Here is a 57,089-nt window from a genome sequence, read left to right as displayed (position 1 = left end):
AACACGAACAGAGAATCAGCGGGAGCAGTTGTCGTGCCTTGTCTTATATTTGTTATGCCTTAATTTGTCGTACATGATAAGTAAAACCCGAGAAATTAACATTCCAAAACACGTTTTCGCAATTCTGAGATCAAATATATTATGAACTCTACGGTTAATTTTGTCAAATTTTCTTTTTTCAAGGAGGGGGGTCATTGTTAATTTTATTGTTTTTGTTTTTTGTTTTCGGACTATTGTCCATCATTTATATTTCTATCACGTTTCGGTCTATGTGACCTCCGGCCTTATTCAGACATACTGTTCACTTTATTTACGGTGATATTCCCCCCCCCAAAAAAAAAACGATCACAAGATGAATCCTTTATAATAAGTATTACATGGCAGCATTTAATCATACAAAAAGGTTGATACGCCGGATGACAAGAACAGGATCACAAGAGCAGTCGTGAGTATTATACGCAAAAAAAAAAAGAAGAAAACTAAATTAATTTTTTGCATTGCATCTTGTGTAATCGATCTATCTAAAAAAAAAAAAAAAAGAGGGAATTGGTGCTAATGCACATACGAACATGAACTGCCTTAGTGTATTATTTAAATATGATCGGTATGATTACTTGTGTACGTCGACTTTTCGTACTTACTTAAATCCGATGGAGTTTAATTAATTTAAAAATAAATGTCAAAATCGTGTTTGTCGGATTAAAATACGCAAGAAAAATCAGCGTAAAAAAATAATCAACAGCAATCAATGCTAAAAAAAAATGCATTGTCTGTTATTGGATAAAACGGGGGATACATCGGTCAAAACGTAGTAAAAATCTAAATATCAGATATTGATGTTGAACAATATGTATCATTCTGATTATTCGAACTACTTTTCTCATATTGGATGTTTTTCTCACAACGTTTCAGTCCATGTAAACTCCGATCTACTTCGAGTTTATCTCGTTGAACTCGACAACCTGTATATTGAATTTGAGAATCTGCACGAAATTTCTAACTGAACACCTTTATTTAATTCACATGGTAGATTGTTGTCATTCTGTCAGCCATGGCTCTGGGTAGATGTCTTAAGTAATTCGCAATTGTATTCTAAGTTTTGGCCGCGCTGAGGATTGAACCTTCAATCTACAAAACTAAGAACAGTACTTAGCACTTTATCCGTTGCGTCGTGGTTAATGTGAACAAGATCGGAGGTTACATCGACCGAAATGCTTGTGAGAATAGTCCGAATAAACGCAATTATCAATCTTCATCTAAAAAAATCACTTAAGAATATTTTGTATCTGCTGCTTCTTTTTTTTTTATCTTAAATACTTCTGTACTCAGTGACAACGTTATTTTAGATGCTGTAACGTTGTAACAACAATAAATACAATACTACACAGCATATTCTAAAGCCGGAAGTAAGCACGCATCACTAAGCAAGCGTGTTCGCTTGCACGCACGTTCGATATTGCGTACATGCTCACAGCAAAATATTTTGTTTACTCTTTCTGTTTTGTGTAATTATCTGGGCGGAAGATAGCTTCTTTGTCAATTTAAACTGGTAAGTTAATGTTAATCGTTTCTTATTTTAGTCACATTTTCTGTAAAAAAATAATATTAGTTTTAATATGCGGCGACTTATTGTGTTTTCGTTTTTTTTTGTTTTTTTTTTTTTAATGTTACCTCAGACATAATAAACATTTGATTGTGAAAGTGAAAGGTGAAAAGTATTTTCAGTTTCAGTTTCATTTATCGTATCAATTTCTCTTTTCTTTCTTTCTCCCCTTTCTCTCTTTCTTCTTCTTCTTCTTCTTCTTCTTCTTCTTCTTATTATTATTATTATTATTATTATTATTATTATTATTATTATTATTATTATTCTTCTGCATATTATTGATGTACTTGAAACCAGCAAGGCTCCCCGGCGTTACCCGAGGTCCTGGATGAAAAAATAGAAGAGTTAGCGTTCTTTTCAACCATTTATCAATAATAATAAAATTATTTTTATGACCCTCCCCCCTCTCTTAGGTACCATGTACTAATTTTATCCCTGGTGACCAGAAGCGAATAGATATTAGTTAATTTTTTTTTTTTTTTTTTTTTGCCATAATCAGCTTGAGGTCACACTGACTCTAATAATGTAAGGTATTTTTAGGTGTATATTGTGTAGTTTCTGACTTTTAGTCGGACTCACATGCACTAAGACAAAATACCGGGTTTACTTTATATGACAGAGGAGTGCTTTTTAAGGGTTTTATATTTTACAAGTGATATAGGAATTTTTTTCGTTTTTGTATTTTGGCATATGAATAGGGTGGAAGTCCATACAAAAGAAAGGCTCAACTTCGACCCCCACCCCACTCACTCTTCCTTCTCCTCGCTATCTCCTCCTTCTTTCCTTTTGCATTACAGACGCAAAAATATCTTTCTTTCAAGATGTTGGCATGAAGACCAGGTCTAGGTCAAGAAGTACTCGTACACAGGAAAAACTGCCCGTGCTACTATAACGCATTCTTGTCTGACGGAAGACAGGTAAGTACAAAATAAGTCGAAAAAATAGCAATAAATAAACCAACGAAAATTTTGCCCGCATATTTTTTTTATTGTTTTTATTTTGTTATTTTAAAATACATAAATAAAATGAATCGGTCAAGATCTGAATAAAGAGAAATCGGCTCAATTGTAGCATAGTGACTATTGAAATTTCTCATCTATTTCACTGTGTTCGCTCAAATCTTGGACAAAATTGATCGTTGGTGTTAGATTTGTATTTCTTGTCTTAAAATAAAATTGTAATTTACTTTTTAAAAGTCTTGAAAATGTTATTTTAATTCAATATTTTAATAGTTGGCGATCATTGGTTTTATTATGTTTTTAACAAAAAAATTTTAATTAAAAAAAAAATGTTATTATACAAGCAAACAAATAATCACTCTTTTTGCACACACACACACACACACACACACACACACACACAAATAAGCAGGTTCTGGCGGAATTTTGTGAATTTAAAAGCAACCATGACGAGGTAAAATTTACTAGTCGATAATTTAATGCTAAAAGTATTCGAGAAAAAAAAATGGAAAACGTTCAAATTTAAATACGTTAAAAAAGTACAATTTCATATTGAGATATGAAATATGATTTATGACCAACAATTAATTTTATCCAAAATTTGTGTGAAAACAAACTAAAATAGTGGAGATATCCTAACAACGACCATACGCCGTGATTGACAAAAAAAAAAAAAAAAAAAAAAAAAAAAAAAAAAAAAAAACAGAGTAAGTATAAATATATCAATATTGTTTTGGGGTGACTTTTTTTGACAGCTGTAAAAAAAAAAAAAAACTTTGGATGCGGCGTGCATTAATAATACTATTATTTCAGAAGACTGTGTTTATTTCGTTTTACATACGCTATTATTATTACTGGATTTTCTCTCGTGATCCTTTATTTCTGTTTCAAGTTTTAGTTGGATCACGAAAGACCAGCAGATCGTCAGCGAAAATTATTATTGCTACATAAAGGAATTTCAGAACGAAATCATAATTTTTTGTTTGTGTGCGTGCGGACGTTTTTTAGGGGGTGTGGCGCATTGCATCATTAAAATTCATACCAGATATTTTTTTTTATTAAGACAAATGATGTATGCACTAATCCTTAAAGATTATCGTTTTATTTTCAGTTTTTATTTAAAAATCATTTTAATGAATACAACGATAATCTCTGCTAATACTAATAGATTCTTTAATAATAATAATAATAATAATAATAATAATAATAATAATAATAATAATAATAATAATAATAATAATAATAATAATAATTGTAGCAGTAATCTCTATTAATAAAACAATCAAACAATATCTCGTGTCTCATTGTGTGCGTGTGTATATTTATGTGTTTTTGTGTGTATGTGTGTCTATGTGTGTTTCTCTCGCCTATGCATAACTTGTGATATATACACATTGAACTATTGTTTCAATTTATTATTGGTCGAATATTTATTAACATCAAGAATATAATTCAGAGCAAACTGAAAGATAAGCAAATCTTATTGAAAAATAAATATATAAACATAACTATATTTTGAATTTGTTTTCTCTAAACCCCCACCCCTGCCCTACCCGCCAATATATATCTCCCGGGCAATGCCGCGATTGCCGCGTATATAGAACTAGTTATAAATAAATAAATAAACAAACAGATGGTGGTGGTGGTGGTGGTGGTGGTGGAAGAAGAACTTCTAACTGTAACAATATTGATGAGCATGATATAAACCTCTTGTGAAATGTTTATGATTGTTGTGTCTTTACATATTTTTGTTTACTGTCTCTGGTAAATTTAATATTTTTTTACCTTTAACGATATAAACATACATATTGTTTTGTCCTGATAATAAATCGCTATCGTTGTTGTTGTTGTTGTTGTTATAACTCTTCGACTTAAAATCAATAATGTCATCATCAATTTATCGTCGCTATTGTCCGATCGCCGTAAACACTCGACTAATAGTAACAGCCTGACTGCATTTGCTATAGTACGTGCTTATTTTTATCAGGTGTGTTGTGACATTGTTGTGTACGACCAGAAATACATTTAACAAGATCATATTTTGGGTATTGAGTGTGCTGTGTTACATTTAACTACACGATGTTACAGCTGTTCTATCCTCGCTCAGAGAAGGATAAATTGGTGCTGGTGTAGCTGTTGTGCGTTGTATTCTACTTTCGCTTTTTCTTACGAAATTCTTAACAGAGGGCCGACATCAGTGGGATTTTTTTTTTTTTTTTTTTTTTTTTTACCAAAACGGTCATTAACGATGCTTTTTTTTTTTTTAGTTTAACCTATTTCAAACTGATAAAAATAATCAAATTAAAAAAATTAATCATTTTTACTTGATTAGTAAATTTAAAACGTTATTCTAGCAAATTACCTAACAATTTAATAAACAAAAATATCGTAAAAAGTGAATTTAACTTGAAGATATTATGCAAAAAAAAATAGCTTTTTTAAATAATCAACTGATATAAATTATTGCACAGTAAAAATAATTAAATCAAAATAAAAACTGCTTATTCTTATTTTGAATTATTCAATCAAGTGAAAATGCCATTTTTACTTGATTAAATAATTTAAAAAGCTAATTTTTTCATAGCCTTTTCAAGTTAAATTCAGTTTTTACGATATCTTTTATTTATTAAATTGGTAAATGCTAAAATAACGGTATTATTATACAAACACCGTGACAGCGTTAGGGTTAGGGTTAGGATTAGGGTTAGGGTTAGGGTTAGGGTTAGGGTTTAGGGTTAGGTTTAGGGTTAGGGTTAGGGTTAGGTTTAGGGTTAGGGTTAGGGTTTAGGGTTAGGGTTAGGGGTAGGGTTAATTCGCTGTCACGGTGTTTGTATAGTTTTACCAAAATAACTTTTTAAATTTAGAAATCAAGTAAAAAAAATGGAATTTTCACTTGATTAAATAATTCGAAATAAGAAAAATGATTTTTGTTTTAATTCAATTATTTTTACTGTGCAATAATTTATATTAGTTTGAAATAGATTAAACGTAAAAATAAACATTGTTAATGACCGTTTTGGTATTAAAAAAAAGTCCACTGATGTCGGCCCACAAATTCGGAATAGAGACATGTGAGAGAAAAAAAGCGGCAGAAAGACAGACAGACAGACAGACAGACAGAGGATGGGGTTTACTTTTATATATATATATATATATATATATATATATATATATATATATATATATATATATATTGTGTACAGAAAGTTGTTAGTTGAGACAGGTCATTGGTACCGTCGGTTTCAAGCCCGATAATAAGGCCCGTTTAAGGTATCCTTTGGCTGAAGAGAGCTTGATAAGGATACCTTAAACGGGCCTTATTATCGGGCTTGAAACCGACGGTACCAATGACCTGTCTCAACTAACAACTTTCTGTACACAAAATATAAGTACGCTCTTAAAATTTGGATTTTCCTTTTAATTGAGCACTCTGCTGGAATTCTTTTTCCAAAAAAAACTAATCATATATATATATATATATATATATATATATATATATATATATATATATATATATATATATATAACATAATTCCCCGTTTCTTTGTTCTTAGTTGAGATCCTAAATTTTTTAGTTATTTGCTCAAGAAGCCGTCCTCCCAGGCTTTGCCTCCCCATTTTGAGGAGGAATGATATATTGATTGTCCCTTGGGGCGGTTTCACCGAGGAAGCGGTTCACCTGAATACCCATCAATTCGTGATGTTGCACAAGGTTTGGACTTAATGTGGAAGTTCAACTCTTTCCAAAAGTGGACACCACTGGATAGGATCAAAAATAGTCTTAATCGGACTCGTCGGCATTCCTCGGTAGGAGCATCTCAGGCGATCAATAATACCTACCCCCTCATAAGGAGAGGATAATGCTTGAAAGGATGACCTCCTGAGACCGAGAAGACAATCACCTAGTTCAGTCACACCGAGATACCCATCTTGGAAGGCAGTGAATGCACTGAATGACACCTGCGAACATGGAATGACCCTACTAAGGATTGCACGACAATATTTCTCCAATCCATGCAGAAATTTAAATGCTTGCTAACCAACTCCCCACCCAGATTGCCTCCTTATACATCTACCCCACATCCTTTAGCACAGTTGCACCTTACGCTTGTCTGGATTGAATAATAATAAATAAAAAAATAGTGCATGTCCAATGCGTTTTCTTTTTTGGGCGGGAGAGAGGGGGGGCACACACTTTAAACTCGACTTTGTTTCTACACCACGCATCAGTGGGGATGCAAGTAAAAGTAAACCCAAGCAATCAGTTGACATTTTTTTGTTTGTTTGTTTTACGCCCTCTTTCTTTATTATAACTTCATGAGTAATTTCCTTTGAATTCCTGGGATTCCTGTCTTTATTGTTATGCTAATGGTTCGAAATGGCTACGTTGCCATCTACTAGACAAACTTGCTTTTATGCACGGCACGCGAGTGGAGCAAATGTGGAAAGGATACTAACTTGTATAAGCTACTCTCTCTCTCTCTCTCTCTCTCTCTCTCTCTCTCTCTCTCTCTCTCTCTCTATCTATCTATCTATCTCTCTCTCTGTCTTCAGACTTAGTTTTAGTGTTAAGTTGGGGGGGGGGGCTTTTCGGGAAGGTTCCATTCGGACTCAGTGTTAGTGTTAGGATTAAGAGAGGATTTTTTTCTGGGTGAAGTGCCACCTGAACATAGGATTTATAGTAGGGTTAAAGATGCTTCTTTTTTTTTTCTTTTTTTTTAAGTTGCTGAAAAACACTAATCTTTAATCATAATTCGGGATATTTGCAAAATAAAAATCTAAAAAAGAAATCCGCAAAAAAAAAAAAGGAGAAAAAAAACAAATAAAAAAATTCGTTTTGAATACTCAATAAACCAGAAAATTAAGCATTTAAGTTCAAAAGTGGAAAGGAGAGAAGAGAAGGAAGTAAGCAGAACGGAAAATGGGAAAAGAGAGTGTCTTATACAAGTTAATATCGTTTACACGTTTACTCGTTTCATGTGTCATGCTTGGAACGGCAACATAAGCTTAAAAGCAGGTTTGTATAGTTATTGCTCAAAAAGTTTTTTAACTCGTCTAGCTATAACAACGGTCATTGCGGTTGGTCTCAGATATAATAACATTTGATTGTGAAAGTGAAAGTAAGATGACATGTATTTTCAGTTTCAGTTTTATTTATTCATTTCAGTTTTTGTTCTCATTCTCTCTCTCTCTCTCTCTCTCTCTCTCTCTCTCTCTCTCTCTCTCTCTTTCTCTCTCTCTTTCTCTCTGTCTATCTGTCTGTCTGTCTCTCTCTCTCTCACTCTCTCTTTCTCTCTGTCTCTCTGTCTCTCTCTCTCTCTCTCTTGTTCATTCGCTCTACCTAAAACTAAACGAAATTCCATGAGCTAAATTCATCACCTAGAACTGTTCGTATGTGGAATAGAGTACCACGGGGCTGCTTCCCACCTAACTACAACGTGGTTGTTTTCAAGTGTAATGTAAACAAATTATTTTTGAATTGTCCTCTTAAATAATCAAATTCTGCCCAATCGCCATCATCATTACTAATCATCATGGTGTTGTCTCACCATCCACCTGACACTCGTTTACTTCCTATCCTTGAGTAGCCTCTGGCCTTTGATAACTGGTGACATCTTATTAAAAAGAAAAATTCTACACTTGGAATTATTGTGACTTCATAGTGAAACAAATTAATCATTTTGTATATAAATTGCAATCTTGATTTTAAAATGAAGGAAGCAAAACAAAGTTTGTCAGTCAATTAACTAAAACATAATTAAGTTTACCCGATGTTATCCGGGAGTTTTTTTTATTTTCATTTTCGTTTCGCTCATTACACCACTCTGCTGGTCCACAAAATATGTACATCTTCTGAAAGATAATTCAATGAAGGAATATGTTAATCTTTTTTTTTAATAAAATCGATCGGATGTCATATTAACCGTTAAAATTTAATTACATAAATACTTTCGATTTTTTAAACCCTTTGATGTATGTTCATGTGTGTGCATGTGCGTGCGTGCGCGCGCGTTAGTGTGTGTGTGTGTAGAACGATCTCTACCAAACTAGTCTATTAATTTTTAGTCTGCAGACTTGAAACTTGGTATATATGGGGTTCGGACCTGTGGAACAAATTCAATTTGATTCCTAACCAGGAAAAATAGTTGCTAAGGTGTAAAAATGTAAAAATTGGATATTGGCAGGTGTAAGTCGACTTAAAGTGCTCCTTCACGCATGCACAAATATACATTTATACATTAAATTAAGTTAATTCTTAAAGTTTTGATATCTATCTGTCCTTAGGTCATATAGTAGTAAATACTGCTGGAGAGATAAATCTTTTGGTTTTGATTCTAGCTAATGGCACCCAAGGCATTTTTTGTTGTTGTTTTAACTTTTGTAAATTATTAATATATATTGGATACAATATAATAATCAATAGAGTTTTGGCTCTATAATATCTAATAAATACAAAATCTGCATGAATTAAAATATAATATTTAAGCATATTTTATGACTGGGCAACGCCGGGAGACATGCTAGTCATAAACTATAAGCCAAAGTTGTATGTCATTTTTCTTTTATCAAATTATTATTTTTTGAATTAAGATGTTAAATTTATTAATTAAACTTTTTTAATTAACTATTTTAAATACATTATTAATTAATGAATAGGTTTGAATTTCTTTTAGTTTGAATTACTTACTAGACAAAATCCTTGAGTTATCTTCAGTTTTTCCGTACACTGTTCAAGGATTTGTCAGGATAACATGACATGAAAATACTTTATTCTACAAGAAAACTCTGACCAGATATTCAAAATAAAATAGTATTCGAAGTCCAAATAAGATTTCCTTGACATGGCTCAAGAATGGTGCACCTTTTTCAAGTGATGTCGTCTCAAGTAACAGCATTTAGCTGTACACTCGACCAGACTAGATTAATTCTTCTCGAGGCGCTGGTAAGATCAAGAGACCACAGGACACATATCTCTTCTCTAATCTCTAATCTATATATCTATAAAAGTGAGAATGTGTGTGAGGACACTTCTCAACCTATGTACTTAACGAATTTTTGATCTACAGACAAAATTGTGTATATAGCATATTCAGACATCTAGAAAACTTTTTAATTGGTTTTCATTCGGGGAAAAAACGGCTGATAAGGAGTCAAAATTGAAAAATTGGTACCCATCTCCCCCTCCACCAAAAATGAATGAAAAAATACTTTAAAAAATACTTCTAGTTTGCACCACCGGAGTACTTTTCTACGACCACTCTGACAACTCTGTACATTGTTGAATTAAATGTTGATAAAATTCCTTTCCTTGACGTCCTTATTTACACTTCCAATAACACTTTTAGCACCTCCAATTACAAAAAACCTACCTGCTATAATTCTTGCCTTCTAAACTTCAAGAGTGAATGTCCCCACCGATACAAAATAACCATCAAAAACCTCTTCAACCGAGCAAAATTTATCTCTTCCAACAAAAAAAATACGACTCAACGAATTAAAGAAAAATTCTAGCAAACAAGACCAAAATACTACACCACAAAACGAATGTAAAAAAAACTTAAAATCTTAGCGGCTATATATATCAAAACGCAAAAACCTACCTTAAATCAGGCCACATTTCAAAATAGTATCAATATACTCGAATGCTTTGCATAACTCATTCTCCTCCCTCTACCCACCTGTACTTGCCACTTACCCTAGAACGGTAGGCTCTCCTCACTTCCCCCTACCATTAAACCCCTCTACCGGAGTCAACAGTCCAACGACCCTCACTCACACCCCATTTATTACTATTTAAGTAAATCTCTTATAATCCCCAATCCCTTACCGAGACTAACACACTTTCCTGAGGATGTGAAGACGATTTCATGAAAAGTTAAAACTGTGGACACTTTGAGAAGAAAGAATGCTTGGACCTTACATCCATACGCTCGATGTATATAGAAAAAGATAATACGAAAAATTGAAAAAATAAAAACAGGTATTACTAAACAGAAGCTTTCTGTTATTTTTAACAATGTCTGCATGAATGAAAAACTGCTGCCTAAATACACGAAGTATATATATATATATATATATATATATATATATATATATATATATATATATATATATATATATATACTTCGTGTATTTAGGCAGCAGTATATATATGTATATATTACTGGTCAGTTGGGGAGAGAAAAATTAATTAATTACTTTACTACTTCGACGTTTGAATAGTAAAAGAGAACTTCAGTTGTACACTCGGATATCTATGCATTTCATATAGAGATCAAGTGTTAATTCAGAAAGAGCATGTTTATAATATTTTTATTTATACAAACATTATTGATTACATATTACATGTTTCTACAATGTCTCTTTCTAGAGAGACTTCATCATTTGACCTGATAATGTAGTCTCTCTGAAAGGGACATATAAACAAACATACTGCACACACACACACACACACACACACACACGCATATATATATATATATATATATATATATATATATATATATATATATATATATATATCCCACAAGCCACAATTATTTTTTTTAATGATGATTCAAAGTTGACAGGTGTCTGTTGTTTGTTGGATAAAGGAATTTGAAGATCGTGCACACGCACAAATTTCAGGTTAGCAGAGAACAAAGAAAAACCAGGAACAAAGAGATTCAAGGTTGGCCTTTGTATACACATATTGACCTCTGATGGAACAAAGAAAGAAATTGTCACTAAAAACAGGAGGTCTGACGAACACAAATAACAGAAAGAGAGAGAGGGGGCGGAGAGAGGCGTGCGATTGTCACGTCGTTAGCTCGCGACTTCCAATCTCCATCTTACACCACTCTTTCTCGGCACATCCTACTACCATTGACAGGCAAAATAATAAATTAATATTTGTTTATGAAATCGTCTACGTGTTTGATTGTTAAACCCGCTGGAACAAGCAGAGTGTATACATCTTTGCATCTCTGCATGCATCTTTGTAGAAGTGCAACATAACATGATTATATATATGTGACTGCGATAACCAGAGGTCGTTATAGAGAAGACCGACTATACAATAGTTTGGAGATATAAGTTGTCCTTTTTTAATAAATTCTATCGTGAAAGAGTGCACCAATCGACTTCCAATGTCAAGGTTAAAGACAAAATAAGGGCATAAAACACAATGCTATACTTCTTTCTTATTTGGACATAGTCCAAAAGTGACTTCACAACATAGTAGGAGATGATTTCTTCCTTTTTCTACAGTCCCTTTCTCACAGAAGAGACATTGTTAATCTTTTCTACTCCTGTATAATCCTCACATTATGTACTCATTTGGCTACCGCCACTGCAAAAAAATATTCAATTGTCCCTTTCTATACCTAAAACCAAACAGAACTACCACAAGCAGAGATTATTTGTGGAGTACAATATCATGGAACTGCTTCCCTGCCGACTACAACATAGTCACCTTAAACTCCAATGTAAACAAATACTTGTCAAGCCGTTTTTTTTTTCAAGTAATCAAATCTTGTCCTTTTCATCCATCATGTCCAATCCTCTTATATTGTAGTTCACCATCTAATTCGCAATCTCATTAACTCTTACCCTCGAGTGGCATTTGGGCCTTGATAAGTGGCGACTTATGAGCATACAAAGTTTAAAATAGCATTATCAGCATTAAACGCATAGATTGAATAGATGAATCTTAATAGATTTGTTTTGTTTCTTTTCAATTTTTTATTTTTTATTTTTTGTTTATTTTTTTTTTATTTGTATTTTTTAGTGAATATATGGCCTTCAAACCCCAGTCAAAATGGCAACCGAAAGTGAAGATAGTTCCCAGCTGTCCGGACGTAATTTGATCATCGACGAAGGCAGTTTTGAAGAGAGTTTCTTGCGCTGCATGGTGTGTAGAGAGAAGTTTACCAAACAGGATCGGATACCGAAATTTCTTCAATGTAATCACACCTTTTGCCTGCCTTGCTTGCGAAACGTCTACATTCATGCTGATGATGGAGGCCTTCAAACACAAGAAAAGAACTTCCTCAGGTAAGGATCATAAACATTCTAAGATATGTTTACCTTTCTTTGCCATATGGATCAGTCAAAATTCAAGTTATTGTTAATGTTAAAACATGTTTGATGTTTCCTAATTATCTCAATAGATGAATCGATTTCAAAGCAGGACAAAATCTGATCAGAAAATAATAAGACAGTCGAAGAATTAGAATATTTGATATCGTATTTCTACATTTTTAGTTTATGATCACGCGTTCAGCCTCCCTTTTTGTGCATATATACTAGTGATGAGACGATTTTAATATTTTCCCGATTCCAATACAATTACAGATTCAATTCTAAACTCCTGATTCCGATACAAATATTAATTCCGATTTCAATTCTTTTAAAACCTCTAAATATTTAATTATAGAGTTGTTGATTTTATTTTTTATTTTCGGATTATTGTAAAAAAAAAAAACAATGTTATTTATGTGTATAAAGATAAAAATATACGTAGAGGGGGGTATGCTTTATGGGAAAATAAATTGAAAACAAAAACAAACAAAAATTAAAAGAATCATTTCTGGCATTGGAAAATAGGCACAAATTTTTCTGATTCAGGTACCGATTCTGTACCTTAAAATTTTTCCAGTTTTCCGATTTTGATTAATCGTTCGGACACTAATATATACATATTATGCTCACAGAGACAGTTTATCAAAGGTAGACGAAAATAGGATTACTAGACATGATACATCAAGTTACCAAACGAAAGGCTACAAAAAAAGCATCTGATACTGTGGCCATGACTTCCTTGTCATCACAGGAGGATGTTACACAAGGCCAGAAGGTGAGGAGAATCAAACCAGCACCAATTAAGAAGGGATATGCTGCCTCCCCTAAAGACAGCAATAAACAAAACTCCACCTCAAAGAGCCCAGAGACCTTGGAAGGTGTATCTCCTAGGACTATCTAGGGCAATACCTCAGCCAGACAGATAAAAAGGTAATGAAATGGCCTAGTTTCTGCTAAACAGATTGTGGAGATCAAATCCTCAACTAGTTTGTATACTAACGGTAAATGACTAATGTCACAACACTTCTTTGTAATTCTATATATAGTATGTGGAAGAGTTCATTTATTCTTGAATTAGAATAGACCAACATTACATCCTAATATTTACATCAACCAAATACTTCTTTACACCTGGAGGTAGGACTAATCGGTTTTCAATTGATATAGGCGTCTTGCAGGGATATCCTCTTGCTCCCTTCTCGTTCATCATCTGTTTAAACCAGGCTCTCTGCTCTGCTATCAGTGTTAGGGACGGTTTCGTATGGAAATGTCGCTGCAGTCATCATCATCCAGGTGAAGCCATTTACAATTGATTTCTCATTGATAACAGTAACTGGCTTTCTCATCTTCCTAGAGCCTTCACAAGTATTTTGTGTAGTATCAGTCATATTTTATTTGGATGGGATGGGGAGTAGGTTTTGGGATATTTCTTACATATCTAATGTGCCAGTTTCAGTTCCCTTAGTTTCGTATAGAGTTTTCTCCCTATTTTGTTGCGTTTATGCAGTATTATACTGTTTCAACCTACCTGGTTTATTGGTGTCATCTGGTTATGTGAGTTGGCTTTTACATTTGCGGATTTTTAAAAAAAATATTCAACTGTTTTCGTCAGAGTCCAATTTTGTACAGCAACGATCTTTCCTTTGATTCCAGTTTTTGCTAGTGTTTTTTACGTTTTTTTTTTTCAGAACTGTTCCTAGTACTTTTAAAATTAATGGTGCTACTGTAGTTTTCCCCCCACTCACTAGCAAGTTCCAATTTCAATAACAAAATAGAAGTTTTTATATATATGTAAGGGAGGGTGTTTATACATGAGTCTTTTATTGCCTTGTCTGACACTACTGTTTCTTTTGCAATTTATGAGTGGTCGCTGATCATCTCATCTATTTATTTAAGACAAAAAAAAAGTCTTTTCATGACGAAAAACATACAAGGAGACGTTCGCTGAGAGTTTTCAGATATGGTTTTATTTGGATAGAATTTACTCAGAATTTACTAATGTTATTTTAGCTAGTTATTACTTCTTAAACTTAACCTTATAAATTAACAAAAATGAGTGACGCACACAGTCAGACATTGAAGTAACATTCAACTTAGATTACAGGTTTCCTAGATTGTTAGCAATGTTACGTTTGCACAGCTCCCCAAAGAGTGATTTGAAAGGTTTAGTTTTCTCTTCACTCAAAAATGTGACTGTTATGTAGCCAGTGGGTATATATATATATATATATATATATATATATATATATATATATATATATATATATATATATATATATATATGTGTGTGTGTGTGTGTGTGTGTGTGTGTGTGTGTGTGTGCGTGTGTATGTGTGTGTGTGTGTTTATTGTCTGAATACAGTGTGTCGTCTACTGGTTAAAATGTTCTCTTGTATGCATGTAAAATGTTCATTGCGTGTGTAGCCGATTTTCACAAAATACTCATAGTTAACAAACGCGACACATAAATTTTTACAGACAGTTTTTCTTACAATCAAACTATAACAATATGTCTGCTTGTCTCAAACAAAAAGAACGACCTACCTTCTTATTTGACCAAGCCATAATAATGAGTTATGTTTTATACGGCTTTTATTCGTCATGGGTTCTTTGTCAGAGTTTGGTATGCTGAGTCTCTTTCTATATTTCCACTGGTTCCCCTTTCTGCTTCCAACAGAGCCGTCCACACGTCTGTTTGTTAACACATTTCTTGCTAACTCATTAGTTTGATCTCTGTTAACTATTACATCAGCAAAGCAGACCAAATCACGTGACGTTCACGTCAGCTAAAACCTCGTTTACTTAACTTAATCAAATTCCAATCTACTTTAAAATTCCTAAATCGACTTTGTTTATTTTATTTCTGAGTTAAATTCCTGACTAAGCATTCCAAGCTGTAACTGCACATTTTCCAAAATTTAATTGTTTTATTTTTCTAATAATAACAAATTAGGGTGGATTATTGTCACTCAAATTTCAATGAAGACCGATGGTCTTCACTGAAATTTGAGTGACAATAATCTACCCTAAGGTCCTAGTACTCCTTGCACTTACCTTGTGAAGGTTTGGTTAGTGCTGATACCCTCTTTTTTTTGTTATTTAATTTTCTTTAAATTTATTATTGTTGGCTCACAAGGAGCTTTCATACAGGTGATCAAAGATATCTCCTTGAGAACAGCCTGTGGTGTTCCCTGGAAGCTGAGTGACTGCAAGCCTCCCCTGGTTTCCAGTACTCTCCATCTCTTTCGATAACATTTGCAAATAAATTTGCATTATCACAACGGCTGCTTGCCATTGATTTCTCGTTGGCAGCGGTTATTGGTCTTCACTGGAATTTGAGTGGCAATAAGCCTTCCCAAGGTTCCAGTTCTCTTATCCGGCAGAGGCCTGGTCAGTTCTTCAGTCTTTCCTTCCTCCTTGACTCTACTTGGTTATTTGGTCGTCTCACTCTTTTATTTGGGGGGGGGGAAGCAGTGATGTGGCAATGGGAGTATGGGGGTGGGGGTGGGTTAGAGAACTTATAGATATGCGGTTTCAGTGTTTGCGGTTTCCATGTAGTGTTTCATGTTTTGCCTTTGCAGCATTTTGTCTAGCCCACGCTTGTTGCTCATGTGTGTTAGTTTGTACGAGCCTTTTTCAAGCCTCACACAAAGACACACATTCACATTTCAAACTATGTCATATACATACGCGCACACAAACATACGCGCTCACGTCACACATATTCACGTTCGCGTACATACACTCACATTCACGTGTATAGACACACACGCTAACGCACACATATGTATTCACACACGTGCACACGAATGCACACATGAACGACGTCACTTCCGCTTTCTAAGGAATTATACACATGTGCAAATGACCACCGGAAACGAGTATAAAACAAAGAGACAAACTGTTTCTACCCTTTTTAACACCAACTCTCGACCAGAGAGGTTGAGTTAACCAGCCGCCTCCCTTTCGGGAGGTGCACGCTCGCGCGCGTCATGCCCACTTACTACTATGTATGGGGAACGATCTAACAGACCATATGTACACATTCACACTCTTTCTCTCTCTATCTACTACTGGTCCCTGAGAACACCTTCGCGTAGCTGACTACTAACTGATGTCACCTCTCATATCCTCTTCTTTGTCTACACGCTGGGCTATCATTCCCATTTTTCACTACAACACTTATTTCTCTTCCCACGCGCGAACAAACAATAGTGACCTGAACTTGAGATGAACAGACATTTCCTTTTCTTGCTACAACACCAGTCGTGCAATGAACATTGGTTACATACGCGCGGACATGAACACATGTTATAACTAAAACGTTCATTCTTTCAACAGTAAATAAACGACACGTTTATCTTATCCATCAATTGAGTCTTTGTTTCCTTCAATTCCATTCGTTTCATTATTTTCTTGTGGCGAGCTAGGGTATTATATACAGGTCCGCTACAGTTTCCACATTCAAGGGTTTTTCTTAATATTTCAGCTGTTTTCATTATTGTTGTTCGTTATTATTATTATTATTATTATTATTATTATTATTATTATTATTATTTACTCACTAGGAGTTCTCAAATGAGTTAGTACAAGTGATCGCTTACTACCAACCACAAGTGAAAAGTGGAGAATTTGTTGTCACCCAGTGACAACAAATTCCTCCAGATTTCTAGTACTCTCCACTTTTTTTTAATAATGAGTTTATTTCTTACAACACTTGTTTTCCACGGATTTCTTGTTGATTCCAGGATCAGTACATTTTCTATGTACTTCCAGGTACTTGTACAGTTTACAGACCGTGCTATTTTTTAAATAGGATTTTCAAGTTAAATCCAGCTTTTACGGTATCTTGTTTATTAAATTGTTAGGTGAAAGTACAGAATAGTTAACAAACCCACCTCTCTCCATGATAAGAATGGGTTTCTAAATGATATCGTTATTATTCCATCATTGACTCTAAACTGCACAAGTAGCAATAGTGGCCTGAATGATGTTCTCCCTCTTTGATCATTCTCTTCTCCTAAACCGTTCACAAACATTTTGTGTGTTGTCAATTGATATTGGTACATGTCATGTCAATCATATCGACCCACTCACCAACATGAGTATGTAGAGTATATTTAAATTTACATTTATATAAAAGAAATGCATTCTCTAAAAAAAAAAAAAGTATTATTGCTTTATTTAAAAATAAAATTAAGCATTCTTATTTTAAAAGATTTCCAAAAATGATCATTTCTACTCCATTATTTATATATTCCGTTTTTAACAAAGCTCAGCATTCCTATCCCATCATGGTTTACCATCTGAAGAAGGTCAGAGGATGAGTTAGCTGAAGGGTGATGAAACAGCAACAACTATGAAGATGAGTAAAAAATGACTACACAAATTACGAAGCCTTATCTCAAAGGATTTCACAAAAATAATATACAATTAAGCACTCTTGTTTATATAAAATTTCCAAAAATAATCACTCCTACTCCATCTATTATATAACTCTCACTTGTCTAAATGTATGTATGTATGTATGTATGTATGTTTGCCTAATACTTTCGACAGAGGCGACGTATTTTCACAAGATCCATATCATTTTGAAGCTCGACTCCTCAGACGATAAATATCGAAAAATTGGCTAAAAAGATTAATTCTTCACCCTCAACTTGCCACTTTTCTACTGGAAGGGTTGCTTTTTTGCCGATATTTTCAAAAGACATCCCCTCTTTTCGATTGACTAGGCTTACTTTAAACCTTCACCACTTCCGGTTTAGTGATGAACCCAACGGCAAAGACGTCACGTTTTTTTTTTTTTTTTTTTTTTTTACGTTCTTTGCCTCCTTCGCGGTATGGGTTCGAGCCTGCCTGCCTACTACCAGTTATTTTTTAAAAAATGTTTGCTCAATGACACCTCCAAACACCCGGGCAACGTCTGGCACCTAGGCTAGTCTATTGTATAAATCTCACCTGTCTGTTTAAATGTATGTATGCATGTTTGTATGTCTGCCTAAAACTTTCGACAAAGGCGACGGATTTTCACAAGATCGATATCGTTTTGAAGCTCGACCCTTCAGACGACAAATATCGAAAAATTGGCAGAAAACTTTAATTCCTTCACCCTCAACTTGGCACTTTTCTACAGGGAGGGGTCGCTTTTTTCGCCGATGTCTGCCGCCTATTACCACTTTTTTTTTTTTTTTTTTGCTCAACACACACCCGAAACACCCGGGAAACGCCGGGCACCCAGGCGAGTTATTTATATATTCCACTTTTAAATCTTCCTCCTCCTCTTTTTCAGGTGTCCAACTTGCCGCAAAGAGACCCATCTGCCACAAACCACCGTAGAATCACTACCCACAGATCACCGTGTAATTCAAATGATGGACTTTGTGTCTGCCCAGCAGACTGACGTACAATTTAAAAGCCAATGTCACAAGCATGATAACCAACCTGTCAGCTTCTACTGCAAGAAATGTATGCTGCCAATTTGCCATGACTGTACCCTGCTGGACCACAGGGAACGCGATGGCCATACGGTCACTGATTTGAAAACTGAATTAGAGGATAGTGCCGAAAGGTTTACAGACATTGGAAAAAGGTACGAAGCAAAGTTTGTTTCTAGAAATTGTTTGATAAAAAAAAAAATTTATGTTTTTTCCACTTAATGAAAACCATGACTTTTGATTGTATATGAGTACGTTTTAATGTTTTTAAGCATTCTCTTTTCCTCTACAAATTTTGGTTCATAAATATCTACAGCTTTTATTGGTGTTTATATAGTATCGGACGCAAGTGAAAATCGCATTCACAGTAAAACCTCTTCAATATAATTACGTATCATGCTAAAATAAGTATCATCACTAAAAATTAGAATTTTAATTAAAAATAAAAATCAGTTTTGTATTTTGTCAATCCACCATTCATTATTATTTGGCTAAATATCAAACTGACTTATCTCCCCCTGTTTTACAGAATTTCCGTTCTTATTGATGGAAGAGTGGCAAAATACAAAAAACTGGATTTTAGTATAGATATCTATTTTTGCCTGATATGTAAGTATATCAAAGAGTTTTCTGGTAATTTATGTAGAATTGCAATTTTCACTCGGGTAACAGCAATTTTCACTTGTACCAAAAACTATATTAGCACCTTTTTATAATTTAATTCATTTGAAAAAAATAAAAATAAGAAAAGCAAACAGGTTTCGTTTACAAAGAATACTATTTTAGAGGTTTAGCTGTTCCTGTTTTTTTGTGTTTTGAGTTTATTTAAAGGCTAATTAACACTTTTTGTCTTCTATCTAGGTGTCAGGAGTGCATTAAAGTAGTAAAAGAACTCCTTACTGGTCATGAAAATGCATCAAAGCGTCTAGATGTAATTGAGAAGCAAATAAAATGTCTTATCAAGGAAACCTTCATCGAATACAGGCTTCTCCTTGAGAAGCGAGAAAAGGCCCTAGCTGAGAAGGCGACAGAGTTGATTAAAGAACAAAAGTCTAAAATCGATTCTCGGTCCTTGGAACTTATACAGCAGGAAGATTCCCTGGAAAGACATGCCCGGGCATTTAGCCGGGCAAAAGAATCCAAAGATCTTTACCGACTCTTCAGCATTGAGAAAGAGATCAACGAAATCATCAAGAAAGATGCACCAAATTCGGAGACGAAGGAAAATGATGATGACCAATTCAAGTCATTTACTTTTGAAAAGCTCAACGATATCAACTTTGCTGCACATGTTGGCAGTTTGGGCGAAGTGGTACCTGTAGTAGACCCTAGCCTTAGGATGCCATACCGAGTAAACATTGAGTCAGCCCTGAGAAGCCTGTCTCGTCGTAGCTCTTATGACCAAGCTACGGCAACAGATGAGAGAGATGGGCGCACTCTTGAAGAGTGGCATGCAACTAATCTTCCTGAAAGAGATGACGAGGTTTACCGCAGACAATTAGAGGAAGAGACCAGGCATTATGAAATGTGGATGGATCAAGGAGCTACACTTGGTAAGTTTTGTTAGTTTCTCTTTTTTTATTATTCTCTCATCAGGACAATATAGGGAGATGTGTGCAGAACAGGTGACTTTGAAGGTATGGTCACATTGAAAGAATGAACGAGAGTTTTTGTGTTAGTAGATATAGAACAGTTGAGGTAGCAGGGTTCGTTGGCAGAAGAAGGCCAAGAAAAACATGGGAAGAAACGATAAGGATAGACTTGAAAGAAAGAGAGATGAATAAAGACTTGGTCAGAGATAGATTGCGTTGGAAGTCAACTTCTAAAAGCTATCCAACTCATCCCAGCATCTAAAATGAACATTAAATTGATGATGATGATAATGATGACGACGACGACGACGACGACGATGATGATGATGATGATGATGATGATGATGATGATGATGTAGCTTGACCTGAGTTCAGCCTCGCCTTTCTCCTTGCTTTACATTTCTGAAAATGTGTTGTTGTTGTTGTTGTTGTTGTTGTTGTTGTTGTTGTTGATGATGATGATGATGATGATGATGATGATGATGATGATGATGATGATGATGATGATGGGGGGGGGTAGTCGTCGTCATTGTCGTGGTCATGGTGGTTGTCGAGGTCGTCGTGAATTTTAATGATATGGGAGCTTCAGTTGATTTGGGTCTTACTTGCCCAATGGTAAGTGAAGCCGCTATATCATATTAAAATTCAATAAACATAAATAGACAACTATTTTAGTAATAATGAAATAAAAAAGGGAAAAGGACACTAATAAGCAATACATGTAAAGGAAACGACCTGGGAAATCGTTTATAAAATTCATATTCTTTTTGCAATCCCACCGAATCTGGTAAAAATAAACTTCAGTCTATGCTATGTATTTTCTGCAGTTTCACTTTATTGCCATGCAATTATTTGCAGGGACACTTTGTCTAATCAGTAGGAAGTGTAATACTGAATAGGCTTCACACTTACCAGAGCTTACCCTCCTCCCCAGATTTTTATCTCTGCTGTTATTTCAAAGATAATATTTATCAAGAATCCTCGGATTATTCGAGTTGAAGAGGGCCATCACAGTCCAAACCAAGGCAGTGCCAAGAGAGAGATGCATTAGAAATAATTGTGCATATTGTATGCAGGTATAATTGTCATTGAACGAGCAAGACATTTTGGAAGATGGATGGATTCAAAAAGATTTGTTTTAGTCTCTATTTTTTAAATATTATTTGACTTTGAACTTTCCCCATGTTTTATTGTTTTCTTCTTCCTCAGTAAACCTTATCATTTAAATTTAAACGTCTACTCCTCCATTGTGCTACATGTGGCTGTTTTTTGAAATTATGTTTTTCGGACGATTTTACTCGTCGCACTCTGAAAAAGATTAATTTGGTGAAGACAAGTGAACTCATTTATGTGGTTGCTTAGATGATTGGTTAGAAATAAAGAACATAAATTGCTCAAGTTAACTGTGTCTGGCTGCATTTGACTGAAATAGAATATTGAACAAGAACATGGTCCCCATCTATTATATAAAAGGCAAAATGGGCGCACGCGTTTTTGTATGTCCAAGAAAGGCTTTTTTCATGGGGGATTCTCGAGAGGGTTACTATTTTTTCGAACTTTTTATATACTCGCTAGATCATAATATCTATGATTTGCAAACGGACGTCGTGTCTACATTTATTTTGATCGACTTTTATAAAATTACCTCTATTCCGTCCTTTAGCATATTTGTTGGTCTTTTTCGTATAAATAAAGCGAAGCTAATCAAAGTGAAGTAGGCCACCTGGCTTTCCTGACAGGAATGTCTTGAAAGCAATTAGCTTTAATCAATGTTGGGAAAACCTTTCATATCAGACAATTGTTATTCATTTGAGAGTTCCTCCTTTTGGGAGAGCTGGTTTTCCCAAACATGGTGGGAATACAAATACGGCGAGAAGCTTAACTTGCTTCAAGCCAGACGTTCATTTCTGCACCTGCGTGAACTCATTTCTGCAAGTCAACTTTTTAATCATTAATTTTCAACGCTTTTCACTTCCACTCGCCTCATAGTGTAGCGGTAAGATCTCAGCTTCTTTTTTTTCACTTTCTTTTCCGCCTTCACATCACGGGTTAGAGCTTGCCTGCCTACTAACACTTTTTTTTTCTAAACATCCAGGCAACGCCGGACACCTCCACTAGTTTTTCATAAATAAGACCAACATCTTTACAACTAAACAGGTATCAACTTTTATTCAAGGAAACACTGGAACATAACGAGAATTGTTTGGTAGCTTGGCTTTTGTTGATAAACAAATGCTGTATTCTGGAGTTTCAATCTAGCAGGCTGTTTGTGAAAAAATGACGAGAATAAGATAACACATCCAATAAAAAGGTGATCAAAACTGGAACTGATTTAAATCGTATTTTTGACACCAAGCTTCATTGATGCATATTGATTCTGCACTGTTATGTCCTAACTCCCACACAGTCATAAGTCTAGGCATGAGTGTACGAAATCAAACCACAATTCGATTTAATGCGTAATATTCCACATATATTTAAACAAAATAAATCCCTCATGAAACTGCTACATCGTCTCTGCTGAGTAAGAAGTAAAAGTAAAAATAATTTCCCAGTTGAGTTGACATGCAGAAGAGAAAAATTAAAGAAATCTGGCTTGGATATGCAGTTCAACTAGTAAAAAGAAAATATTCTAAAAAAATCAAAAGAATGTTGACAAAAATGATGCATTTCGGTTGTCTGATTTATAACACATTTATCTGTGCATGAGTTATTGAATAGTAAGAGTTTTGTAGCGTGGATTTTGGCTTGGATAACACACATAGACGATGCTTGCGTCTTTGGAAATGTAGTAAGATATACATTGAATAGTAAATGAAAAAAAATAGACAAAAATACACGCTATGAATAATTGAAAATGAACCACCATTTAGCAAGTGTTAAATTTAACTAAAGGATTTTGTGAATAAAAGAAAGAAAGATATAATTAACACTCTGATTTTTATGCTTATTTTTAAAATGACTTTGAAAACTTAACTTTTCATTGTATTCCCAATTACGACTCTATCTTTGCTCTATCGTTATTTTCATGGCTGGTACTCGACTGAGTTTCAGTCTATGACCCCCCCCTCCTACAAAATATTTGTAACAAATACTTGTCTAGCTACAACAACTGTCAATAATTTCCCTTACTCTCTTTCAGTGCCTAAAACTAAACGAAAATTCTATGAGCAAAATTTCTTTCTTAGAACTGTCCGTTTGTGGAACACAATACTGCAGGGCTGCTTCCTAGCTGATTATAACATGACCGTTTTCAAATCTACGACAAATAAGTTCTTGATGAGCTGTCTCCTTAAATAATCAAACTTCACCCAAAATCCACCATTACTGATTATCACGGTGTTGTCTCAAAGTCTATCTGACACTCATTAACCTTTATCCTCGAATGACATTTGGGCCTTAATAAGCGGTGACCACTATTAAAAGATAAAAAATAAAATCTCAAAATAAATTTTAAAATATGACTAATTTACATATTGTGATGTCAGCCATCTTGAATTTATAATGAGGTTGACCATCTGCTCATGAAAATTATCCTTTTCTTATGCATGTATTAGTCAATTGCTTAATTTATTGTGTATGTTTGGGCTATTGTATCTTATATTGCAATTAAAAATAGCTTTGCATGTAGTATCGTCTGCTATTAGAGTTGTTAACAAACAAAACAAATTTACAGTAGTGTCTATTTCCTCTGATAGAATGCATTCAACGATTAATTAGACTACATAGCATAGTAAGTACTACTAGACATTTTTAGGACTCTATCTGGAGACTTTTAAGGATTTGCAGAGCAGACAACTAGCTTCCAGACAGCCATGAAGAAAGATGTATATACTCTCTCTCTCTCTCTCTCTCTCTCTCTCTCTCTCTCTCTCTCTCTCTCTCTCTCTCTCTCTCTCTCTTACCGTATGTTTTCTAAATACTTCGAGCATAGCGAAGGTATACAGCTCCCCAAACAAGAATGAATTATCAGCAGTTGACACAAACCTATTCTACTTTATTCTTTTCAAGAAAAGGATAAATTCACAGACTGCATCATAATGGCTGACAGGTATCAAATGGGCAGCATAATAAACAAAGGAACGCGTGAATATCAAATAGGCGACACCGAAGAAGCGATAAACATTGATATCTATTTCTTCTATTGGAGAGCAACCCTAATGGAGTCGTTTGGTCCCATGATAACCAGTCAGGTTATACGGCATAGCAATTTCTGTCAGAGCCTTTAGAATTCGAAGATCAGACAGAAAGTTTCCAGACAGCCTTGAAGTGAGAGCCTTACACTCTTTCCCTAATTACGCCGAGCACAGCTATCATCACTTGACGATATACAGCTCCCCGAAGAAGAAAAAAGTATCAGCAGTCGACACATACACGCTCTACTTAATTCTTTTGAAACCGACGAATTCACAATTCTTACTTCTGGTCATTTATACTCCACTGTGTATGTAATATATATTCATATATTTATATACATTGTTCGATTATAGAAAAGTCTTGGTTTTCCTTTTTTTTTTTTTTCCTTTAACAATATTTTCTTATAAATTATTATAGCAGAAAGTCTTGTAATTAACGTAAAGATTCGCTCCTAAAGCACAATAGACAAAATAATGAGAACAATAGCCATAAGCATAGAGCAGGCAATAACCGAGAGAAGCCGATTAGGGTTTAAGCCATATCTGTCTTTTATAAAGGTGTAGCCGTAATTGATTGGATATAGTTAAGAGTTTCGGTATAGTTGCTTAATCGACACCCAAGAAAATGTCAGTACTTACGTCATCATTGGCGAGTTTCAGCGAACATTTCTGACAATAGCCAACAGTCACGAGTTTTGCTGAACGGCTTAAATATACAAAATGAACGGTCATGTGTTTTGTTGAACAGCTTGAATGTACAAACTGACTGTTTCTGAAATAATAACGTTATTGTTTAGAAAGCTATTCTTAACATGACCGTTTATACTTCACTGTGTATGAAAAATATATATTTATATATTTACATAAATTGTTCGTTTATAGAAAAACCTTGTTTCTTTTTTATTTCTTAACAATCATTTTCTCACAAATGATTATAAGAGAGAGTCTTATTACTCACATGAGGTCCTGGATATGACCTTAAACTATATCCACTGGTGAGACCCCAGCTTGCGGGCGTTTGGAGAGTGTGGAGCCACCCTTTAATTGGCATTGCTCCCAGGTCCACTCTGACCCGGAGTGGTAGTACCTGTTAGGGTCCCAACTATGGGTTTAATAGAAACTGACTTGCAAAAAAAAAAAACAAATATATCCTATTAAGAAAAATTTTCTTCAAAATCACTGGATTCGGCATTAAATAACTTGAAAAGGGTTGATATGCCGTAAACCAACCAACCAACCAACCAACCATACTCACATGAAGATCTGCCCCTATATAGTTTCATTTTTTGAAAATAAATATTATTTGTTAGGTTAATTGATGATCATTGTCTTTTTCTTTTCTTTATCCTTGTTACGTCTTAAACCATTTATACATAGCCTGTGGCAACCAAATGAATTCATACAGACAGATGCAGAAATGTTCATTTGTTTAACTATTTTGTACTTTTCATATCACAGAAAAAAAAACTGTTTTGTTTTTGAAGTTCTAAATAATATTTTTGCATGTACAATTAGCCATAATATTTAACAATTTATTTCCCTCCAATTTAGAGAGACGTCGCCGTGTTGTCGTTCCAGTCAACCCGAACCGAAGCCTGATGCCAAGAGAAGCTATATAAATAACACCCAAGAACTCAAATAAAACACATTAACGCAAATCGAACGAATTTTACAGGACTAAGATACAACCACTGACCTCAAGAGATATATGGGCTAATTTGTATCTCCCCCACAAGTCACATGCTCTGAATTTTCTCCTCCAATTCTTTTGACTAACTTAAACCCCCAACCCTAACCCTAAAACTAGACACAGAAATTTTGTTATTTATATTATTTTGAATCAAACTAATGTAGATCTTTTTAGTTTTTATTCTCACAAGGTTTTTGCCACTGTGCCCTTTGGCCATGTTCAAGTCACTGTCAAAATTGAACCTCAAACTTGACCCTCTAGTATATCAACAATGGTAAACTGATTTTGTTCCACTGTTTATGTTTGACCCTCTTTGCTAAGCTCAACATAATGGATGCCATTAAAGCCAAAAACTTTCACTGTTGCAGCAAAAAATGGCTCAAGAACGAGGTCTTCAAATTTGGCTTTATGTTCTGACAACCAATATTCATGGACATTAGAAATGCCATCAAGAATGCAAAATATGCCGCTGTTTAACCGACACTTGCAGATTGTTCCAGTTATACTTGTTTCATGCTTACTTAATCATGCAGTTGCATTCAAGGTTCCCAATTTCGACAAACTCATGAACATGGCATGAGGTTATAGCGTCTGAAACATTGCAACAAGAAAAAATGTAAATGTGAACATTAATCCAATTACAAATAACAGACATTTATAAATTACTGGAATATAGATAACTATTTGTTTCAAGTTGTTTTCATTCTTAAATGGTACATGCTTTCGAACTTCGACTTCCTTAGCCAAGTTTCAAATCAATTATATGAACATTTTTATATGAAAATATATTTTGTTTGCTTGAAAATGAACTGCTGTATTCAAAAGACATGTCTTCATACTAAAACGTTTTTAATTGATTTTAAAATTGGCTGCTTTAATAAAAATTATTTTTCAATGATATAAAATTTGAACGTTCTTATGAGAAACTTTTTTATAATTGATTTTGAAACTTGATTGCTTTAAAAAAAATTTAAGTCGTTTTAAACTTGGCCATTTTCAAAAGAAAATATTTTGTTATTGATTTTTAAATTTGCCTGCTTTTATAAGAAAGAAATGTTTAATTGATCTTGAACTCGACTGCTTTCAGAAAATATATTTTTTAAATTGATTTTATACTCGGTTGTTTTCATAAGAAAATTGGTTTTTAGAATTTTTTGAAATTGCTTTTATAAACTTGGTCGATTTTATAACAACAATGTTTAATTGATTTTAAACTTGGTTGCTTTCACGTGAAGATGTTTTTTTTTTAAATTGATTTTAAATTTGGCTGCTTTCATAAAATATGTATTTTTGAATTGACTTTAATAATAGCAGCTTTTATAAAAATGTTTGTAATTCATTTAAAACGTGACTGCTGTAAAAAGAAAAAATTTTCTTAATTATTTTTAACTTTGGTTGCTTGAAAGAAAAACTTTTGTTTAATCAAATCGTTTGGAGTTATTTAATGTTGAAACACTACATATATATATATATATATATATATATATATATATATATATATATATATATATATATATATATATATATATATATATATATATACATATTTTTTATTACATTTTCACCCCAAACAAGGCACATTGCCACTTTGGTGTAGGGGGCTACTATCAGGGGCAACAACTACTGGGGTACTATGTTAGGGATTTGGGCAGCAAGATGTCGGTGTACGTTACACTTGAACTTCTGCATGTCAGTACAGTTAGGGAAGCAGGGACCTTGAATAGAATTCCAGAGTCTAGCGGTTTTGGGGAAGAAACTACTGGCATAGAAAGATCTTTTACATCCAGTGATCTCTACTGTATGGGGGTGGAATTAAGCTGCCTGTTGGGTTTGTCGAGGGTGTCTACGTTGTGGGGGCAAAAGTGTCTGCAGTTCGCCAGAGCATTTACCATTAAAATACTTGTAGAACAGGCAGAGGGATGTAACATTTCATCCATGGGACAGAGGCTGAAGCTTAGATGCCAGTTCAGGGCCTATCAGATTGGCGACTCTTTTTTGAACCTTGTCTAGGAGCTAGAGACTAGTAGCAGATGCACCAGCCCAAATGTGACAGCAATACTCTATACATGGGCGAATGGTGGCCTTATAGAGGTACAGGATACTTTCGGGTGTTAGTAGTTTCTAGCATGGTAGAGAGAGCCTACCATCTTTGCAGCAGCCCTGGCAATGCTTTCAATGTAATTGTTCCAACTCATGTTTCCTGTGAACGTTAGGCCAAGCAATTTGAAAGATGTACTCTCATATAAAAGAGTCATTGGCCATTGCTATTGGTGGCAGAGAAGGTTTCTTGTAATTATTTAAGGAAACCAGTTTAGTCTTAGCAGCATTGAATGTGACCATCCATTTTTGTCCCCATTCCACTACAGATTGGAGGTCATCCTCTAGTGTTTTTGCCATTTCTTTAGATATGTGTTCATTTGTTTTCCTGTTATGCCTGTTATAGAGTGTGGTGTCATCAGCATATATACCCATCTCAGAGGCAATTTTGTCGGGGAGGTCATTAATGAATATTAGGAACAGTAAAGGTCCAAGGATAGACCCCTGAGGCAATCCCGCATTTATATCATATTGTTTAGATATACGACCGTCGAGGACAACCTGGATTTTTCTCTTATCTAAGAAGGATTTAATTATGTTAAGTATTCTACCAGTGATACCATATGATCTAATTTTCCTGAGGAGACCATTATGCCATACCCTGTCAAAAGCCTTAGATATATCTAGAGCTACCGCTCTGCCCTACCCCGCTTTGTCCAGTGAATGGTATATGCGTTCAGAGATTACAGTGAGGATGTCTGCTGTGGAACAGGCTTGTCTAAATCCATATTGTTTGTCAGTTAGAAGTTTAGTATCTGTAAAGTGATGGACTAGAGCATGGTTAATTATGGTCTCTAATATTTTGGCAAAAAGTGGAAGGAGGCTGATGGGGCGATAATTTGATGGGTCAGTTCTTTCGCCAGAATTCTTGAATACTGATACCACAGAAGCAGTTTTCCAGCAGTCCGGAAAGCAAGATTCATTAAGGTATTTGTTGTAGAGTTTGGAGAGAACTGGAGCTACTTCGGCTGAGCATTTTTTTAATAGCACAGCTGGGATGAGATCGGGTCCACATGCTTTTGAAGTGTCAAGGTTTTTTATGATAGCATGCACCTGAGAAGGGGTGATTTTTAGATCGTCTAGCGTGGCGTCTGTCAGGCAGAGGGTGGTTGGAAGGGTCCAGTGTGGAGTTTGAGGCAAACCGGCTGGCAAGCATATTAGCCTTGTAGGTTGCTGAGCAAACAACCTCGTGATTGTTGGTAGTGGGGGAATTGTTGATTGCCCATTATTTACTACACTGTTGTAGATTTTCCAGAAGTCACAAGTTCCTAATTTTTGTGCTTCGGTACGTTTTTTAGTGGTTTCAGTAAATTCTCTCTTAGCTGTCGCTATTTCTTTCTTAACGTTACTTCTAGCCTCTACATACTTCTGTCTGTTTGAACTGGACTTATGCTGGTTAAATCTGCGGTATGCACGCTGCCTTTAAGCAATGGCAGTTGCGCAAGTAGAAGTAAACCATTGGGGAGAGTGGAGCTTGCTATAAAATTTCCGCATGGGAACATGTGCTTCAATTGCCGTTTTGAACCATTCTGTGGTCTCATTTGCACACTGTTCAGCAGGAAGAGAAAAAATATTTCCCCATGGGGCATCTCTGATAAGATCTCTGATGGCTTTCCAGTCAGCCTTTTTATAATATCTCGTTGTTTTGAGCACTGGCTCTTCAGTTTTGGGTCTAGAGTTTAGGGCGATTTCGACCATTATCACTGCATGATCAGCATTCCCGAGTGGGCTGTCAGCATTTGTTATACAATCATCGGGAACTGTGGTCAGAAACAGATCTAGAAGTGATGCGTGTTGTTCTTGCTGGTCAGGGAAACGGGTTGGAAACGTAACCATTTGTGATAGGGAGTGAGATATAGCGAAGCTATGTGTTGTGCTGCCCACTGCACTGAGAAAATAAAAGTAGCTAATGTTATGCTGTTTGTTTAGTTTAAAGCACATAATTCTAGGTTTGTTCCTCTAGTCAAGGGGAGGGTGTTACAAATGTAGACTCCAAGTCCGTGCATATGTCTGTCAGAGTCCTTATGACAGAGTAGGAGATAGCCAGGCATGTTAAAGTAGTTAGAGGGGATGGAGGAGTGTAGGTTAGTCTCACTTAGTGCTAAGATATCTGGGGTATTTGTTAGGAGAAATGCATCAACATCAGCTAAATTAGTTCTAAGCCCACGGATGTTCGTGAATGCAAGTCTCAAGGGAGGAGGCAAGTTGGATTTGTTTGTCCCTAAGCCTGGTTTAAGCTTATTTTTTTATTGTACTGTCATCATGTTTTTAAAGATTTTCAGTTAGATAAGGGGGAGCTGAACAAGGGGTTATGCAGGGTATCAGACATGCAACACAAGTAGACCATCGGCTGACCTTTCTTCAACTAGGACTGTGGCCTCAAGAAAGCCCATCGGGGATTAGTGCAGGGTCCCTTTCCATGCGCGACATGGCACTACAAACATCCCGATATTATACAACTGGAGCAGCCGCTCTAAGCACTACCAAAAAGTTAGGGCTTCTTTACTACCAGTCGGAAACAGCAGCCAGGAACTGTCAATCCGGTACCCTCAACCCATCAGATGAAGGTCAACCCAATCTAATTGCACAGGCATATGTGGTACTCAAGTACTCCCAAGTGCCCAGTTTTGAGGGGTGGGATGTGTCAGGAGTGGGAAAACGGCGTTCATTGCCCTAGACAAGAAACAAGATCTACTACTCAGTGTTTCGTCGAATCACTGTGATAGCGTCTCTGCGCCTGACTAATAGGCAAAGAAGGAGTATGGAAGCCAGGCGATAGACAGAGCCTATTTACTCCTTAAGCAGTTTAGGTTTGCAGACCGGTAATTTGTTTGTCACCAGCTCTAGGAAGGTTGTCATCCAAGACTGGAGAGGCCTCCCTCCCCTTAGGTTTAGTTTCAGAGTTTTCCTTCTCCTAGACAGATGATCTGAGAAGATCTACTGGGTCCATCAGCCCTGAGAGGGTTTGCTCCGTGCCTGGGTCCTAATCCAGGTATTTCTGCGGCCCCACGTACTTAGTTAATGTTACAGCGTTAGTTTGTAGAGGTTATATATCTAATGAATAGTTACACTCCTCAAAGTGATTTAGGGACATTGCTATTTCGTTGTTACTAAGGAGAAAAAAAAAAAAAAACTCATGCAGTGGAAGCATCTATGTGAGCAGGCTTGTTAGAAAGGCGTTAGTGTGGATTAAGACTTTTACCTTTAGATTTTTACATTTTTTTTAAATTTATATGTTAGCTTAGGTACAGGTTAACGTTACAGTGTGAGTAGGTATTAGGAATTGAGCTAAGAATTTTGCCCAGTCACTGTATATTTTAGATTTCAGGAGGGTTAAGATGTAGGTACAGTACAGTATGGGTATAACTGGAAATAAATTTTAAGTCATGGCGTATTCCATATGTATAATTAAGTAAATAGATATTTGGACAAGTTTTCAGTAGATGTGAATAGAAAGAAGTTGTAGGTGTTAGTGTGTTTCTACTATTGAAGGAAGATAATTTCAGTTTTCATTTTAGAGTCATCGAGCGTTTTGCATAACAACGAGTATCGGATTTGGTTTTGTATTGATCGTTGCAAAACCATCTAGAAAGAGGCATTGTTATGTAATTAAGATCGCTTTGCATCTGAGTGCATACTTTGGCTGGTAAGTACCAAACTGGATAATAATGAACTCTAATGCATGTCTTAGAGGTAGAAATGTATAGATGTTTAGTGATGACTGTTAGGTGGTTAGCATGTGAAGGTTAAGAGCTGGAGGCTAAGGATTCCACTACTAAGACGTGTGTAATGTAGAGTTTTAGTGGCAGCTAGAGGGTGGGGGAGCAGATTGTTAGCTTTCAAGGGACGGGGTTATTAACTTACAGAATACAGTAGAGTTTCATTAGGATTTAGAGTTTCAAGTAATGTTTTAGCTTGGGAAACAGAAAAAAAAATTATTTTTTCTTCTTTTCACCTATTTAGCATGCAGTCGTCTTGGAGGTAAAGAGAAACAATTATTACATGGTGATTCGGAATTCGTACTTATAGGCAGTCATTAAGGTCAGGGACAAAACATTGTATCTATACAGAAAATAGTCCTAGTGACGCAGCTAAGATCACTGTAGATTTTAGTTACAATTATAGTAACAGTTAATTATAAGCTATGTCCAGTGGTTTTGTAGAGATATCAACGAGGCCTCTTTATTAATACAAGCGAGTACATGGTAATTGTAGATATTAAGTATATTACTTAAATAAAGTTCTTCTGACTTCTACGGTAGAAAAAATAAATCCACGTTTGTGCTAATTTCGGAAAATTTATCCTGCCTTTTTATCTCTAGCCTTTTTTAGTTCAGAGCATGAAATTAATCATTTATTTAAGCTGGTCGATGTTTTGCTGGGGGAGAATTTAAAACTAAGCAAGGAAACAAAATTAAAGACAAATGCATATATAAATTATTAAAATACACATAATTATGAATTGCAAAATGAAATAAGAAATTTAAAAGAGAAGAAATAACAAAGTTAGTATTTTTTTAGGACGAGGATGGATTAGGATAACACTTATCTTTCCACGGGCACCACGGCAATGCCAGTACCACGGATAACCATATTTGGTGGAGGGGTGGATATATATATATATATATATATATATATATATATATATATATATATATATATATATATATATATATATTTCAATTATAGGGGAAAGACATGCTTTGATATTCATGGTTAAAGAAAAATAAAAAAAGGCCAGCTGACCGATTTCACCTTCATTCTTCTAGAGCTGGATTAAGGAATTTATTTTATATTTAAAAGTGAGATGAACTCAAGAGGGAAAATATATGGTTAAAATACGTTGAAAATAAAGTGTGCTAAGGAAAAGAAAAAAAAATCGAGGAAACGCTATATATCTAAAATAAACCTACGTATGATCAAATGTATACTGATAGAATCTCTGAGAGGATAATCACGTTCAAACTTGAGACATTCTTTCTGTTTACAAAGAGAAGGTCTCTTTAAACAAACGTAAATATCTCCAATATCTGCAGGTGAAAATCGGAATGGGCATGACTCAAAATGGTAAATGAGTCTATGCTGAATTTCGTAGCACAAGAAAGGTTTAAGCAAATGATCTGCTATTAAGGACCCGGATGTGTTACTAAGAACGACCGTCGTTAGGTAGGTCCCATTCCTGATTCTGCTAGGTATGTGCTGTTGGACTCTACTATTCAATCTTAAGGACGTTTGACTCACTTAGTCGGTACTGCAACTATACTTGAATTGATAAATTACATTATTGTTATGGTGATGGTAGGGGAGGCATAGAATGTCTTTTCGAGAGGATGCTATTAACAGTTTTGTAGAAAACACAACACGTACGTTGGAAACAAAATAGCATTTTTCCACTGTTGAGCTGATTTGTTTGGCGACTTTCTCGCTTATTGACCCTAGTCATGGTAAGCGAATATAAATTGGAGAGTTAGCCAGTGTATTAGTTTTTATTTGGGAAAAAATCATTTATTTTCCGTTCAATGACTGACTTAATCACATCAAGAGGGTACCCAGTATTGGCAATCGTTTTCAGTTCTTCACCCAATTTTGGTTTTGAACAAATCATAAAAGCACGATGTGTTAGGGTTCAAATTAAATGAATTTATCGTTTTGTAGGGCAAAACAAATCCCAGTGTGTATACAATCCTGTAAACGTGAGTTTACGATATATTGAAGTAAGGTAACACGATGCAGTTTTTGTTACCAGCATATCAAGGAAAGCTAAAGCAGAGTTACGCTCTCCTTCATAAGTATACTTTAACGCACGGTGCATATTATTAAGTGAGGAGGAAAAATTCGAGAATGCATTTATCCATAATTTCTTGGATAAATTGCCATGTCTTTCCCTCATTATTGCAATATATAAATTATATATATGTATGTATGTATATTTGCAAACAATTCATTGTATATGATATATTCAAGCTGTTATTTTTCTCATAACTCGGTGCAAATTATGGTTTCATGTCTTTAGTGTGTAATTGAACATAATAAACACAAATGAACTCGGTTGGCAGATTATATAATTTTAATTATTATTCATTGGGCCATTAGCATCTCCATGTTTGTTTTTAATTATTTCATTGTTTTTTTTTTTATAAACTTGGTTGCTTTCATATGAAAATATTTTTTACAATTAAAAACGTGTACCATTTAAGAAAACAGAAAATTTGTGTATATTTTTCATAATTTAATTGCACTTGGTTACTTAATTGTTCAATCATTGTCCCATTTATAATTAAAATGCAGACAAATAATCTTGTTGAGCATTCGACTGAAAGACATTACTATTCACTTAATATGTTGAACAATTCTTAAATTGAAAAAGAATAATTAAAAACAATAATTAATCAAGATACATTTCTAAACCATTGTTTTGTAGATGACGATGATGATGATGATGATGATGATGATGCTGAAGGAATGAATATATTTATGTGTTTATATCAATATTATACATTTAGTGATTGATTTGATATGCCATCCTCATGTTTCATGAACCAGACACAATTGATAAGCTGCAGAATTTTGTAAAAATGAAATCATTTTATCAATCATCAATATATATATATATATATATATATATATATATATATATATATATATATATATATATATATATATATTCAGAATGCAAGGGATTATATATAATATTTCCACAATAAAACAAGGCCGCAGCTCACAAGAACGATGGCAGCTAACAAACCGGAAGTCCAAGACTCGAGTTTGCTCATGTGCCAGAGTACTCGCCTCGCATATATATATATATATAAAGTAGTAGCGTTCGTGTGTGTGAACGAGTGTCTGTATATACAACTCTCTTATAGCCTACACCACTTGGCTGATCATGACTAAACCTGGCATCATGATGACCTCTTATCTAAGTATGTTGCACACCATTTTTCAAGGTTATGGTCAAATGTTAAGGTCAAATGTTAAGGTCATAGTCTATGTATATATACTCTCCTGCAACCAACACCACTGAACCGATCATGACCAAACCTATGATTCCTAATCATGATTATAGCCTCCCACCACCACCTAGGGATGGTGCACACCATTTTCCAAGGTGAAAGCCAAAGGTCAAGGTCATGGCCTATGTATATATACTCTCCTACAGCACACACCACTGGACTGATCATGACCAAACCTGACATGATGATGGTCTCTGACCTAGGGATGGTGCACACAATTTTTCAAGGTCAAAGTCAAAGGTTAAAGTCATATTTGGTGCGGCTCTTCATAACTCCTGCACGTACGGATGGTGACGAAGGAGTTTATGAAGAGCCGCCCCAAATATGACCTTAACCTTTGATTTTGACCTTGAAAACTTTAACATTATGCTTAATACCCAGCAACGCTGGGTACATTTGCTAGTGTGTATATATATATATATATATATATGTATGTATATATATATATATATATATATATATATATATATATATACACTAGCTATATATATATATATATATATATATATATATATATATATATATATATATATTCAAAATGTAAACCTAGTAGGCCAATTATATATATATATATATATATATATATATATATATATATATGAATTCAAAATGTAAGTCTAGTAGGCCAGTTATATATATATATATATATATATATATATATATATATATATATATATATTTTAGACACGTCTAATTGAACACGACAGACTTATTGCTTTTTCCAATCTTTCTGGATATCTTTTCCATTTGTCAATCGGCCTTTTTATTTTTTTTTAATTCTATATAATATGCCTGCAGAAATTAAAAAGACTGCTTGGCAAATGTAAAAGATATCCAGAAAGATCGGAATGGCGTGTTCAATCAGGCATGTCTAAATAATGACTTGCTGCTAATGTATACATATATATATATATATATATATATATATATATATATATATATATATATATATATATATATATATATATATAACCAAAATTAAGTCTTTACACATCAATATGCTACAAATCAACTCGAGATAATAGGATGATAAGATATGGAAAAAAAATGATTAAGTAAATTATATAACCCCTATTATCATAAAATATGAGTTATCTCTCTTACATTAATTTATGCTTCAAATTAATGACATCATTTAGGATGATGTCACTGAATGAATTTCCTGCCTAAAATAATCCAAGCAGGAATAAATATATTTGCAAAGAAATTAAATCGGATTAAACTTTTTCTTTTTAACAAAATAGACCAAGTATAAAAAAAGAAAATAGAAAATAGCTATTAAGAATGAAATATTGATATTTCAGTATGGAAGATATTAATGTATAAAGTTGAAAATCCATCTTAATTTATTATATTAGATTAAAAAAATAATGGTCGTTCATTTCATTATCTAGAGATTAAAGTTCAAACTTTACTATCAGCTGTAACACGATTGATACATAGATGAATGGTGTTTTATTTTTTCTGTGTGCATATAATTAAGCTAATTGAATTTCTTCACTAGACGCATTCGTGTATTAACAGTCTATTACTTATGTTTTAGCTTCATCATCATTGGACAATGTTAATCATCGTACAATTTAGGATTAAACTGACCTATTTACGTTTTCTCTTCTTCTTCTTCTTCTTCTTCTAATTATTATTATTATTATTATTATTATTATTATTACTATTATTATTGTATATTCTAAATCTTTTAGCATAAAAAATATGGCAGCTATTTCTTTCAAATCTATGCTTTTGAAACACACACACTCTCGCTATCTCGCTATATATATATATATATATATATATATATATATATATATATATATATATATATATATATATATATATATATATATATAGTATGAAAATATATTTATGACAATTAAGCCATACAGAAACGTTCATGCTTAATTTCCACAGGAAATCATCAGGCTAAATGTGTATATACATGAAATAGTAATAAAATTTTATATATATATATATATATATATATATATATATATATATATATACAGTTTGTAAAAGCAAAGACATTGTTTATTAGCTTTCTAGGTATCAATGTTTAAAAATATATATGTATTTTCACGTATAATATGTCCCTTTCATGTGTATTTGTAGTAATAGACACTTCCTGATTATATTAATCAAATTTATATCCATAAAATTATTCATACATATACCTTTAGAATAAACGTTATACTTTAAAGGATACTTGAGTTTTGTATACACACACACACACACACACACACACACACACACACACACACACACACACACACACACACACACACATATGTATATATAAAGCATCAACTAAGACCAAAGGTTGTTTTTTTCTGTCACCTAATAGTCTTTTTAGACTGAAACAGTAGATTTATTGTCATGACTAATGGAAATTTTGTTTATCTAAATTGAATAAAATAATATATATATATACATAAATATATATATATATATATATATATATATATATATACATATATATATATATATATATATATATACATATATATATATATATATATATATATATAGCCAGTAGAGTTTAGTTTCCTAGAAGTACATCCAATGAAACAACATGTGTCTACCAAAATAGTGCTCAATGAGTGAACAGAGCAGGTATATTAATTTTATTTATACAAACATTAATGGCTACATATGTGCATACATGTTTCTGTAATCACCCACGTTGGGGGATTACGTCCTCAGGCCAAGAATTACCTTCAAAAGTCTCCCCCAACGTGGGTGATTACAGAAACATGTATGCACATATGTAGCCATTAATGTTTGTATAAATAAAATTAATATATATATGTATATATATATATATATATATATATATATATATATATATATATATATATATATATGTCCCGCAATATAAGAAAAATAAAATGTTAAAAATTTTTTTAATGCTGTGTATTAAATTAAACTTAACACTTCTGTAGTTGAAGTTTACAAAAATGAAAAATAATGTTTAAATTAAAACTAGATATTTATTTTATGTTTCATTTCCATTATATAAAAAACTGTTTGGGAAAAAACAAATTTTAACTAATATAAATGCGACATTTATATTAGATGGAAGTGTTTGTTTATTTCAAATGACCGGTGTTAAATAACATTTACACCTTTCTAGTTCTGTCCATTGGAGTGCTTGATGGACATTTGGTCCAGTTTATGTATGTATGAATAAATGACAAAAGTGACAGATTTATATTAAATTTTATTTGTAAGATTCCTTTCAATCTTCCAACGACACCTTGAATAACATTAAGGAAAGTTTCCAGGATTTCTATCTGCACGTTACTAACGTCAGCTTTTCAACTTGGCACCAAATGAAAATTGCTATAAAGTCTGAAAGTAATAATTCATAATTTATGCAGTTTCGGTTCAAAAGGTTTCAGCTTGTTTGAGCAAGTTTCACTGCTTCCTTTGTCGGCTAATGATTAAAAATGCATTTTTAGCATCCAGGAATTAATCCTGGTTGAATACTATTTACCTAAATGTGTATGTGTTTTGTAAGCCTTACGATTGATCAGAAGACATTAAAACATGTGTTGCGTGTATATATATATATATATATATATATATATATATATATATATATATATATATATATATATATATATATATATATATATATATATTTAAAACAATAATCTACGTACATGCATGTTTTGGGGCCCTACCCCTCTTCAGCGTAGCTTGACTGTTATTAGGACTCGAACCCTGGACATTATGTATTTCAGTCCAGCGTCTTATCCATTATGTTATGATGTCATAGACGATTTTCTGTTTTAGTTTTTATCGTTTATATATTTACGTAGTTTTTTTGTTGAACGTATATATATATATATATATTAAATTGTAATTCAATGAATTTAAAAAAAAAAAAGAATGCTTTAGAAAATTAATCTCCTTAACCTATAGGGTTTCGATGTCTACCATCTCATCAGAGGAGAGAAAATATTAGCAAATAGTTATAAAGGTATGCACCCTATTTGCTAAAGTCAGTGAGACAAACTTTATGATTCTTTGAATTCTATTTGAAGAGATATCTATTTATATATATGTATGTATGTGTGTGTGTATATATATATATATATATATATATATATATATATATATATATATATATATATGTTTATACATATGTGTGTATATGTATATATATATGTCTGTGTATGTGTATGTGTGTATGTATGTATGTATATGTGTGTTCATATGTATATGGGGATGAATATGCACATATGTTTCACCCCACTTCCTACCACTTACCACTACCTACTCTCCCTAACACTTCGCCCCACTAAAAATAATATAGACTTCTAATGAAAAGGTTTCCACCAGACTTTGAATTATTATCGCTGAACCCACAAACAAATTTATACAAACACTTGCCTGATTCGGATATCTACACAGCTATGCGGATTACCCAATATATAGCTTGGACATTATAACCAAATGGATATATAGAACGTATAACATGGATTTTACCAAGCAAGCTGGATCTAAAAAACATTCATATCCTCTTTCTACAAATCCTCCTGATACAGGACTTCTGATAAATGCATTATTTTCACTTTGACTTTCCATGTCTCACTGACTTTTGCAAATAGGGTGCATACCTTTATAACTATTTGCTAATATTTTCCCTCCTCTGATGAGATGGTAGACATCGAAACCCTATAGGTTAAGGAGATTAATTTTCTAAAGCATTCTTTGTCTTGCTTAGAATAATAAAAATTCTTTGATATGAAACTCAACCACTTCATTTCATTTCAATGAAAGTTTTTTTTTTTTAAATTCATTGAATTACAATTTAATTTATTTGCTCTATCTTGCATATCGAGCAATTCCTGTTTAGATGGGATAACTTATAGAATATTACTGCCAGTAATATTTTTGTAAACCTACAATCTCACGTTTCCATAACAACTGATTGTTAAATAAAAACTATTCGGAAGTATATATATATATATATATATATATATATATATAAGGTCTGACGAGGCTGTTAGATCGTAAACACGGTCCAACATCCGAAACATATGTAACCAAACAGATAAAACGTTAATAAAAAAATAAAACATATATATATATATATATATATATATATATATATATATATATATATATATATATATATATATATATATATATATATTTCACTTAGGTTTTCTAGTCCTTGAAATAAATGAAAATCCAAGGGAACTAGATCAAAATACTATGCAGTTGGAGCAAGATTTCCTAACCAAATCCCCCTAAGGGATCTTTGTATAAGGACAAGCATTATCATGATGGAAGATAGCTTCCTCTCTGTTTACTAAATAAGGTAATTTTCGAATCAACATTGATGAGAATATCGCTGAAAAATATAAATAAGGCTTTAATAATCCGAAAAAAAAGTTATAAATTAATCATGGTGATATGTTTAAGTAATAACAAAAATAAATTACTATGGTTTAAAATGATCCTTCTACAAACCCGGCAAAACTTTTGCACCAACCTAATATATGCATATATATAGTTAAATCACAATTTTGAAACAAAATGACCTGGATAACTCGTGTTATCGGCTCTTCCGGAAACTGAAAAGGGATTCAGTTACTATGTTCTCAGACAGTAGAAATTTAGTACATATTTCTGAATTTGTCTTTTGATCTATCATCAGGTTTTCTTGGGGAATTCGCATTGCACAGGAATGGTTTGCAGCATTCGACAAAGGTTCGATTCCTATCTTTGTATTCTGATTTTCATTGTATTTTTGTCTCGTTTTAAATCTCCGACATAGAATACAGCAAGAATTGAAATCATAATTTCTGCAGTAAAATTATAATTTCACTAGCATCTCATTCTATTACTCTAATACAGTGTTACCTCGGTTCTCGAACGCCATAAACCAGATCATAAACAATTTTGGTTCTTATTTAGAATTCAACTTAATTTTTTCAAAATAAAGAAAATACAGAAAAATCTTTATGATGTATGTACCGTCACGAAACGAAGATGTCATATTAAAAGAAAAACACACACAAAAAAACAAAATCACATAAATTGATTAAGTAGTTTTTTTTTAACTAAGAAAATTAAATTTTATTACAAAACAAATTTTTTGATTGACCATGTTTTATAAATAAGGGGAGACAATTCAATGCAAACTATCGAGATCAAAATCAGCTTTGCAATGGCTACAATTTACTCTTAAACTCGCTAAAAATCGGTAAAAAACGATTTTCTATCTAAAGAGAAATACTTGATCAATTTACATAATTTTTGGAATATGACATCTTTGTTTTGTGATGAGTGCGTATATCATAAAGAGTTTTCTGTATAATTATTTATTTATTTATTTTTTGCTAAGTCGAATTCTAAAAAAAAAACACACCTGGTCCCTCAAAGTCAACAGTAATGATCCGGTCCCTGTTGATTTTGCGGTGAAAGTTTAGTTCTGTGCTGTTCTAGCAAGTTCACCCTCGCAGGCTTTGCCTTCTTTCTTTGAGAAGGAGTTAATTTATTGCTAACCGCCTGAAGTGCCTATTACTGGGCAATGCGGACGGAGCTGCCCAGGCACTTTTTGTAGGTCAAAGTAAGTGCCCCCTCTTTGAGGTGCTGACTTCTCAATCCCACTTTCCGACCCTAGTATCTACATTCTTGCAGTGGGAAAGAACTAAACAACAATATGTTGGTGTACGAACACACAAACACAGACTTACAGGGTTTTTTTTTTGGGGGGGGGGCAGTGCATGTACGAACAGATCCAAAATTTTCAGAACTTCAGTTGTACTCAGGTTTGTGTAGTGTGAACGTTGTTCAGCACTGTGCTGTTTATGATACGCTGATAAACATGCGAATCGTGTTTGTGTTACTGATCTCACCAAGCTGTATGACAACAATGGATATTATCTTAAAGAGCAAATATGCACTAAATACGGTTGTAATTAATAAAGATCACGGCCATGGAAAAACACAAGAAAAATCTGTTTGTGCATAAAAATAGTTTTATGTTGCTGTTTTCATTAAATGATGATGATGATGATGATGATGATGATGATGATGATGATGATGATGCTGCTGCTGCTGCTGCTGCTGCTGCTGCTGCTGCTGCATCACTTCATGTTAAAATTTGAGTTTCGTTGTTAGATAAAGACGACATCAGTTCAAATTCGGTGGCCATTTTATTTTGCTTCAGCTTTTTTCACATAACAGTGACATTTTTCAAGCGTGTTTTCTCAATAGAAGCATAATACTAACTGGATTTTCAACGGAAATAGATCATACATTGGTAATATATAACAAAAAAAAAAACAAAAAAAAACGTAAAACTACTTTTAATGCCTAAACAGTTTTTGTATCATGTTTTTTCCCTGGCTGCGATCTTTATAAATTACCAATACGACTTATTGATTGATGTGAAGGAAAGACTTTGTTAATAAAGATAAAGTCTCAATTGTTAGAAATAGATAAATTATTGGTGTTATAAAATAATGAAAGACACTATTTTTCTGTGGTAGGCGAATGGGGTAATTAGATTTACATTCATTTCAATAGGAAAAATTGTTTTGACTCAAAACTATTTTGGTTCGCGAACGTAATCAAAGAATGAAGTTTGTATCCCGGGGTATCACCGTATTTTGAAAGACAAGAACCACCAAATTTATTTTATGAGAAATGCTTATGTATTAAAACTGTCATCACTACCTATGTATACAATTTCCTACATCACACTGTAAACATGTTCGAATAAAATTGCTTAACATATATGTGCTTCATTTTTTGTTTGTTGTGTTTGGAAATTTTAACTATACACCAAAACTATTTCAGATAATCTTTGTGTAAATGAAAATAGTGCTTATATAGTTGTTGTTTCGTAGATGTTAGCCCAATGAAATGGTAGTGTTTATAAGATACTGTTCAATAACAGGCACAGCACAGTTGTACTTAAGCATATTTTTTTTTATTTATATAAGCATTGCTGATGCCTCCGTTCAGTCTCAAGGGACAATGAATACCGTCTATAAGGGTAGCTGCACATATAATTGTGAGGCAAGGCTTGCTTAATCTCAACCACACCTCTCTTGAATTGGCACTGCTTGAGTCCAGCGGCAAGGAAAAGTGCTAGATGACTGGAAATAATGCCGAGATAAGCAGAGAGAATATGACACCTGGAATTACCAAATGGTTACCCATTTTAGTACTGACTAGGCTCAACGTTGCTTAACTTCGGTGATCTAACGGAACCTGTGTATCAATATGATTAAACATTATTGGCTGCATATGTCCATAAAGGTTTGTCATTTCACTTAGAGACATGTAAAAGCATGTTAAACGTAGGTATGCCCTGTTTATAAAAATAGCATGTAAAGGAATGCACCAGAATGCTAACAGCGAAAAGAACGGATCCAGCCTAGCTGACAATAACTTCATTTTTATGCAGTTATAAATTGAAGACGTCTGACTACGAAATTGGAAAAGATATACAAAAGAACTTTACTTCATAATAGCAGTTGAAAAACCAACTGACAAAGGAAGACATGTCTCTATCCTTATAAAGTATGACATTTTTATATATCTGTATGTTCAGAAAACACTCCTAAACTAATTAACAGATCATTGTGAATCTTAAATACAGCTGGGTAAGGGGTTCAACTATAGGATATATTTAGTTTAGTTTAGTTTTAGAGGATACAAAAGTGAGTGGAACTCTTTGTGAACATTCAAACAGCTTCGATTTTTGTGAAATGTCAACAATAGGTAGTAGACAAAGGTTTAGTGAATAAGGATATGTACCTGATAGTAAAGAAATCAGCAATACGATCGATATACAAAGTCAGTATGGAAACTGAGCAAGCTACTTTTCCAGATATACAAGAAAGGGATGCCCTAAATAATGAAATAGGATAGCTAAATAGATGTCAAAGACAAATATAGATGTTGTTAGAGAAAAGTGGATTCGAAATGACAACGGAGTGCTAATAAATAAACAAGACAAGAGTAATCCTTGTAAATGTTACTATGAGACATTGGTTACCTTTAGTAATATATTTGACTTATTTGCACACACACACTTGATAGACTTTTCTCTTATGCTACAATAGTAAGGATATGTAATGGTAGTAGTTCCCTGAACTTACTCCATTCACTCGTATCACTTGCAGTCAGATTAGCACATCCCTGCACTCCAATGATATCAATAAAGTATAAAAAAAATAAAACCACTTTTCAAAGCAACATGAAACATTTAATTATTACAGTTTATAAATCATCTTCTCAACTATATTGCGAAAAAAAAATTTCAATTTTCGTTCAGTAAAACAAAAGTTATGATGAATTTACTGGTGTTCAAAATCATAAAAAAACATAAGGAGGTGAGCGATGTTTTTATGACTAGTTTCCATAGCAACCACGTTGTTTCAGTGTTGCTACTAATTCACCACATGACGAAAAGAGAAGTAAGAAGTGAAACAGAGAGAATAAAAGCAGACGAGTGCCGTACATTATTTTACATACAGTAGCGTCCAAAACTAAGGGACAAAATTTTTAAACCTAATATTTGTTAGAAATAACAACTGGATGAGTGGTTACATGCCATATCGAAAAAACAAATGGTATACAGCTTGTGGGGTACAGAGGTGGTTTTATTGACATACAAAGCTGTTCGAGGACGGGTGTCAAGATTCATTGGTCGACAGATTAAAGAACACCCTCAATTGACATGGGAACAATTGCAATCGGCTTTGGTGGAAGAATATTCCAATGAGCAAACAGCCCTCAATGCTATGAGAGAGATGGTCTGAATCCAATAGAAACATGGGGAGAACATAACCACATTAGGAAACCAGATCTCCGGATTAGCTAGAAGAGCCTTCCCCAATGATATGCTGAGAGAAAATGGCAGCTATACTTGGAGAGGCTTTAAGGGATAGAGACGTCTGAGCCGATGTCATTAAGGGTAGCCCGGTCAAATTACAGGAAGCAGTTGAATTAGCCCAGAATAGTGAGCGGGCACGGATGAGAATCCACCGTCCATGACTACAGGAAAATGTTATGGAGAGCCACAGGCATCTGAGAATACCGACCGAGGTGGACCGAGAAAATTCCGCTTTGGAGAAGAAGGGGCTCCAATGGAGATCAGAGGAGAGGAGAGAGACAAGGGGGCCCTATGCCCCCTCCAAGTCGGAGGGGAATGGCTCATTTAGCCTGTTGATGAGAAGGATGTGGAACAGAGAGCGGTCCTATTTATGAGGAGCGTGGTAACTAGCCAGGTGGCTGGTCGATGTACAGACGCAGCGGATTGCTGTTTAGGAAGAAGAAGGGATAAGGATAAATTACCCCCTGACTCACCAGAGAAGAGAACGAGAGGTCAAGTGGTCCAAGTTGAGACCGCCTCCAGCCTGCCCAGGGACACCCGAGGAAGGAGGCTGATGAAACTATGACCGAATGACACTCACAGACCGGAGAGCCAGGCGATCCGAGAGGCGAAAGAGCGCCTGAGTTACTGGACCTGTGGTCAGTTCGATCATATGGCCAGAGGCTGCCCGAAAAGGAAATGTTGCCGTTGCCAGGAACCAGGCCGTCTGCGAAAAAAGTGCTCCTGAAAAAGGGGAGACTCCTGAACTCAAATCATTATTAATCGTGTTAGGTTCCTTAGCAAGATGGTGGATTAAAAAATAAATGACTAATATGGGCGGGGAGATTATTGCCAAAATTATTTCTTTTGTGTTTTTTCCTACAGGCTGAACTTCAGGGTGGACGTTGAGGGGAAGGCGTGTCCCTGTAAAGTACGTTGGAAATCATCTAATAGCAGGAGCAGCATCTTCGATCCTCGAATGCACTGTTGTCACTCGTGGGTGTGGCTATACTTAAGATTAAGGGGGGGTGGTAGTTATACCTAAGAGTGCAGGTGATGCGGTGTGACAATGGTGGTGTGGTGTGTAAGAAGACAAATGAGGCTGAAAGATATCGAGAAGCATCTCGAGGCTGTTTGTGCTGATGACAAGGGTAACTCTGATCCAAAACCACCTACAGCCCAGATGACTCCACCTGAGGAAAAACCAGTTCTTGATGCGCAACCAAGAGAAAGCAGCATGCATGTCGAGAACCCTCCAGAAGATGAGATGCGAATGCATTAAGAACGATTTGAATGTTCTTTTCTTCTTTTTTGTCTTTTTTTGTCTTCTTTTTTGTTTTGTTGGAATTCTTGCAAGGCACTGACCCTTGAACTACCAAGGAAAATCCTGATCATGACCAATTAAGGTGAGAGGAAGTAGATTAAAAAGCAGGTATTAAGTTACCCAGAATATGGCAATAGACACTTTTTGATTTTTTTACTTTTTTAAATTGATTTTTTGAACTTTTGGAGACCCAGAAGGGGAATAGCTCCTTATCTGTGGGGTGGTTGTGAACCTGAGTTCGGACTATATATATGCTCTCTTTTCTAACAGGTGCACCAACAATGGAAAGGAGAAACAGCAGATGAAACCCAGCTGGTACTGATTGCAGTGAGAGGGTGACAGAACGAAAGCGGTGTAGGCGGATGACTTAGACTCATTCGTTTGCATGGAAACCAATGGGTCTAGGAGGGGGGGATGTGGCGTGACCACCTCCAGGAGCGATAAAGCACCCCATTGGGGGAAAATTAAGACCCCCCCGAAATACTGGATAAGGCCGGGCAACTATGCTTGTATTAACTGTTAAGCATTATTACGTGCTTGGGCAGCGGCGGGTAACCCTGCTGAAGAAGACATATGATATATTTTTATTGTTTGGGAAAAATGACAAGTGATGTCATTTTTGAAAACAAAAATGAAATATAATTTCGTTGTTGCCCTGGCGAAACCCAACTCAAGGACGTCTGCCTTCTGAATACCAGGCCAGTCCGGGGTCACGGTGTTGGCCTCTCCAATCATGTGAATAGAGCTGAGATGTAATCACAGATTCTTGGGCCGTGTCAGAAAATTGGGACAGCCCCTGAAATTATGTACCTGCCGGTGATTGGCCCGGCGGCTTACCCCAATCCAACCCTTCCCTTGAAATATAAGCGAATGCTCACACCAAAAATCTCAGAGTAGAGTTGGAGCCAAGTTTGAGCGAGTCGAAATCAGACCAAGGTATCGTCCCCACTCTCCCATTTCTCTGCTGTCTGTCACTACCGAGAGACTAAATCTAATTGGGATTTAAAAGTGCTTGTATGAAATCGAACTGAACAATTGTATATATGTAAACACACTTTGTAAATTTCGTTTGAATTAATTGCATAGAATAGAGATATCTGAGTTTGTCTTCTTTTGCTTGCCTGAAAAGCTAATTATTTTCAGCGGGAACCTGCATCTCAACCCAATGAACGAGGCCTGCAGTGCAGAAGAATCTGATAGAGAACTCCCGGAGAGAAGACAATCACGACCATTGTGACTTGGACGGGCTTAGAGGTTACAGAAGTTGTTAAAGCAGTATCTTATTCAGGCGTAAGAATTGAGAAAGAAATGATACAGGAAGCTGAAGATGAAAAAGGTATTATAACAGATTGTTCAATACTGAGTTTTAATGTAACAGAAAAAATTTAAATGTGGCAAATCCAGTAGCTGGTCCAATGATAAGAATTGAGAAAGAGATGGTATGAGAAGTTGTAAGATGAAGAAGGTAAGGCTACAGAATCCTCAGGCGTTGTTTTAGACATGTTGAAGGCTGCGGGGAAATCATGGAGATGATCACAAATATGACAAATCAGATCATAAAAGAAAAGGCTTGGATTTTACTACAATTATGAACAGTTACAAGACCAAAGTATCAGCTTTCAATAAAGATTTTTGTAAAAGCTTAAAACTGTTGAATCGTATTCTGAAAGCGATTGAAATCTAATTGAGCAGCAAATTTCTCTTCCCTACAATCACTTTCCCACAGAAGAGACGTTACAACCCTGTCTCTGCTTTATCGTTATTTTCATGGCAAGTGCTCGTCTGAGCTCCAATCTATGGTTCCCCCTCACCAAACTTTCATGAAAAATGCTCGTCTAACTGAAACCACTATCAATAATTTTGTGGTGTGACTGCCTCCGGGAGCGGTAGAGCTCCCCATTGGGGGGAGATTAAGACTCACGAAACACTGAAGAAGGCTGGGCAACTATGCTTATATCAATTGTTTGTTTTTTTTTGTTTTTTCTTTACACAGTAATCACCACTTATCAAGGCCCGGAAGCCACTCAGGGATAAGGGTTATTGCAAGTACATTACGTTAGTGTGGAGATTTGATGAAGTGTTTACTTAAGGGGGCGGTTCATTAGGAATTTGTTAACGTTGGACTTGAAGACATCCAAGTTGTAGTTCAGTGGGAAGCAGGCAGACGGAACAGAGTTCCACAGGCGTGCAGTTCTTAGAAAGAAGCTTTGTTCATGGAATCCACATTTTGATTTAGGCACAGATAAAGAGTGGGGGAAATTTTTCACAGTGGATTCAGCTAGACGGGTGTTTTTCGTGAAAGATTGGCGAGGGGGGACCAGAGATTGGAGCTCAGACGAGCACCTGCCATGGAAATGACAATAAAACAAGGATAGGCTCGCAACGTCTCTTCTGTGGGAGAGAGGTTGCAGGGTAGAGAAAAGGGCATCCCCCACTAAGCCATTTGTTAAGCCTTATTGCATGCCCGAGCAGCGGTGACTGACCTTGCTGAAAGGAAGAGTTAAGTTATGCATTTTATTGTGTTTTTTGTAAACAGACATAACCTTTTTATTGTTGGGGGAAAAGCGACAATTTGATGTTGTTTTGAGAGCATCACGAATATGATTTCGGTTCTGGGGCCAGACGAGGGGGTCAAAGATTAACCTCCCTGGTCACAGAATCACCAGCACACACGCATCGGATCGGGACTTCTCTAGGGATGATCTATTGACTGGCGATTGGTCTAGGGAATAACCTATCCTACCTATCACCTGACTAGATAAGCAAATGCTCGCGTCAAAAATGAGTTAGTTGAAGCTGGATCTTGAGAGAATTTAACACTAATCGAAGAGTCATTGTCGCACCCCTTCCCCATCTGTCGCTGTCACAAAACACAGAGTAAGATTCAATGGTGTGTTTGTAAGAAATCAACATTGAACATTTGTTTATATTATATTCTGTTTATAAGTTTATATTATATTCTGTAAATTTTGTTGAATTAACTTGTAGAATAGAGAAATCTGAGTTTGTCTTTCTTTTGTGTGCATTAAACTCTATTCACTCCAGCATGATACAGCATATCAACCTGAAGGTGAAATTGACATTGAGACCGACCAACCAGATTCCACTGTGCCAAAAGAACTTGCGAAGAATTCCCTGTGGAAGACGATCACGACGTGTGTGTGCGTGTGAGGGTTCACACCTGTTACCAGTGACTCGGAAAGGTCACATTTGGTGACCTGTGACAAGAGCCTGTTCACAATTTTCCTACTCTTTATCTGTGCTTAAACCTAAACATAGCTTCAACGAACAAAGCTTCTTTCTTAGAACTGCACCCTGTGGAACCCTGTTCTTTTTTTTTCTGCTTTTCAACTGACTACAATATAGTCGTCTTCAAGTCTAATGTTAACAAGTTCTTGATGAGCCATCCCCTTTAGTAATCCAATTTACCAAATTTCCACTACTAACGATTACTATGACATTTTTCCCTTGACTACCGTACACTCATTGACCCTTATACTTATAGGTATTGACTCTTTTGTAAAAAAAAAAATTAAAAATTAAAAAAATAAGCATAGATGAAATGCGGTTTGATCTAATACCACAGGCAAAGTACCACTGGTTCTATATTTATCCTGAGCCAAAGAGAATATCGTAGTAAAGAGAACCTGACTCTTGCTTTTGTGAATCTGAATAAACCTTTTGACAAAATGTCAAGATAGGTTGTCTGGCATGCTTTTTATAAAATAAAGGCAAACAAATGTTGTTCAAACATATACAGAAATGCTGAAAGTCATGTTATGAATTAACAGCAAATTTAGCTTCAATGTAGGAATTCATCAAAGTTTTATACTGAGTTCATTGTTTTTTATTTTTGTCTTAGAAACATTGTCCAGGTAATTTTGTAATTTTAAGAAGAATCATTTAAGGACTTCGCTTTCATTTTGATAGAACTATAGCTACAATGAGGATCTATGTTATTTTCATCAAAATTGGAAATATTTTCAGATTTTCACCAGCTATGGGAAAATAGCTCCACTGCCTTGTGGATGCTTTGGGAAAGGCAAAAGTTAAGAGAGTAAACCCTGGCAACTCCTGCAGTTGTGCTGGCTCTGACTGTATTGGCTTGCCTTTCTGTCGGACTTTGTCTGCAACACCGAAAGGGAGACCCTGGTAACTGGGCAAGCCTAGGTTTTCTCATCATCCACCCAGGCTTGCATCCAGAGCGCCAATTCCAGCTCCAAACTGTATAGCCACAGCAGATGCTGCAGTGCACCAGATAAGATGTAGAATGCCATTGTCTTATTAGACAGAAGGTTGCGATAATGTCCAGAAGAGATGCTGTATGCTAATGATTTAATACTTACCTGTGAAATAATGAAAGGTCTACGGATTAAGTTAAAGAAGGAATTCTATGAAAAGTAAAGGTCTGAGAAAGAATGTTACCAAGACCAAAATGACTAGCAGTGTTTGCAGTGTTGGAAAGCCATCAGAAAAAGGAAACTTCTCCTGCTCCGTTTGTGAAAAGAGAGTCAAATGCAATTCAGTTTTTGTTTGTTTTGTTTTTTTTGTTTTTTTGTGGCATTAGTAAGCAGTGGGTAACCAAGAAGTGTAATGAATAAAATTACTGGTCAGTTGAGAAAATGATTAATTTGTGTGCAAGAAATGTAAAACAATGGAGATGGATGAATGGCAAAGCTATTTAGATTGTTTACAAGTTTTATTATCTTGGTGATGCTAGTGTGATTGCAAAATTTAGGAAGGGATGAAGTAAGTTCTAACCAGCAAAGCATTATCACTGTCAACCAAGGTAAAGGGCATACGCGTGCTGTATGATGATGGCCAGTTAGTTTAATGTGAGTCTTAAACACAGGCTTAGACCTGATGATCTCAGAGCAAGATTAAATCTGGGCAATATAGGGAGACGTGTGAAGAATGGAAGACTTTGTTGATATGGTCACATTGAAAGAATAGATGAGATTTCTTTGGTCAGCAGATGCAGAACGCTTAAGGTAGCAGGATCAACTGGCAACCTGTCCACCATATGTCGTCATATAAAATGAATGTTAAACTGATGATGATGATGATGATGATGATGATGATGATGATGATGATGATGATGATGATGATGATGGTGATGATGATGATGATGATGAGGAGGAGGATGAATATGTCCTTGTACTGTTACGAAATTTAAATCTGGATTAGCCTTTCACTTATTGACCTCAACTTGCCATAGAGAAAATCATAGATCAAATATATGCAAGTGGAGTACATTGATTTTTAAGTTGTTTTTTTTTGTTTTTTTTGTTTTTTTTACACAGTGGTCACCCCTTATCAAGGCCCAGAAGCCACTCAGGGATAAGGGTCATTGTTTCCATGCATAGGTGCATATATAAGTTGTCAACACGCACATACATACATATATGTGTGTGTGTGTGTGTGTGTGTGTGTGTGTGTGTGTGTGCATGTGTGTGAGTGTGTGTGCATGTGTGTGAGTGTGTGTATGTGTGTGCATGTGTGAATAAAATTTCGCTAGATTCTAAAGTTCAAGATTTTATCATCTCACCAATCAGTTTTTTGTTTTACAAAACAAAACTTTGGTACATTTTTATAGATCTGTTTCGTTCACAGGAAGCAACCAATATTTGCATGTCAATACTGAATATTTGCTCTATGCTCTGTTGATATATCTTAACAAACATCTAGCTTCTGATTTAAAAAGAACAGGTATACATAAAGAATAGGAAATATTCGCAAAAGCATATATTTTTACAAACCTATATCTCCTATATAATATTTTGATTGCAGAAAGTCCCCTCTGGATCAAAGTACCATAGGTTTGCAACAACAGATGCCACATATAAATTTATTATGTCTAGACTATTAGCCACTATCTTATGTAACTTTAGAACGACATTATAGACACATTTATTCATTATAATGAAATCCTACATCCTACATCCTAGGAGCAACATCATCACAATCGCATGATCTTTAGACAAAATAGTTTCTACTTTTCCCTCTAAATCTAAAGTCTTTCTACCGCTCCCAGTCATCACTGGGAAGAAATATACACATTATAACTATATTTTCCTGGCACCCTTCGTAACTGAATCATAAACCCCATACCATTATCTTTCCATTACCCAATTCAAAAATAATAATTTCTCCCTTCTAAAATTCTGGCAATTCTTATTAGCTGAGCTCTAAAAATTTTCATATTAGGAAATTCTATTCTTCTCTATATAAACGAACAATTATTAAAATTAAAAAAATGGCACCGCTAAGAAACATGATTTAGCCCAGCGATGGGCCTGATATAAAAACAGATCTGTTTTTATAACTATTGCAATACAGAGTAAAATATTAAATGTATATAAACATTTCACAAAATAACTTCTATGGAGAAAAAATACATACATATATTTAGATCTTCAGTAAATTTACAGGTCCATTCTTGTGTTTTATCCAGTTTGCGCACGTAAATAAAAAAATACAACTTCTGTTTTTACATGCCTTGCAATCAGATATATTAAATGTTATGCAAACTGCAATTTTTCCACAGAAAATTAAATATATATATAAATATTCGGTATATATATATATATATATATATATATATATATATATATATATATATATATAACTGTGTGTTTGTGTATGTGTGTTGGGGTGGAGAGGGCTCCTGTAAGCCATGGTGAAGGCAACCTTTCTTGGAGAAGCAAATCTCTGATTTAAAAAACCATAAAGCGGGAGACCAGTACTCGCATTAAGCTGGTCTGCAGTTTAACTTGTTGCTGGTTATCTTGCTCTTGCTTGTTGCTGGATCTCAACATTTTGAACCGAGAGAGAGACTTAGCTGTCATACAAAGCTAAGACTCTGTAACATCATCTGTGTATAGATACTCCCTCGGGCATTTGTTTATTAAAATGGTCCTGTGGCGATGAAAGTCATTTTTGGACTCATGGACTTTTAAGTGTCTGAGGGAGTGGCATTCGTCTGACAAGACGTTTCATTCATCTCTCTCTCTCTCTCTCTCTCTCTCTCTCTCTCTCTATATATATATATATATATATATATATATATATATATATATATATATATATATATATATATATATATATATATATATACTCGAAATTGAATATTGAAATGCTCATATCTTTGGTTTGCAGACTTTTTGAAGATTATAATACTATTCTTTGGTTAAAAGTTTATGACAATTAGTAAAAAAAGAACCTATATTTTCAAACCAATAAAATATGCCCAAATTTGCCCACATTTGTATCATGGCAAGCCAGCTTTAGTTTTGCTGCTTTGGGATGAATTTTGCTTAAAATGAATTTTGCTTAAAGTTTTTTTGGGTTTTTTTTTTGCTTGGTTCTCACCTCTGTGGCTTTGCCAGGCCACCAATAGAAAATTCATCCCAAAGCAGCAAAATTACAGCTGGCTTACAAATGTAGCCAAATTTGGGCATATTTTATTGGTTTGAAAATATAGGTTCGTTTTTTTACCAATTGTCATAAAATTTTAACCATAGAATAGTATTATTATAACTTCAAAAAACCTGCAAATTTTCATGTAGTTTCATCCCATACAACCAAAGATATGAGCTTTTCAATATTCAATTTGGTTACGAGTATATATATATATACCACATTTTTATCAATTTTATAATTTTAATATAATTTCATTTGTCAATATATATATATATATATATATATATATATATATATATATATATTTCTCATTATTTTGTTTAAGCTTGGGATAGGGCATCATACCGGATGCAAGACATTAAATGCTATTTCATATATTCCAACCGAGAGATCTTTTTAAGATTCTAACCGTCCTTTGAAGTGCAATTGTTTGAATCTCTCTTGTACTTAGTTCACCGGGTATATTTGTCAGGTTATTTTAAAATTCTTTTTCATGATTCCAGTTTCTCTTATGATTACTGAAATGGTGGAGATCTTCTTCTGAGTAAGGGTTGAGATGGTCGCTGAAATCACTGTCGTTAGGAAGAAGCCCAGAACTTTGTGTGAACTGCAGGTGAAATGACAAGATTGGTTTTAACTCCTGGCTGATGTATTCAGTCATCCAGCATTTTTGAATTTATGCTGTCTTTCAAGTTACAAATTTTGGACAATAGCAAACTCAGTTAATAAAAGTTATCAATAGTTAATAACATTGTGTTGGCAATTCATTTGGATGAAAGTTTCTTCATTCCAGCTATGCATGGCCAGTATCGAAATTAAACAATCATTGATTTTGAACAATGGATACACAATGACAAGGATCACAGACCTAGCTTCATTGGATGTTGTGGTGGCACGTATCCACGTAGTGTCATAACAAAGCTCGCCTTGCTACATTATTAAGCTAAGCTATAAATCATGAATACGTCTAACTAGTTTTAAACGAAACAAACACAAACATTATCAAAGCAATGTTGGCTGCTGCTTTTAGACCATTGATTTTACCACGGAGCATTATCAAAGGGCTTGAATAAAGGCAATTTTTTACAGCAAGTTAAATTGGCTGGTATCGGAAGTTGATCAGAAAATTTTCTGCTTGACTGACTGGCTGAACTACATGATTGATTTCTTAATGTTTAAACAACACAAAATCCTGTTATTCAACAACCGTCTCTTTTGTAATAACTAACTTGGATGCCCGGCGTTGCCCGGGTGTTTGGAGGTGTGTGTTGAGCAAAAAAAAAAAAGAGTGGTAGTAAGCAGGCAAGCTCGGACCCGTACCGTGAAGGAGGAAAAGTATGTGAAAAAAAAAAAACAGAAGTGGCGAAGGCTTAAATTAAGGCTAGTCAATCGAAAAGAAAGGATGACTTTCGAAAATATCGGCGAAAAAAGCAACCCCTTGTAGAAAAGTGCCCACTTGAGGTTGAAGGAATTAAAGTTTTTGGCAAATTTTTCAATATTTGTCGTCTGAAGGGTCGAACTTCAAGATGATACCAATCTCATGAAAATCCGTCGCCTCTGTCAAAAGTTTTAGGCAGACATACAAACATACATACATACATAGATTTAAACAGACAGGTGAGATTTATAGTATAGACAATGAATGAATAATAGAATAGTATTTTATGTGCTTAAACTAACTCACCAACCAACGATAATTTGGTTTAATTTTATAAAAATCTCACCTATTTTACATTTTTTAGCACATTTTAGATAAAATTGGTTATATATTGTGTTTTTAGTTCTGAAATAATATACTAATCTTCTTTTTAAAGTCTTAGTTTTAAGTAGTAGTATTAGTACTACTACTACTTAAAACTAAGACTTTAAAAAGAAGACTACTACTATTACTATTACTACTACTACTACTACTACTACTATGATTACTATCCAATAAAAGTTTTCACACAAGTCGCTATCAGTGTTTGGTGGTTCCTAAAGTCTGAGTGACAAAGAAGTCTCCCTAGCTTTCCAGCATTCTCCATCTTTTTTAATAACCATGGCAAATCATTGTGTTGTAAATTTTGTACAACTCATTTTAACCAGCTGTTTACAACTTTTCTTTTGCTAGCAACGACTAAGGCTGATACCATCATATGCATGTATGTATGTACATGCATATTTTTTTAGAAGTGGGGGGGGGCGCTATAAAGATTCTATCAGTTTCATTTTTGTTGAGCTTTAAAATTATTTGTGGCAGATTAACATTCCTTGGTTGTGTAGGTGTATTTCCACATTCAAGGTTTTCCTTTAAATTTTTATTGTTTTCATGATTATTGTATGTCATACGGTCTCTATCTTCCCTTTGATTCTCATTTCTCAGTCGTTTTACAGAATTTTTAGGACTTTTCCTAGTGATCCTACAATTATTGGTATTACAATGGTTATCTTCAAAGATTCGGACTAAAAAAAAAAGAACTAATATACTTTTTAAAAAGGATTTATATGAACTTTGAATTGCCTCCAGTAAGTGAATCACCCTCTCCCTTTTCCTTTCTCTCTCTCTCTCTCTCTCTCTCTCTCTCTCTCTCTTTCCCTGCTCTACTCTTTCAAAAATGTTACAATACTAGAGTTTCGCTTATACGCCAGATAGATAACTCTTGGCAGCCAGCAGATTACAGACTTTCTCTGACCAGTACTTTCACCTTAATAAAAATCATTTTCTTTTTCAAGTCGAGTTTTTTTCTTATTCTTTTCTCCTATGAATGTTTTTTTTATCTTTATCTAAGTTGCACGTATCAAGCTAAAAAGAATTACCTCATGCAGAACATAGCTGATAAAATTTTCTTCACAATAGCACAAAATAAAAGATTTATTATGCGAACATATATTGAATTAAAATAAAATTAAGAAAATTCTAATAACACAAAATAA

At 34.5% G+C, this 57,089-nt stretch overlaps 1 protein-coding gene across 3 annotated transcripts; it reads left to right on the top strand.

Moving 5' to 3' along the window:
• The first annotated feature begins 283 nt into the window (after nt 1-283).
• Nucleotides 284-47,783, top strand: LOC145255977 (uncharacterized). Of its 3 annotated transcripts, none has more exons than XM_080114642.1 (6): nt 284-445; nt 2,401-2,520; nt 12,332-12,597; nt 18,917-19,216; nt 19,923-20,614; nt 26,341-27,159. In XM_080114642.1, exons 3-6 carry the CDS (start codon nt 12,362-12,364, stop codon nt 26,406-26,408), a joined length of 1,296 nt encoding a protein of 431 aa, XP_079970768.1. In that variant the 5' UTR covers nt 284-445; nt 2,401-2,520; nt 12,332-12,361; the 3' UTR covers nt 26,409-27,159. The 3 variants fall into 3 exon arrangements, with proteins under 3 accessions (XP_079970768.1, XP_079970769.1, XP_079970767.1); XM_080114643.1 differs by lacking the exons at nt 284-445; nt 26,341-27,159 and adding exons at nt 1,185-1,549; nt 47,025-47,783; XM_080114641.1 differs by lacking the exon at nt 284-445 and adding an exon at nt 1,185-1,549.
• Nucleotides 47,784-57,089: the final 9,306 nt, after the last annotated feature.

Source organism: Euprymna scolopes, chromosome 3 (genome assembly GCF_053919585.1).
Source record: "Euprymna scolopes isolate OS-2025 chromosome 3, ASM5391958v1, whole genome shotgun sequence".
NCBI classification, from domain to species: Eukaryota; Metazoa; Mollusca; class Cephalopoda; order Sepiida; family Sepiolidae; genus Euprymna; species Euprymna scolopes.
Note: the sequence above shows the minus strand (reverse complement) of the source record. Positions and strands in the feature narration are given on the sequence as shown.

Excerpts from the sequence above, each read along its gene's own strand:
- LOC145255977 (XM_080114642.1), top strand. The coding sequence starts at position 12,362 with ATGGCAACCGAAAGTGAAGATAGTTCCCAGCTGTCCGGACGTAATTTG. Across the intron at positions 12,598-18,916 it reads CAAGAAAAGAACTTCCTCAG|GTGTCCAACTTGCCGCAAAG; the intron begins GTAAGGATCATA and ends CCTCTTTTTCAG. Across the intron at positions 20,615-26,340 it reads GGATCAAGGAGCTACACTTG|AGAGACGTCGCCGTGTTGTC; the intron begins GTAAGTTTTGTT and ends CCTCCAATTTAG.